Below are 72,089 nucleotides of genomic sequence, written 5' to 3'. Positions count from 1 at the left end.
TGGTGAAAGCTTGAGGAATTAGATGTGTCTGTGACTATAGGTTTATCTTGTTGGCAGAGCTTTCTTAGTCTAACCTATTTATTTTGCGTGATCTCCATCAGAAATGATATACTGGAAAAAAAAAAAAAATATATATATATATGAATAAAAAATAAGGTTGTTCAGATTAAAATATATGCGCTTCTTTTTTTTTTTTTTTTTCCTCCAGGACAGATAAAGGGCTGGTTTCTTTTCTTTTGTCTGTTTGTTTGTTTTAATGATGTAAGTTTATTTAGTGTCTTTATAAATTTTGTTGCACACTTTCATTATTCAAAATCAGACCTGTTTGCCAGTCTGCCTCTTCCTTTTATTTCACCTTGTATCACACTACTCTGCAGAATGTTATTCCTCACGTGGAGCTAGAAGAATGGAAAGAAGAGTGGAGAAAGAATATGATATTTTCATTTGTAGTCTTGTACCATAACAGGGAAAGGATCCTTAGCAGGCTAGCTGCCATGATGATTACCATATGTAGTGTGGAAGAAGCTGAGACTTTTAGGTTTTGACTATGTTTGGGAGTGGAGGGTAGGGAGAAAAATGGGAAGTGATCATGCCCTCTCTCTTTCCAATATATATATATATTGGAAATATATATATATATATATATATATATATAATTCTACATGACTGGGGCTTGCTTGGTCAAAACTTCTGTCCCAAAGACAGGAGGACTCAGTGAACCCTTTCTTTGGTTGAGGGGTATATTGTTTTATCTTTCTTATTACTCTACCTCAAACATCCTGATTTGTGTGTTCATTAGTTAGCTGTTGTTAACATGGTTTAATTTTAAAACAAACAAACCAACAAATAACAACTCTTTGGCTAATGAGGCAGACAAAATTTTCAGATAATGTTAATCTGTGCAGGTTAGATGTTAATGATTTTAATGAATTATCCAGGTAGCAATATGTAGAGGGATCTGGGGGTTGTGGTAGACAGCAAGTTGAATATGAGCCAGCAGTGTGCCCTGGCAGCCAGGCGGGCCAACCGTGTCCTGGGGTGCATCAGGCACGGCATCGCTAGTAGGTCAAGGGAGGTGATTGTCCCGCTCTACTCTGCGCTGGTGCGGCCTCACCTCGAGTACTGTGTGCAGTTCTGGGCACCACAGTATAAAAAGGACATGGAACTGTTGGAGAGTGTCCAGAGGAGGGCTACGAAGATGGTGAAAGGCCTGGAGGGGAAGACGTACAAAGAACGGCTGAGGTCACTGGGCCTGTTCAGCCTGGAGAAGAGGAGGCTGAGGGGAGACCTCATCACAGTCTACAACTTCCTCGTAAGGGGGTGTCGAGAGGCAGGAGACCTTTCCTCCATTAACACCAGTGACAGGACCCGCGGGAACGGGGTTAAGCTGAGGCAGAGGAAATTTAGGCTTGACGTCAGGAGGGGGTTCTTCACAGAAAGGGTGGTTGCACAGTGGAACAGGCTCCCCAGGGAAGTGGTCACTGCACCGAGCCTGTCTGAATTTAAGAAGAGATTGGACTATGCACTTAGTCACATGGTCTGAACTTTTGGGTAGACCTGTGCAGTGTCAAGAGTTGGACTTGATGATCCTTAAGGGTCCCTTCCAACTCAGGATATTCTATGATTCTATTCTATGATTCTATGTACAGGAACAGGTATGCTGACTCTGCAGTGAAGAATAAATAGAATTATATAAGAAGAGCTCAGGATAAAAGTCCATGAACAACATTAGAAGATGTTTCTATCAGTAGTTAGTGACTAGTAAGCTAAAATTTTTTAACCAATCCCTATTTGTAAATTTTTATTTGTTCTGAAGAAAAGTTATGCTATAATAAAGTATGATGTATTATAAACTAAAGAGTTATGGTGAATGAAGCTTAATCCAGTTGGAGGTTGATCACTAGTGGTGTCTCCCCGGGCTCAGCACTGGGGCCAGTACTCTTCAATATCTTTATCAATGATCTGGACAAGGAGATCAAGTGCACCCTCAGTAAGTTTGCAGAAGACACCAAGTTAGGTGTAGGTATTGATCTGCTCAAGGGCAGGAGGGCTCTGCAGAGGGATCTGGATAGGCTGGACCTATGGGTCAAGGAAACTCCATGAAGTTCAACAAGGCTATGTGCTGGGTCCTGCACGTGTGGCACAATAACCCCATGCTACTGGCAAGTAGGTCAGTAAGAGTGTCTGGAAAGCTGCCTCAGGGAAAGGGATTTGGGAATATTTCACAGAATCATCTAGGTTGGAAGAGACCTCCAAGATCATGTAGTCCAACCTCTGACCTAACACTAACAAGTCCTCCAATTTGTGGACAGATAACTGAACATGAGCCAGCAGTTTGCTCAGGTGGCCAAGAAGGCCAACAGTATCCTGGCTTGTATCAGAAATAGTGTGGCCAGCAGGAGAAGTGATTGTTTCTTGGTACTCAGCTCTGGTGAGGCTGCACCTTGAATGCTGTCTTGAGTTTGGGACCCTTCACTACAAGAAGGACATTGAGTAGCTGGAATGTGTCCAAACACGGGCAACAAAGCTGGTGAAGTGTCTAGAGACCAAGTCTTATGAGGAGTAGCCAAGGGATATTGGGTTGTTTAGCTTGGAGAAAAGAAGGCTCAGGGGAGACCTTATTGTACTTAACAATTACCTTAAAAGAGGTTGTAGTGAGGTGGGGGTTTGGATATTCTCCCAAGCACCAAGTGATAAGGCAAGAGGAAATGTCTTGAAGTTGCACCCGGGGAGTTTTAGGTTGGATACAGGAAAAATTTCTTTACTGAAAGGGTTGTGTGTCACTGAAATAGGCTGCCCAGGGAAACAGTTGAGTCACCATCCCTGCAAATCTTCAAGAAACATGTAGATTTGGAATTTAGTAGCATGGTTTACTGGTGAAATAATCAGTACTAGGTTAAAGATTGGACTAGATGATCTTGGAGGTCTTTTCCAGCCTGAATGATTCATTTATTCTATGATATTACAATAAATCATTATGTATTATCAGTATGTTTATTTAGGAAGTAAAGTTAAATAAAATGAACCAGTATATGCTAAATCAAAACCATACCATGGTATAGATGGCACAATACAGTTCTTGCATTACCTTTAGTCTGAGCTGGACAATTATTTTCTAATATAGAAGACACTATAAACTGCTTCTTGGTAGACGATATATAGATATGCAAATATTGTTAAAATAGGACTTCCTTCTCTTCCATGGCTGATACAGAAGAAGAATTAATAACACATAATAAGAATGTAAAATTAGGTCTTAAATATTTTTTTCCTCCTTTGTTTTTATAGCTAGATTAATCAATCTATGTCACACAATTTCCATGGCAGATTAGCACATTATGTTCATTATTTTATGCAACAAATTCTTCTACAGATCCTAAAAATTATGACAATATGGACTTTTACATCCTTGCTAAATTAATTGTATATGACTGGGACATTCTTGTTTTTTCTCCTCCTACTTGAATCACATTCCTTGACATGGATTTGCTATTGCCATATTATTTTGTTTACTACTGTGATGGGATTTTATCAATCTACTTCCAATGATATTTGGATAAAAATCTTTTTGTTCTCCTAGACCCTTCAGAAATTGCACTGAGATTCCAAAGACAGGCATCATCTCGCCAAATTTATTGTCTTCTAAATGTGAAAAGAAGAAATAAAATTTGCATATTCACAGTGCCTTTCTTAAATAAATTAAAATCTCAAAACTTATTACTAAATATATATTTCTACCAAAAATCTGAGCCCATGAACCCATGATCTTCCAGTCCAGACTGCCCCAAACTCATTATCCAATATTGTCTCCTTTAATAAAATAATAAAAGATAGTCCTGCAGTCCCTGGGGCACACCCACAAGGTTCCAGAGTTGTTACAGTTTCTGGGCTCCTCTTAGTTGTTTTGTTGTTGTTGTTGTTGTTTGTTTGCTTTTTTTTTGTTTGTTTGTTTTTGACCAGTATCTTCCCCTGTTTGCTGATGTTGGTTCACTGAGATTATGTCACAGAGACAGAGCTACAAGGAGTAAGGAGTTTCTGATAGGAAATACTGGAAATGAAATATAAGTCTCAAGGAGACTCAACAGTTCGTAAAGACGATTAAGATCGTAAAGATTCCTTCTGAGATGACCACTAATGGTATTGTACGACACAGGTTTGTCCTGTGTCCAGTGTGCTTCACAGATCAGAGGTAAGGTGTCAGTGGAGGACTAGAACATAAGCCCATAGATTCTAATTGGTCTCATTCCTATCATTCTCTCAATGTTTCTACCTCATTTTTGGTTTATCAGGAGGAAGAAAAGATTTCTTTTTACTCTAGAGTAAAATAAAGCATCAAATGATCTGTTTCAGAAACACAAGAGTCAATAGTTGATTACGTTGAGTAATGTTGAGTTGTGAGTTACGTTGACTTTTTGCAGTGTTAAATGAAATCACAGATCACTCAGAATTTCTAACTACCAGTATGATATTCAGAGGAAACTTTATAGTAATAACTTTTCAATTAATCAAAATAAATTCTGATTTACTCCATCTTCAACATATTTTGTATTTTTCTTTCCATTATTTTTTATTTTCTGACTTGGGTTGTAGACCTTGACTTTGAAATAATAAATTCAAGCTATTTACAGTTATCAAAATTTTGAGCTACATCGTAGCACAATAGGAAAATATCTCCTGTACCCCATGGGTTATGGGTTATTTTCTTGGCTAAAATCATGTACCCTCATAAAGAAGTTCTGCTTTTCATTCAACCTCAAAGGTTATTCATTCCAGAAATGCAGAACAGTGTTTGAGAAAAAGGACATAATTGTTTCTTATACAATAGAACTGGATCACACTGAAAACTGAGCTTGCAAATCACTGAGAAACTGAGAAAATCATTTGCAGATTTTCTCTTATTTTGACACAATTTTCCCACTTCTTAATATACATTTCTTACAGAATGATTTTAGTCATTGTATTCTATAAAAATATGAAGATGTTTAGAAACAAAGTACAGTACAAGTAGGAGGCTTACAAACCAACATACACAAATAAGAAAGTGTTGATAGTTTATGAAGTTTTCTGAACACAAAGAATGAGATGTCTTCTGAAAAAACTCAGAAATTATTACCTTTTTATAAACTAATAAAAAATGTGGAAACCATTTGACAACTGTATTTTTTTTTGGAGAAAACACTATAGATATTTTTCCCTTCTATGTACTCAAACAAATATAATAATGTTTAGATACTTACCTACTGAACAATTGATCTCTAAGGTCCCTTTCAGTCAAAACCATTCCATTATTCTATGACAAAGAGACATTCCATGACACCTCTTAGAAATTATCACCAAGTCGTTATAAATGGTAAGTATCTCCGTGGAACAAATTATAGTTAATCCAAAGACTACGAATAAAAATAATGACAAGTATCCTAAAACAGCTTTATTTCATATGTCTTCTCAAAATAAACAAATAAATAAATAAATAAATGTCAGATTAATTATTCATTGCAAATTATTTTCACAGCAATATTTCAGAAGCAATTCATTTGTTCTTTCACAGATCACAGAATCACAGAATACTTTGTTGGAAGGGATTTCTGAAGGTCATGTGGTCCACCCCTTGCTCAAGCAGGGACAACAAGAGCAGGTTTTACATGCGGTTAAAATTAAAAATGTCCACTCAGAAATAAGTCTCTACCTTACAGATTAGTTTCCACTTTTCTTTTGAGTATTTATATTCAGCAACTTAAAACGTAAAAATGTAAGTTGATACTAAGCAAAAACATAGGTTTCCGGTATTTTAATTTCACAGGCTGTTGTTGTGTTGTGAATATATACTTACAGATATGATGCATTGATCTCCAAAATTAGCTATGAAATTGTGAGAATCAAAGGAAATGATGTAAAGAGATTAAGTCTTTATGTCATTAGAGAGAAATATTTTATCTAATAATTTAATTATGCCATACAATTAGTAAATAAAGAATAATGCAACAAAGACGATGTCAGAATTTTTGTGCAACAATGATATGATATTCTTTAATGAGAATAAATACAGAAAGAAGAAGGACCAGAAAAAAAAATAAAAAGTAAAGGACATTTTAAAACAACACTAGTATGGGAAATAATATAACAAATAAATTTACTTAGGCAAACTAAGAAAAAACTTCAAAAAGATACTGAAGACATCTGTAGGTGGGAACACTTGCCTAAGCAGGGTCAGAGGAATGTAATCTTCATGACAAAGCTCTTCATTAAAAATTTCTTTAACATCTTAATAATAATATGAAATATGCTACTCTATGCAGTGTAATAATATTTTGTGATTTGGTCTTAATTCAAAAAGCTTTTTTTTTTTTTTTTTTTTTTAATGGTTTGCTTGTTGAAAGCTGTGCTATTCTCTATTTTGTACTGTCAGTATGACCTGATAATCTAACATCTTAACTTAATAATAATTAAATTATCATAGGCTGCCTGTAACAGTCAATCATGGCTTCTCAGGTTTTTATTTTATTCTCTAATACTTAACATATACTCTTTCATAACACACTAATTGGGATTAAGTGACAGGTTTATAGACAAGCAGAAACAATTTTATCTGTTTGTTCAAAGTTTCCAGGTCAATGAACATTCTGTTCAAAATCTGAGTCTGAGCAAAGATGTCTGACCTTCCTAGCAGCTCACACTGGGTCAATGTCTTTTTAGAAGGAAGAAAACTTTATTCTTTTTCTGTGAACATTTGAACATACATTGGGAGAAGGGTCAAGAAGAAAGCTGAGGTGGTGGAGGAAGTCTGAAAAAGATAACAAGGGCTTGGGTACACTAATGGGAAACAGATGCATAGACTGGTCTTGCAGATAATAATGGAGAAGATTTTTTCAAAGGAAACCAAAGTGATTGTGCAAAGTCTCTTACAAGCAGGAGCTATTGTTAACCCAAGAGAATATCTGAAAGGAAGGGTCCATCTTTCACACAGAGGTTCCGGCACTGCTTGTTTCCACATTCTTTTATTTATATTCTGTCTTGTTTTGAGCTTCTGTGTCTAAAAATAATTTGATTTTTATTCTAATAAGCCCAGCCAGAGATGCTCAAAAACCTCTTGGATGCTCTGGTATAGTTTTTCAGGCTCATCCCAGCAGGGTGTGAAGCATGTGGGTGCTAGCCTAGATGTGTGTAATGCTTCCAGGATAAACACTGACTGAAAGTCACAGCGAGGAGGAGGTAAGGAGTGTTTTTTTTGTTTGTTTGTTTGTTTTTTTTTTTTTTTAAGAAATGTTGAATATAAGTTATATTTAAGAGATATGGAAGATATTTTTCCAAACATATTTATTGGATATAAAATCTGAAATATATTTCAAATACTTTGCCTTTTTAAGTACTACAACATCTCTCTAATGTTCTATACAGCTCTAAATAGTCTTAAATCCCTCTACAGTTGTACACAACTCTGCAGTCTTACGTGTGACCATCTCAAGTAGAATATGTTTACTTAATTATGAATAATTTTACAAGCATAAAAGTATGCATTCAGTTCAGCCTATAATTATGTCTTTGAATCACTTTTTCTTTGGCTTGTATAGTAGTACAACTGAAAATTCCTTTAGTTGTTGTCACAAGACAATCATGGGTTTATATGTGTGATTTTTTCCTTTCCTATGAGAAAAATCATAGATTCTGAGAAGCAGTATTTTTCTATCTTGACATACTAGCTAAAGCATGCTGAGATATATTTATATTCATAACAGCACATTCATTTTACTGCTTAACTAGGCAATAAAAATGCACAACAGCATTTAAAGAATAGCTTATCATGCTGAATGCAATCATATTTTAGCAATATTTCTCACTATTGTGCCTGTTGACACATGTTCCACGTTTGGAATTTCTCCCACTATGAAAAAAAAATTAGAATATGGAAATAGACATCAGATCAAAATGAAATGGAACTATTTAAATAATTGACATTTTTGCACTTCTTTATAAATCATTGTATGCTGTAGGCCAGTATAAAAACACAAACTATGTTTCATACAGTTTAACAGGAACAGAAATGATTAAAAAAAAAGCACAATGTAGTACTGATCTACATAACTACTACTACAAAAAATAAATAAATAAATAAAAGATTAAGTATAACCTGCATTATATTTCTAATAATCTTAATTTCTACAAATGAAAAATTAGGCACAAGCATGTATTGCACAAGCTTGATGGAAATATTGACTTTACACAATGAACTAACTTTTCAAGTAGAACTTTAAAATGATGTACTGATATGGTTAAAGGGAATCCCAGAAAGGTGTCTTTTCATCTATTGGTATTACAGGGGTATACTACATTGGTATTACAGGGTTTTCCCAATCAGATGCCCATTGAAAACATAGACTGATGTTTATCTGCAGTCCAGATGTATTACAAAGTTATACAGTATATTTTATATGAGAATCTCAATGGTCATTAGAACTCATTCAATTGTATAAAAATAGTAGAAATGCTTCGATTTCTCATTCCCACCTAACATTTTAAAAAAGCTACACACATAAGCAACAATTAGATATTATATCACACTGAGAGCTGATGGCACCTAAAACTATAGCTGTGTTCTAACTTTTGACTTCATGTTCTGGAAGTCACCATTGAGAGTAGGAAGATATCACAGCACAATTTCCTTTTGTTTTCTCACAGCTTTTCTTTAAATATCTATCTCCAAAATTCCATAGCACACTATTAAAACTACTCCAACCACCAACATGTAAAAAACCCACAAGAAAAATAATTAAGAAGGAGATTCCAGTACACGCTATGTGTCCCTCTCACTACCATACCTACTTCCATCAAACAATGACAACTAAAAAACCAGGTAGGAGTGAGAGTCAGAATTTTGTGGCATTTTCACCCTTGTTTATTCTCAACATTAGGGATTTATATAAAATTAATAAATGTGAACTTAGAATGAAAGAAGCCCAGAGCTTGATTTTCAAATTGCAGACAATATTCCTTTTTCTCTAATTTACTACAATTATATTCCTGAGTTGCATGTTTCTAATATATAAATCAGTAAGTCACCATGTAACACATGCTTGGCTGCATTTGCAAATATGTTTAGTCCCACTTCCCTCATCCACACACACAACAGCCAGTCAAAAAAATTGTTACCTAAATATCTACAGTAAAGAATATTGATCAACTGTACTGAAAATACTTTATTTTCTGAGGATACTGTCTGTGTTTGATGCACATGTGTCCATGATCTCCAGAGCTTCAATTTAAAAGCATATTCTGACACATTTTGCTCCAAATAGGTTTTAGGCCATGCATTAGTAATGGCCTCTCTGATACTGCCCTGGAATACTGAACACATTTTGGCTTAGCTGGGTTTTATTCACTTATCTTCCAGTGTTTCTTAGTGATTTTTTTTTTTTTTTAATATATTTTTTTTTTATTGGGGGGGGGGGGGAGAGAGAGAAGGGGAAGAGGGCGGGGAAGTAGGGAACAGGAGTTTGTGTGTTCACAGTCCTTGGATGTGTGAGGAGGATATCTGGGCCAAAGTCAATGGGGAATTTAAGACTTTCACAAATCTCATGACTTTTCCATTTTTCATCAGTTTTAACTAGAGATTAACTGGTAACAGTTCCCTTATATTTCACTAAATTTGGGAGGGAACAAGTTAGCCTTTGGAAATAAACAGGAGTAGAAAACATGCAAAGCTCTCACAGAAACTCTACCATTTATCTGATTTTTTCCTTTTGTATTTTTAGAGATAAATATTTCAGCAGTTTGATTTTCAGATTACAACTGAAAGGCTTTTGGTGTTGGAAAAGTTTTAAGAACATTTTAGTAAATACAATTGATTGTAGTGTCTACTAATAGACTATTGGGTGGTAGCAGTGGCAGTAGTCTTGTGTTTATTCCAGCTATTTTTAACCACGTAAGAGGTAGGGATCAAGACTAAGCTAGCTACCTAGGTTATTTCTACAGTCAGTAAATAAAGAGAAAGGCACTTAAAAGAAACATTCGTTCCCCTGCTATAAGTGAAGTTTAAATGAGTCACCTTTGGGAACTGCTAGTCAGAATACACTGAGTGTAAAGGAAGTATAAATCAGATAGTTTAGTTAGATAAGACAATTTAAGTCAAGTGACATGAATTCCAAAAAGTTATTATTCTATATAGAAAGAAGACCCCATCTCCTATAAGAGAAAGTGGCAAATTTAAATTGGCATAATGTATCAAATGGCTAGTATTCAGTCTTAGTTCAAATGCATGATGTGATCTAAACTCTGCCTTCTGATAAAGAAGCAAGTTGCATTGGACAGTAGTAATAGAAGTGCTAAAAACATTCTTAATTCCACACTTTCACCTGCCTGAACACAGGTACACCTTTACAGGGAAAACAGAGATAAACTGGCTACGTTGACTTAATCTTTCCTTTCCTTAGTGGCAGATCTACGGAGGATGATACAGAATTAGAGTCATTTTACAATTAATGTCCAAAAGAATTAAATTTCATCATTTCATTGTAGAAAGTGTGGTGAGGTCCTTGGTATATTCTTTCTAAGACTTTTTCTCATTTAGGGTCTAAAGACACTCCTCAGAAAAATTTACCAGTGATTTGAAATACTAGCAGCTCTTGTGTCTTGCAGATGAGAATGATAAGTGTAGCATCTAGAACTACATTAGGGGAATCATTGGACAATTTCTTCTAAACTAACATTAATTATTTGCATTTATCTTTGGTCCTATAACAACACAGGAGAAAGAACATGATTTTCAACATCCAGCTGAGTTGGAATTCTTAGAACCATAAAGAAAGTGAATAGATAACATTAGTATAAATACAGGTCAGTGTACATTAGTGTAAAAAAAAAAGCTGACAAAGTAAACTTTTGCACAAACTTCTTGTTCAATAACTAAATTATTAAATAATAATAATAATAACTGTTTAGATATTCAGACAACCTGATCCTGAAAAGTATCTGGCTCCCTCTTCTTTTCCTCCGGTCACACACTTATGTCCCCATTAGCCTTCTCTTCTCCAGGCTGAACAGTCCCAGCTCTCTCAGCTTCTTGCATGAAAGATGCTCCAGTCCACTAGTCAGCCTCATGGCAAAGTGTTGGATTTACTTCAATAAGTCCATATTTTATTTATTTATTGTTTTGTTTTGTTTTGCTTTGCTTTGTTACTAGGTAGCCCAGAACTGCTCCAAAAGCGTCCTCATCTGTGTGGAGTAGAAGGATCTTTCTACCTGATGAAAATGGTCTTCCTAATGCTTGCATATGGACAATTTCTTGTCCACCAGGACCCCTAGGTCCTTCTTGGCAAAGCAGTTTTCCAGCTATCCAGACCTTCAACATCTACTGGTGCATGAGATTATTCATTTGCCCCTGTTGCATTTCCTGAAGTTCCTCTTGCTTTTTTCTCCAGCCTGTCCAGGACCCTCTGAATGCTAGCACCACCATCTGGTGTCACTCCTCACAGTTTTGTATCATTTGTGAACTTCCTAAAACTACATTCTGTTCCAGCACCAAGGTCATTAATGAAGATGTTGAAGAATCTCATGTTCAACGGTCTGAATGATTTCACTTGTTGACAGTTTACAGCCTTACATGTAAACAGATGTTTACAAGTCTTACAAGGTGTAGCTGAACTGAGGTAGGTTAGCCTAGAGAAAAAGGGGCTCAGTAGAGACCTTATCACACTCTACCATTGCCTTAAAGGAGGCTATAGTGAGGTGGGGATCCGGCCCTTCTCCCAAGCACCATGATGGGGGGAAATTGCCTCAAGTTGCATCAGGAGAGACTTAGGTTGGATATTAGAAAAAATTTCTTTACTGAAATGGTTGTGTGGCACTGGAATAGACTGCACGGGGAAGTGGTTGAGTCACCATCCCTGAAGGTCTTCAAGAAACATGAAGATGAAGAACTTAGTAGCATGCTTTAGTGTTGGACTTTAATGCTAGGTTAAAGGTTGGACTAGATGATCTTAGAGGTCTTTCACAAAGTGAATAATTATATGATTCTATGATTTTAAAACAGTAATGATCTCAGTATTGATTCCTGGAGTACACCAATAGTGATTTGACTCCAACTGGACTTAATGTCAAAGAATAATAATAAAGTTGAATTAATCTCACTTTTAAAATGAGATGAATCTATTGGATTGTTCCCTGAAGTGAAAAACACCTAATATATAATAATTTGGGTTCTAAAATGGTGGAAATAGTTTCTCAGTAACACGTGTAATTAATCCCTTATATTTTGAAATTGTTACAAGCATGGTTAATTTGAAATTCTGAAAGTGGTCAACCCTCTCTGAAATGCTGTTGCATCCTATAGCATGTCTGCAAAGTCAGTATATACCTACACAAATACTGTAATTATCTAAGCTTTATCTTTTCCATCACATTTAAGATCAAGCTTGAAGAGCTTGTTTTATTGTTCTTATTGTGTGTGTTTGGGGTGGATTGAGTTGTGGGTTTAAAGCATCATTTTCCTTTCTACTTTGCACAGAATAGAACTTTTGGGAAAGGGATCAAATACCTGATCTTATCTGACTTTCAAAAAATACTTTCTGTACAGCAATTGAATGGTAGCAGTAAGATACAATAGACTGTATTATCATGGATGTTCCTTTCTTGTTCGTTTCACCCTTGTGTTCTGAAGCCCACAAATATAAAATAAACAAACTACAAAGCAACTATAAGGAGAAAACACTATGAATGTGATATCTTCATGTGTATGATATATATATATAAAAAGAATTATGGTTGTTCTTACTCCTTAAAAACAATTTTCTCTGCATAAAGTATTTAAAAATATGGAAGAATATATACATTGTTTTTCTTCTAATATTAGTGGATGAGAGAAGTTCTTCAAGGACTCTAATAATTTTTGATTGCCATTCATTTCTTTTAAACAATTAAAATTTCCAGAAAGTAGAACAGGAACTACTTTTGATTAAGCATAATAGTAACTTGCAATGAATTTATCACATATGTGAAGAAGCTTTTTTACAAGTCTTATGAAGCTAAATTATGCAAAAGACTACTATTTTTTTTTATTATTATTATTTTCTTCTAACATTAGAAGCATGGAATTCATCCCATGTTATAATGTAAATCTTTTCTTATTGGTTTCTCCTTGACTATGATCTACTAATGATCTATGATCTCTAATTTGGAAAAATAAAAATAAAAAAGGTAAATACTTGATTTTAAAGACATTGAAATCTGTGTTCAAACCCAAAGAATGCAAAGAATGTTTGGTCCCTTTGATATTTTTAGTCACTGTTGTGTGTTGGGATAGGGAGGAGAGTATTATGTTTAATTCCCTTGAATGTTGTTTTGTGATATTTCTCAGAGAAACTTCATGATATTGCTAAGAGAACCCATTCTATGATGCTATGAAGGTAAATACTCAACTGAACCTCATGAGTACAGTCAAGTTAGAATGTTATCCCAGTATTTTTGGATATGGTAGACAATGCAGATTGTTTCTTCATTCCTGGATTTTCTGTGTCTCAGGACTACTACAGATGAAAGTTCCTCCTTTGACGTATATGGTTTGCAGTAAGGAGCTCAGATCTGCTTGAAAATGATTTTACAAGGCCCTCAATTTCCACTGTAGATATTCTTATTTTTTTTTAATAAATAAAATAAATAATAAAAAAAAAAAGCTAAAAAAAGATTTCTGTAAAGGCTCATATATATCAGTGGCCTCAGCTGGTGCTTCTGCAGAAAATGCTTAGTTCAATTGCTTTATTGTGAATCCGGAGATTCACTCAATAAATCAACAGCAACAAAAATATTTCAGATATATTCTACATTTGGGGTTTGATCTTTGCACATCAAATTCTTTGAAGTAGATACTACTTTGAAGAGATAGGAAGTGAAAAGGTGTTTCTAGAGAGCTAGTGAATTTATGTATATTCTTATATCTATATTGCAAATCAGGAGTACGAGTAAGGAAATTAATTATTTCTGATTTCACTTTATTCAGTAATATATTTTCTTCAATTTGTCTTAGAATTTCGTAGATCCAGAGTACCAAGAAACAGTATTAATTCCTTATTTTTCTACTTTGTCATTACTTGTTGTGGATGCCAAATACTGAAGTTAGGTAAGATTCATGTCACTTTGTTTTAGCTATGTAAAAGCTGAAAAGCACTCTTGCTCTTTTTCTCTCTCATTTGTGGAAGTTAGTGAATTATCTGTTATAATCTTGCATCCCCCTCTCCTCCCCCAGCAACTGAAAAGAAAATAAATAAATAACTTTTTTTGAGCCAAAACACATCACCATTCAGATGACAATACATGAACATACAACCTAGCACTATAACTTGAGTCTTCTGGAAAAAGAAGCTGAGTGGTATTCAAGAGTGTGGTCAAAATTGTCACCTCTCCAATATAAGTAGATCTTTGGTGAATACCAAGGGCTACATAAAAGGTATCACATTTTGAGAAGTTAAGAGACCAAGATGAATGATGTGCACAATAGTTACCTTTAGACTGAAGAGTCGATCTTTGACTTACCCACACTACCTGGTAAAAGCAGAATATCATTTCACTCACTGCATTGAAATGAAGCAGCTCCCTGCCTTATTGTCCTAGTGTATAGTGAATTTATTCCATATAAAATTATATACGTCATCTGAATGCATCAAATGAACTGACTTTCTGATCTTGCCAGGTACAGTGGGTGAGTCAAAGATACAGACAGCCCATAGATTACTTTCCCCATTAACACAACCTGAAGGCATGAGTCCACTGTGGCTGTTAAGCTCTTTAATGGGTATCTCCATCTGCTTTCAAAAATAATGGAGTAAAGACATTAAGATCTTACTCTGGGGCATGCAGGTAATAGTACATCCTCTGTGTGTTGTACTGTTATGAATCCATTGAGCAGAAACTCCAGCAGCAGCAAAACAATGTTCTAGCTAATGCCTGGGGGAAGCATGAGAGAGTGATACCTGGAGTTAGAGAACTGGCTTGCATGATGCTTAAAAGGAACTGTCATTAAAAAAAAAAAAAAAAAAAAAAAAAAAAAAAAAAAAAAAGTCATTTTTTTATAAGGAAGATAACTTACAGGACTCTACTGCAACCAAGAAGTGCCAGCCACAATGTCATAGATGGAGATGATTTATGATTTGATCTTAAGATATTATCAGAATTAAGGTAATTCTATGCTCAGGAAAGGTATGGGTCCATGCCGTAGGTACTTGCTTTGGAGTTTGAGCCAGTGAGTTATTGTATATGTACTATCCCCATAAATGAAACAAAATAAACAAAGGGAAAATGTGGGTGGAATTGCACCCTTTTCACATCTGTATCTGGATATCTCACACTGCTTTTGTAGCCAGTGAGGAGAAATGGACATTTTTAGGGCACAATTCATCTGATATATTTTAGACCCTGACTTTAGAATGAGATGAATCACAGCATACAAATACATCTTTCTGCACTGGGTATAAAGGGATACTAAATGTGACTAGCTCAGACATTGCCATCATAGTTGTCTGTGTTTGGTCAAAAGAATGTAATTCTAAGAAGACAACAAAAAACAGCTCCAATGAGCTCACAAGTAATGGGACATACATCCAACAGACGTATCCCAAAAGTCCAAATAGAAGAATGGACTGAATATGTGGCCTCAGGAGATAGACCTTCATATGTGCTTCTCTGTTGTAGTGTTTCCTGGAAGCCTAGAGTCTCCTGGATTGCCTTTCTCTTGTTATTAAGGGCCACTAAAACTATTTTCTTCATAACTGGTTAGGAAACCGTAGAGTACTGGAGATTTTAAGAGCATTTACAATGGTGTTTCACGTCACTGCTTCATTGGACTGTTAGTCTCCCTGAGCTGTCTATTGTAGTGGCAGAGAGAGGCTTCTACAAAAGGTGTTTCAGAGTAATAGTGTAAAGCATGTGCTCTAAAGGAACCAGTCTAAGCAAAGTGACATGTGTACAATCATATAAACCTCACCATAATACACATTTCTGGATTTCAGGAGCTATTTAAAAGTAAGAAAGCTATTGCACATATAAGAGGGCTAAGCTAGGAATGGATATGAATTGTAGAATATAAAATAAAATTTATTTTTTAATGTCATAGAGGTTTTACATCTATTATTTGCCTTTTTTATTTTATCTAATGTATTGTGGATATTTTGTTTCTTTTCTCAGTAAAAACACTTTACTCTTTGTATTATAGTATGTAGGACCAACTAAAGCTTTAAATTAGCAATAAGTATTTTTGAACTTTAGTTGTAAATAGACGTTATTTATTTATTTATTTATTACTCAGCAATTCTTTTACTGTACTTATTTTTTCCTACACTCTAAAATTTTATTTCCTCTCATAAGTACACTTCAGTTACTGGTATTACAAAAATGAGAAAAACAGATTATGAAAGTGGACATTGAACTTATTCTTGGCAACATTTAAGAAAAGTCCTTTTTGTCTGTGTATTGAATTCATCAGAGTGCTCTGAATTGCTCTCAATAGCACATTCACTCACACTGAAATAACTGTTTTAATTATTAAGCACGTCTCTGTGATATTCTTGTAATTTAAGACACACAAAAAATGAAAGCTTCCCATCACTAATCTGAAGCAATATAGACTCTTCAGAGAAAAAAAGTTTGGAAACTTAAATTTAGAACACTCAAGACAAAATCATCAAAGGCCACTTTAAAGGTTTATTAATTCCCTACTATCAAGCTCTGTTTATTTATTTAACTATTAATTGGGTGCAGGGGAAAAAATTAAAAAAAAAAAAATCACAATGCAGTTTTTAAAAATTTTTTGCCAATAGAAAGTTTGATAGCAGTCAGTCTTTTACTGCTATGGTATGAATTTATACATAGTAAGTGACATACAGAATAGCGGAAAAGGTCATTTAAGCCTTTATTGATCATCATCATGGTACCAAGGGGCATGGTTTGGTGATGGGACTCTGCAGGTCAGGTTAATGGTTGGACTTGATCTTTTCCAACCTAGATTATTTTATGACTATATGATTCTACCATGTTTGTCATCTGCTAGGGATAAGAAGTCTCCACACCTGACAGGCTATTTTATTGATTTTTTGGTTTTGGGTTTCTTTAAACAAACAAACAAACAGAAAACTCTATCAATGAAGCCTTGGAAAACGAAGTTTTTCTTATGTTACAAAATTTATCTCTGGCATAACTTAACAGATACAACTTAATATAATATTAGTAGATAGATTGAAGCTGGGAGAAAAAATGGAATAAGCATCTCCTAAAGAAATTAGAAAAGAATCTGCTACAAGGCAGAGGATGCAATCCCTTCTGCTTCACTACTATTTTTTTGAATTATGGCACATCAGTTTAATGAAACTGATTAAACTGATGTTTAGTCCAGCTGTTCTTTGGATATCAGAGGTTATCACAGAGAGATGCACACAGAATTATTTAGGCTTTGGAGAGATGTTCCCTAAACAAATAGAGCTAGCTTTATTTGACAGATCACAGAGATAGAGGGCAAGCAAATATGATGCATGTGCTCACAGAGAAACCATGCCTTCATGGATCTGAAATGCTTCTTAGCCCTATGTGTAGCTATTCATCCCAGGACTCATTTCTGCCTAGAGACACTCTTCTAAAGCCTGCTGGAAATCTGATGAGTAAGCTTAAAATTATCATCATGGTAGTGGAAAGCTGCCAGTGTACATGGTATATTTCCTGGGTAGCGAAAGGCTTCCTTTCTATGAAGCATCTATTTGCATGGACTCTGACAGAGTCAGGCAGAACTGACTTGGAATGAAGAAGCAGTAATGCAACCTCTCCCACATCTCCTGCTTAGCTTGCATGACCTAATTGCATTTCAGTGCAAGATAATATGTTGCAGATTTTACTGTACTTCTAATATTGTCTCTCTTAGTTATACAACTAAAATAATTAATGTAATAATCACAGATAGACTAGCCCATAAATAGCAAATAATTGTAATGTTTTATTGTCAAAAAATAAACAAATGCAAGAAAGGCTCATAGTCTGAAAATCTCCAAGTAGCTTCCAAGATATCAGTGGAGTTTCTGCTAGTAAATCTGGATACAGAATCAGAACTGAAGATGACAAATTTTGGATATATCTTGTCCCCACTGGATTGCTTCTACTGAAAAGAAAGCAGAAAATTATTACTGCATTGTGTTTTATTGTGACGGTATATGAAGTTTAACACATAAAACATCTTTAAAACAGGAACAAAATGTAGCTTTTAATAAAGCATTCTTTTCATTCTGTAGAAGCTTATTCACCAAGATTTAGTGGTTTTTTTTTTGTTGTTGTTGTTGTTTTGTTTTATTCTGTTTTGCTTTTTCCTGGTTGCTTTATATTTTAAAGAAGAAGCAAACCGTTGGCCCTTAAACACATACATAGTTTTCTAAGCCTTCTTTATAGAATGAATTAGTTAGTTTATTGATCAGGAAGCTGCTGTCTGAGTGCTCAGTGGAAAGTCTTAATGAAACACTTATCTGAGAAAAAGATTAGTAATACAGCCAGTGAAAACCAATTTTCTCACATTTAATCTCCTAATCTATTTTACATTATTTCCCAGGGGTGCCATGAACTTCACAGATACATGGTTTTGTGCAAATAATAAATTATTTGGCAGAATTTCATGAGATTGGAAGTTGCTTTATAACAGCTAGTCACACTTCAAAGTGGATTTCTTTCCTATTCTGAAACACTTAAACATGGTCTAACTAGAGATTAAAGTTCCCAGCATTGCCATTTGTAAAATAAAATAAAATAAATAAAATAAAATAAAATAAAATAAAATAAAATAAAATAAAATAAAATAAAATAAAATAAAATAAAATAAAATAAAATAAAATAAAATAAAATAAAATATTGGAACTCACCCAATAAAAAATCATTGCTTTTAGATCTTGGCAGGATATTCCAAATGCACATTATTATGCTCTGTATAATAAATTCTATGAAATAATATGTAAGGATGCCATGTTAAAATAGCTTTTAATATATGACATAGGTCCACAAGATGCTACACAAGAGGTATTTCCTCAGAAGTGTATACTTCTCACAAAAGATATTCCTTGTTCCTCATTGCATAATACCTCTCAGAGTTCTGCAACTCTGGTAATGCTACCATATTGTAACTAGCCACAGAAAACTGTGAAACAAGAAGAGCACGGGGGATTATCACTACTTAGTGACAAGCATCACTTTTTGTGTTTCATCAAATGATTGCTCTAACTTGATCATATACTGGCTGCAAGGAGGCTCTTTCTTCTCTCCACATCAAGACTACAAATAAATAAAGATGCCAGCTACCTTTCTGTGAAATGAAGCTACATGATGTGCTGTAGAGAAAAATATGATCAAGTTCAGCCAGGGTAAGAATGAAACTTTTCTGATGAATCCTAATTGGTTTTAGTCAAAACTTATGTTGCTTTTCTTTTCACCAGCAAAATTTATCTTATTTGAAAGTTCATCTAATTCTTTGTGCAATTCCATTACAATGGTGTTGTCCAGGATACTTGGTTATGGCTAAAGACAAACTCTTAATGTAAACATCAGGTAAGAGACTATGGGACCCTGAGTCAAAATTTAGCTTACAGAATAAGTGTCAGTAGCTAATATAGCGCTTTCAGTGAAGGTACTGAGACCTGCAGAAGTATATTCAGACTAGTATGTCTCACTAATATATTCAGTTTAGTGCCTAACAGATTCAAGAAATTTGGTTTGCCTCACTGTATGTGATATTCCCTGTACTCACACACTGTACAAATGTTATTTGTGGTAGTTGTCTATAAAAGTTTCAGTTTGCCATTGAGTCTATCAGAGCTTGTATCCATGTCTTCCTTTTCTTTGCTGATGTGTCAATGGACACAAACTATTAAATACTTATTTGACTCAATTTTTACTTTTATCTTTCTGTACATTTTTTCATCTGAATATAGTCCAATGCTATTTTCAATTCTCAGGCATTTCTACCTTCATTTCTGATGCATCCTAAACCTCCACTCCTGAATCTCCAACTGTTTCTAAGGTTACTCTCTCTAGATATTAGTGTGTTCTCTTCATGCCCATCTTCTTCTTTTTTTTCCCTTTGCTTCATCTCCCAGAGCAGAACTTGAGGGCTCTTTCAGATTTCTTTGATATTTTTATAGCCTTCTAGGCTCTTTCCAGAGAGTTCCATTAACTTGTCATATATATTATTTTTCTAAAACCCATTTTTTACACTACAATATGTTTGATAAAATATATCCAGTGATATACACTGCCACCCACCCAGTGATGGATTAGATATTGCTTTAGCATCTAAGTCAATACATCTTCTTATTTCTTAGTCTTCTCTTCACCTTGATTCAACTTGACTCCTCCGTGCCAGAGGATACACTTTACATTTTGCCCAGAGCACTGCAGCCAAAGTTCTGTAGTTCCATTTTATGTCATTTTAAAGCTGAAGACACTTCATCCTCCAATTTCCATATTGAATTCACACTTTACTTTTTTAATGTATTTTTGTACCTTGCCTTAGCTGAAGCATCTGTTCCCTCCCAAACTCTCAACCTTTATTTCCAAATTGTCAGGTTCTGTGTTTTTCTATAAACTATTCCACTGTTTGAAGTAATTTGTCACTTTTTGTGGCTCAAGGAGCAATATACCTTTCAAATCTGTTTTTGTTGGTGTTGTTGTTGTTTGTTTTTTTGTTTGTTTGTTTGTTTTTAAACCCACGTCATTTGCCTATCCTACCAGTGTCAAAATTTTGGGTAGTCTACCACTCATATACCACTTCTACCTCCTTTTTTTTTTTTTTTTCTTTTTGCTTTCTGTATCTAGAATACAAGTTTCAGAAGACATGATAAACTCTAAGCCATTTATTTTTGAGCATGTGGAGCTACACAAACAATGGCAAACTATCTGAAAAATATACTTATTGCCAACTTAAAATCCAATATTTAACCTCTGTATTTGTTAGCCTCATTCTGAATTCATTCTGAATTAAACATCCTTTACCTCATACCAGTTTTTACATCTCTGTTGCGAATGACAGCTAACATCCTTCCTGTCAGCCTGAAACATTTTCTACATACTTCCAGGCTTTCACTGTGAAAAGCCTGATGGGAGTCTATCTGAGCCCAATGGAATAGCCTATCCATTATAATTTTCTAGTTGACTACCAACAGTAGCTCAAATGTATATGGCAACTTATGTTTTTCTTTGTTAGTTTGTTTGTTTTTCATCTTATTTAAGAAGACTGACACATGCAGATTTTCGTAATAGCCATGTACAAAAAAATATTTTTTTGTTTGTTTGTTTTTCCTGTGCTTCCTTTGCTGTTTTTTAAATAGGATTGCATGCAATCCTTGAGGCATCATGTGCAGCTTTCCAAAAAGAAAAGTTGAAAAACAAATTGGACAAGCATTAAGAAGTGCAAGTAAAGCAATTTATTTATGCAACAGTGGAATTATATGTTCTAAGGTTGAGGAGTGAAAAAGCTTCTGAGCATTTTAGTCAAATCAGGGATTGCAATAAATTTCACAAAGGATTTAATAATCCAGTCATGCTTTTTTTGTGTGTTATCTCTGGATTTTGTTTATATACTAAATGTAATAATGGATCTTCTTTACCATATGCCCTAGAATACAGACTCTGCATTCAAAGGCAAAGTTTCATTTCTGATTTGGAAATATAACATAAAAATGATGTCACTTCTGACATCTATCAGTTCCTCAGTAAATAAGCAACTTTTCTTGAGCTGCTGGAGCATCACACTCAGGCAGACTAGAATATAATATAAATATGATCTTGTTGTGGCATCTCTTTACATCTGTAGATACAAGTAGATTCACTGTATTGGTCAGGTAAGTCTAGGTCATTAACCCAGATTATTTAAGGGTAAAAGAACGTCACAGTGACTTTTGATATATATCTGTTAGAAAAGCAAATAGATCAGGAAAACGAACAATAATCTCTGAAATTGGGACAAAGCACAAATCCTAAGTATTGTCAGAAAACGATGAAAAATTAAAGTGGACTGAATATGAAGTGGCTCATCACATTGAGCTTGCATGTATGTGGTACAGAGAAGTTACTGCAGGGTTGGCAAAATAAAAAATCCTCTGAAGAGGGGGAAAACAGGGAAGAAAATCTTGCTTTGGCACAAATTTTCTTTGAAGAAGCTACGTAGACATATCAAATTAAAACTAAAACTTTTAACAGCTTTATATTTAAATTTAATTTTTTACTTGTTTGTTTCAAGGATTTGTTTATTAAGAATGCTATTACTAGAAAGTCACTAGGGGTTTGCTTTTGGAAAAAACATTTCATAAAATTCTGTTGAGTGTTGCAAATTCTGCAAAGGAAACATCACATTACTATGAGAAAATCAGGGTTGGTCTTTACTGAGCTTTCACACCTTTGCAGGTCCTATAAAGAACACTTTCTTTATGCTGCAAAGGCATGTGATTGCATATTTTAGTTCACTGTGTTTTCATTGCTGTATTATTTTTGAAAGTCAAAAGAATAAAAGTTTCATATTATTATGAAAAACTGTGCAAATATGCACGAGTACAAGCAAATATTAGAGATTTGGGGTCTGAAGAAAATGAAGAAAACTAATCTCATTCAGAAAGGAAAAGAGTTAGAATTCATGCATGTATGTTAATAATTACATTTTAACTGCTTAATGCCAGCTTTATGAAACAAATTACCTTTATAACATTCTAATATCTACTTAATTGTGCATGAGCAATGAAAGCATAAAATCTGTGAGCAAAGCTGTGACTTCAGAACTGAATGATAACTTGAGGTATTTTTTTTTTTAATATTAGTCTTAGTTTTGGGTAATTACGAATATTCTGTTCAAACGGTCTTAAAGAACATCAGGGGTCTCACTGTGGAAAGTTCTGAGACTATTTGTCTAAAGATGACTGACATTACCTACACCAAAGGGAAAATTTACCTTTTTATTCTTGCAAAAGTCACTTGTGCAATATTCCACAATGCAATGTTACAAAGTGGAAATAGAATAGCAAGAAGATGAAGTTCTAGGAAAGTGTAAGGAAATCAGTACGTACAAGTCTGCGCACCTCTTTTAGCTAAAGGTTCACATTATAAATATGCCAAATAGTACGTTCAGACTGGTAGAAACAAAGAGGCTTTGGAGCAGGTTGAAGTCGGGAAAGAGTGCGCCCGCACTGCCATCTGGTGTTAGTGATTGCATCCGTGTCTCTTTCATGACCCGCTGACAGGGACTGGTGCATCATCACCGAGGTGTCCTTCTTTCTGGTTCCTTTGGCTGGTATAACCCATAAGTTTTAAGAACAATTAAGCAGCATTGGAACTGTGTTTTTCTTTCAACAGTTTCAAAGATTCTATCTGTAAAACCAGAAAGTTGAAATGACTTCATGTGAAACCAACACAAGAAATGCAATTGTTTTCTTTTAAATGGTAGCCATACTAAACTCTTCTCTTTCTGCATATCAATATTAGTAATAATAGTCCTGCATTCCTCCAGTTTCACCTGAATAATTCCCTCAACTTCTGTTCCTAATCCAACAAAGCAATGATCTAATGAAAACTGCTTGTGCAAAAAGAAAATATATAACCACCAAATATAGTTATAAATACCTTCCTCACACTTAGGGACTTCAGTCAGGTTTCTCAGAGTAAAGTCAAGGGAACTGTGTGTCATGGTTCCGCTTGAGTGGGCAGCCGAGCTCCACCACAGCCGCTCTCTCACTCCCCCTCCTCAAAGAGGAATGGGGAGAAAATATGTGAAAAGGGCTCAAGGGTTGAGATAAGGACAAGAAAATCACATGTATTGTAACGGGCAAAACAGACTCAGCATAAGAAGATAATAAGATTTATTGCTCATTACTAACAAACTAGAGAAGTGAGAAACAAAGGAAAGAAACCAAAAGCACCTTCCCCCCCCATCCACCCTCTTCCACCTCCTCCCCCCGAGTGGTGCAGGGGAACGGGAGAATGGGGGTTATGGTCAGTCTACAGCACTTCTTCTCTGCCACTCCTTCTCGGTCACTCTTGTCCCCTGTGCTGTGGGGTCCCACCCACGGGATGCAGTCCTTGATGAACTGATCCAGCATGGGCTTCCCTCAGGCAGCAGCTCTTCCAGAACTGCTCCAGATATGGGTCCGTACCATGGGGTCCATCCCTCAGGAGCAAACTGCTCCAACCTGGCTCCCCTACGGGCAGCAGCTCCTGCCAGGTCACCTGCTCCTGCGTGGGCTCCTCTCCACGGGCTACAGGTCCGGCCCGGAATCTGCTCCGGCAGGGGTCTTCCACAGGCGGCAGCCTCTGTCAGTGCAGGGTCACCTGCTCCACCGTGGTCTCCTCCACGGGCTGCAGCGTGGAACCCTGCTCCACTGTGGCACTCCATGGGCTGCAGGGGGACATCCTGCTTCACCATGGTCCTCACCACAGGCCGCAGGGGACTTTTGCTCCAGCGCCTGGAGCACCTCTCCCCCTCCTTCTACACTGACCTTGGCACCTGCAGGCTGTTCCTCACTCCCTTCACTCTCCCAGCTGCTGTGTGGCGCAGTGTTTTTTTCCCTGTCTTAAATAGGCTCTCACAGAGGCGCAAAACAACATCGCTTATTGGCTCAGCTCTGGAAAACAATGGGGCCCTTCCCAAACATGGGGCAGCTTCTAGATCTTTCTCACAGAAACCACCCCTATGGCCCCCTGCTACCAAAACCTTGCCATGTAAACCCACTACACTGTGTAATACCACTAGCCCAATAAGCAAATATGGCACAGTCATGTGAGTGAAAAGACACTTGCTTATTCCCAAGTATTCCAAAGGAAAATTTCAGTGTGAGCTATTGTAGTGCATCTCTGCTACCCCTGAAGCTGCAAGAGGTTGTAAACACTCCAAGCACTACTTGAATTTTCAGTAGTCAAGCTATCTTACACCATTCTTTGAGAGTTGTCAGTATTTCATCTTTCCAGTGATACTCTGATAAAAAAAAAAAAAAATAAAGAAATAAATAAAAATTTAAAAGAGCGCATTGTTTTGGAAAGTTGTCTTTTTACTGGGAGAAATATATACATATACATATACATATACATATACATATGGGTTTGTGTGTATATATATATGTTTCATGGTCTGGTCTAAAACAGGGGCAATCTTTCCACATTTCCACAACTGTTATCATGTCCTCTAACAGTCTGCTGAATCCACAGACTCCCACTAACCACTGTTCTGTCACTGGAGAGGAAAGAAGAGTCTGGAGGTTCATGACCCTGATAATAGCTCCTTCCTGATATTCATTTTCATTAGACATTAAGGAAGAGTAAAGTGTCACTGTAACCTAAAAAAGTAGAAACATTAGACTTAATCAGCTTAAGTATATTCAGACTGCTTCATACTTTTCCTTCATCAAAAAAAAAAAAAAAAAAAAAAAGGCACAGATCTGACCAATTAATTAAATATATATTGTTTTTGTTTTTGTTTTTGTTTTTCATTGTGCAACATATAGGTGTTCTTATTCTCAGCACGGTGATTTTAAAAGAAGGCTTTATACAACCAGTGTCCATTCACTGCAGTTTGTCTATATGCACAAAACCTAGTAGTCACATTTTTACATTACTCATTCTTGATGTATTTACCTTTCTGTTCTCTGGAGTCTAGTGGACTTATATTTTGTACTTTTAGATATATTTAATTAGTTTGGCAAAGCAAATAGAGATTGAATTTTGCATTTGGAAGGTTTTTTGTTATTGGTGCAAAATTTCTCAGCATGACATGACAAATCATAGTTGGGTATATTTTCTGTCAGGTTAGTTATTCAGTGCTTTAGAAAATGAAGGTATTTAAATATAGGCTTTAAACACCACATATGCAATGCTATTCACATAATTTGTAGACCTTTATGCTCTCTTTGTATATGACTTAAATATATTAAATATGATAAAAAATTAGACCTTGGTATGGACAATAGGCATTGTACTTTTACATTGAAAAACAGTGAAGACATAATTGATGAGTATGCAGACCAGTCTGGAGTCCAATTTTTTCCTCAGTTTGTGGTCAGACCTTTATCAAACACATGTAGTTCAAGGACATGTAGTCAAATGCATTAACACAGGTTGATGCTTGTGTTTTGTTAGCCAAAAATGGCATTTATCTTGTTTAAGTAATAAAATGACTGAAATAAATCTGTAACATTGATTATATATATATGACTGAAATAAATCATGTAACATATGATTAAACAGTGCTGTTTCTTGATCTTGAACTGAACTAATGAGCTTTCTGCTCCTCTGTGCCACTTTTCTTTGTCAAATTCATCTAAATGGCCACAAGGGTGTTCCAATGCTTAGATGTGTCCAGACTAAGCTAGACATCTTTCTCTTACATTCAGCAGAGAAAATGACAGCTTCAGAGAGCCTTTTCATACTGGTACAGATGTCCGAAATTGAGGGATTTTGCACAGTCCTGGTACTGTTTCCACACTGCAGAAAAGATATCTCATTTATACCTGGTAGTTCTCATATTCAGACCTTTCCCATTTGGCAAGGGAATTGCGTCATATTATAACTTCCTCCTGGCCTGTTGGCCCGAGCTGTCTTTGAAAGGAAGGACAGATACACAGGGAAAAAATGTACAAATCATTTCTCTTGCCAGCATAAAATGGGTAGAATGAAATGTGATATTTTTCTTTATTAACAAAAACAAACAAACAAAAAGTTATGTTATAGGTTGGGTTATATATTAAGCTTGAATCTTGAAGATGGCCATGACTACATGAAATTAATTCCACTTTAAAGAGAATATTCTGATATTTTGTGCATGTTTTAAGAGCTTCAATATATATTATTTTTTTATTATACCTAAAATGTAGATGAAATAGTTCTTGTAACACTGTGGTTTTCTTTCATAGGTGACACTACTATATACTTTTCTTCACATGAGGCACAACTTGAAATATTTTGATAAAATGAGATGCTTGCGGAAACGATCAGCAGTGTCATTCTTAGGAGTCCTTGTTATTTGCTTGCTGTTCATGAACTTGTACATTGAAGACGGTTATGTTTTGGTAAGTTTCTGAGATGGAAGAAAGCCTGGAACAAATGGAACAAAACACATCCCTGGTGGGTCAGTAAAGTTCATAATTCCTGCAGTTTCCCACAGTTAGCGTACCATTATCAGTAAAGTATTGTCAACATATTTCCTGATGAACTCAACTTCATACTGCACTTAAACAATGTCAGTAAGACCTGAACAGGCCTTTTTACAGAAGTAAAATATACTGCTGTTTTTGTAAGTATGGGAGATAATGACCGCAGAAGACATTCTCTATTACGTATCTTCAGCTGAGACAGAATATAGCTTGTATTTCCCATACTTATTAATTTCCATCAGTTTTACTGTAGAAATTCCACACTTTGAATACTTACCTAAGCTAGGAGCTCCTTTTTCAGTTCATACTGCAAATCTCACCTGTCAATACTACATTAAACATGTTTATAGGAATATAATTATAGAAGAGAATTCCACATTACTTTAAGGTCCTAGTAAAAACAATTTATTTGTAGTGCTTTTATTCTGTGTTTTTCTCACATTCTGTTTCTCAGCTTTGAGTCAGCCAGGTTCAGCGATACAATGTGAACAATTAGATATAAATGACAACTTGTGTAGGTTTACGATAGTAACAAAGATTTATCAAAAGATCTGAGTTAGGAATTTTAAAAAGTAGGCTACTGACAATGTAACATAACCCTGCAATTTATATGTATCCTATGGATGTCTCACTGATGAATGCCAAGTAAACTCTGATTATGGTTTGAATGTTCAGTTGGATTTGGCCCAGTTGGATTTGGCCCAGTAAAATGATATTGCAACTTATTAACTGGAGCTTGCAAATAATAAAATGACTAAATTAAATATTTAACATTGTGATATTGTTAGACAGTCATCTTTCTTGATCTTGAATTGAACTACTGAGTATCTTTCTGATCTTGTGGGCCATACTTCTTTGTCTGATTCATCTAATTGGGGCGGTATGAGCTTTCTAATATTCTGGAAGGTGAAATACATTCTCACTTGGGTTTGAAAAGCAATGTCATAATATCAAAAATGCGTAATATGTAAATAATAAAATACTTGAATTTATCAGAACTATATATATATCTTGCTAGTGATTTTAATTAAAAACATTTTACTCATAAGTTTACTTATTGCAATGTTGTTAATATGTTGCAAATATGATTAAGGCTATGCTAGTACTTTTTGAGCTGTTGAAAAGATAACCCATGCTTTCAGCATGTTTCTCTATTACAGATATATTGTTTTCTCTAAAAGTACTTGCACTAAGGTTTTTCATTGTTTTATTTATTCATAATTCTCTGGTTGTGATCAAATTTGACCTGGCTTATCACGTTTTTCCCCCAGCAGTATTTTCCCTGATGTTTCTTCTTCTCTCTTTAATCCTTTCCAAGTCCCCCAGATGTTTCTGAAAGTGTTTTTATTATCACCACCAATGGAGTTCCTCTTGGTTTGTTTTTGAATCCTTTTCCTAGCCTATTTGCCAGCTCCTCAGGTGGCTCCATGTCTTATTCTTAATTTGCTCTTTTCCCACCATTTTTAGAAATTTGTTCTTTCATTGCTTTTTTTTTTTTTTTTTTTTTTTTTTCCCCATTTCATCACTGTTCTGGCATGCTTGCATTCATGTAGCTCTCAGCCAAGTCTCTTGACAGTTCTCCCAGATCTCGTGATACATTTATGGTCCATCAAGCATTTTTTAAACGTGTTGGGTTCTTGATATTTTAGCTTATTTATTTAATTTTATTTTCAACTCTTATGACAATGTCTGATAGGTCTGTTAACTTGTCTGGTGTGCCTTCTCTGCTGAGGTAAAAAACATAAGTAGTTAATGTGTCAGTGGTAAGGAGAGACACACCTGGGAATAGCTTTCAAAGAGAGCAGGCTAACCAGTCCCCATCAAGAAATTAGAAAGTCCTCAGATCCCTGAAGACCTTCTGGCTTTCTAACTATAGCTGGTTTTCTGATGGGATATCTGCTGAAGATAACTGAGAGCACAGGTGTAATGGAAACTGGTGTAAAGGTCCAGTTGGTCTTCCCAGTCTTACACAGAAGGCCATGCAAGGATATGTGGGGCTGGTACCTCTTTCTCTAGATGCAAGATGTAATGGGTGGACTTTCAGGAAGTTACAGTGAGAAAGTGGGATGCATTGTTGCAAATCTTAGGACGGGAGAGTAGAACCTTCCCTTTTCAGTTTAATATTCTCACTTGTCTGAAGAATCTCTACAGGATTACCTGAGAGTCCCTGCAGATCATTTGCTGTGGAAGTGATTATTATTATTATTATTATTATTATTGTTGTTGTTGTTGTTGTTGTTGTTGTTGTTATTTGCACTATGAAAACAATAGTTGTACTGTAGATGACATAGTACTGTTAGTGGAACAGATTATGTGTATGAACAATAGAGCACTTTGGAGCACCCTGACATCCACAGGAATTGCCCAAGATCCTGCAAACACCACAAGATGTATTAAAGGTTAATTAAGAGAGGAAAACCAGAATCATCACAGAAACAAAGAAGACAGCTAAGGAGAGATGATCAGAGTTTTCATCTTCACTAACTTCTGCACAGTAGTCAGAGGGAGAAGAACCAGTTTTTATATTTATGGAAAAATCCATGTTTCTGTTTTGCTTTCCATTCAAATAATGAATGAAAACAACAACAACAGTATTACACATAACAGGCATTTTTTCAAAAAGAAAAAAAATGGTTTTGGTCAGTTTAAATATTTTGCTTGTTACAATCAAAACATAAGTACCTTAGTATTCCATTCTGGAACCAATGACACATGATATTTTGACCTTAAGGACTGTTTAAAAAATAATAAGCTTTTGAGCTAGCACAATTGTTTTGTGTGTGTGTCTGTGTGTCTGTGTGTGTGTGTTTTAATTTGATGAGCTCTCATGAAAATCTTATGAAGTCTTAGTTTCAGTCCAATGACTTACATTTTAATCTGGATTTGGTCAACATAAACCTTCCCCTCATAATTTATGAGCAAATGCAAAGTTGCATAGCAGCACTAGAATGAAATTACCAGAGAGACACTGCAGATCAAGAGTGTAACAGTGCAGGTAGATACCTCTGGATATCAGCCAAAGATCTTTACTGAGCTCAGAAGTGGATTATTTACTACTTCTATAAAAGAATAATAATGAACTTAAAGTGAAACTAGTATCGGTTTACAGAAATCTTTCTTTGTGCCATAAAATCCATCTTGACACATTTTGAATATCATCAAATATGAATGCTGATTATTGCTTCTGTGGTTGCTCTTGTTACCAACAGAAGTATTTCTGCACATTGTTCTCAGTTAATGACAGATCAGGAAGATTTTTAGTGTATTAACATACTGTAGGAGAAGACTCATTTCTTCACTGGTCTGTCATCAGACTAGAATCAAACAATGTAAGCAGCAGATAAGTATTCCTACCTTTAAATTCCATCTCATGACACTGCAGCCTGTTAGATATGTTATCTTTTCTTAAGGACTAAGGACTGAGGGAAAGATTTTCACTGAGACCTAACTCATCTTATTGATGAGGCAATGCTGATGAAGCCTTCATCAGGCTTCCCTTCTGCAACTTCAGTTAGGCTCAGAGAGACTCCTAAAAAAAAAAAAAAAAAAAAATAGAAGGTAGAGAGAGGGGGTGAGAAATTTGCATGTTTTTTTTTGTTTGTTTGTTTTGTTTTTTTTAAACCATGCTCACTGGATCCAACAAAAACTGTCTGTTGATCACATGCATTTCTGCTTATCACATCTGAGTTGGAGCTACTCAAAAAAGTGACAAAATGACCTGATTGTTCTGTTTTTGTTTTTGTTTTGTTGTTGTTGTTGTTGTTGTTGTTGTTTTCAATCATTGAAAACATTTAAAAAAAAAAATCTCCACTTCAGCATCAAAAAAATTATCTCATCTGAGGCTGACTGATATTCTCTTATCCCTGTCTCAAATACCCCATCATATTTTTTTTCAATAATCTGCTGTCCTCAGTGATTCCAGAGAAAGGAAGGAAGGAAGGAAGGAAGGAAGGAAGGAAGGAAGGAAGGAAGGAAGGAAGGAAGGAAGGAAGGAAGGAAGGAAGGAAGGAAGGAAGGAAGGAAGGAAGGAAGGAAGAAAAGATTTACATAGTTTTTGTCCAAATATTTTTTCTTCTTTTCCTTTTAGGAAAAGGGTTTGAACGGTTATTTCCTGTGACCAAAAATGCATGTTATTCAATAACAGGGTTTAAAAACCAACCAACCAACAAACAAACAAACAAAAAGAGGTGACACCTATATGCTTTTACAAAAGCTGACACTGAAAAATGTTATTCTTGGAAACCTGCCTATCCATGTTGCCTCTCCGGCTGGCATTCACAAATGTGTTTCTCTCTGTCTCTCTTCCTCTCTTATTCTTTTTGTTTTCTCACTAATAGGAAGGGGACAAGCAATTAATCAGAGAAACAGCCACTCATCAGCTCAATCCAGAGCGCTATGTTCACACTTTTAAAGATTTGTCTAATTTCTCAGGATCTATAAACATTTCCTATCGCTACCTAGCTGGCACGCCTTTGCCAAGAAAAAGTAAGTAACTGCAATCTGAATGTTATGAAATGAGGTAATTTAAAATGGGTGAAATCCATGTAGTTTCTGTGGTATTTCAAGGAAAGAGGGGTTGAGACAAATGTTGAAGATCCCAGAGAGTGTGGTAGGACATTTATCTGTCACTGACAGTTCCTGGACACCAGCTAATTCACTCCTAGCAGTGAGTGCCCCACAGTATCTTCACCTTGATTTGACTGATTGATTTTTAAATGATCATTTCACCAGTATAAACAATGCTTAGAATTCCAAGCAGAGAAAGTAAAAGAAAATCATCTGTGATTTGTTGATCTGCATAGAAGGCTGTAAGGTAAAGTTTGTTTGAATTAAATTTGAGAAATTTCAGGTTATGTAGGCAGCTTCTTGGGTTCTGAGGGTTCTGTGCAGTACTTCACTGCACAATGTACTGAATTTTGAGCAGACTTTAGCCTTAAGGGAAACTCTGCATTACTTTATCAGAGCAGTCTTTTACAAACCACATTATTTTAAGAAACTTGAGGCAGGTTCTACTAAATTATGCCATTTCAATTATTAATTCTTAACATATTTTACATCAAACTGGAGATATATTAACAGATATCTGAAAGAACTAATTTGGACTGCTGGGAAAAAAAAAATAAAAAAAAAAATAAAAAATGGTAGTGACTCCAAAGCAGCAGAGATGAAAATTATTCGCTTATAATTAAGATGCAGCTTTCTCCAGAAAAGTGTAACAACATTAAAAATTACTTATAGAAACATAGATATGCAGTAGTAAGTTCTCTTCTACTCTAAAATAATATCTAAATTACATCTTTCAAGAGGGAGTTCCCTATAAATTGCTCAATGAGTTCCGAAAGAGGCTTAGAAGAAGAAATATTAGCAAGAAAAAAATGGTTAAATTCAGTTAAAACCGAAAATGCAGAGAGGAATTATCTATTCAACATTCATAAAACTGTAAAGTTATGCATAAGTGGAACTTGTCTTGTAGAGTGCTTAAAATGCTAAATGTTTGGCAATTAATCTTTAGCTCATGTTTTTGTGCTGTATTTCATAGTGCCTTGTTTTAAAAATATTGTGTGAATAGTAAGTCATAATCTCCTTTCTTTTAACTTATTTTATATCCTTAATATTGCCTAAGTGTTTTTTTCCTCTCCCAGGCATATACATGCACTTTGCTTTGGCTTTTGTCCATTTCACACCATTTCTTGCAGTTAACAAGTGAATGAATGTTTGATGCAATCGTCTACATATGTCTATTTGCTTGCAATAAGATTCTTCTTTCACAAAAAAATGAATAAATATCCTTTGTTTCATGCAGTAAGTTTACACAACAAACTCCCAGACTTTACCATTCAAAAGATATACTTGATATAAGCACAACTCTGGAGGGTAATTTTGTGGCTAGATAGTTTCCATGTCAGATACTCAATTTTTGTCTGAATTTTCTTTTGTACAGGGTATCTTACAATTGGGCTATCCTCTGTGAAAAGGAAAAAAGGAAACTACTTGCTTGAGACCATCAAGTCCATATTTGAGCAGTCAAGTTATGAGGAACTTAAAGAAATTGCAGTGGTAGTGCAGCTTGCAGATTTTGATTCTGCCTGGTGTGAAGGAATGGTCCAGGATATTTCACAGAAATTTGCACATCACATAATTGCAGGTAGACTAATAGTTATTCATGTCCCTGAGGAGTATTATCCAGTTTTGGATGGACTCAAGAGAAATTACAATGACCCAGAAGACCGTGTGAAGTTTCGATCCAAACAAAATGTTGATTACGCTTTCCTGCTAAACTTTTGTGCTAACTTGTCTGATTATTATGTGATGCTAGAAGATGATGTTCGCTGCTCAAAGAACTTTTTGACCACTGTTAAGAAAGTAATTACTTCACGAGAAGGATCCTACTGGGTGACTTTGGAATTCTCCAAACTGGGGTATATTGGAAAACTTTACCATTCCCATGACCTTCCACGCCTGGCCCATTTTTTGTTAATGTTTTACCAAGAAATGCCTTGTGATTGGCTGCTGATCCACTTTCGTGGTCTGTTAGCTCAAAAGGAAGTGATACGTTTTAAACCATCACTGTTCCAGCACATGGGATACTACTCATCTTACAAAGGAGCTGAAAACAAGCTGAAAGATGATGATTTTGAAGAGGAATCATTTGATATCCCTGACAACCCACCTGCAAACTTGCACACCAACATGAATGTATTTGAAAACTATGAGGCAAGTAAGGCTTACAGCAGCATTGATGAGTACTTCTGGGGCAAAGCTCCTTCTACTGGGGACTTCTACGGGATTGTATTTGAAAAGCCCATTAAAATCACTAAGATTAAAGTTGTCACTGGAACTGAAGATCGGCAAAATGACATTTTGCATCATGGGGCCCTGGAAGTAGGAGAAAAGATTATAGGGAGTAAAAAAGGGAGGCAATGCACTACTTACTTGAGACTAGGGGAATTCAAAAATGGGAATTTTGAAATGACAGATGTAGAGCACAAAGTTCTGTTCAGTATTAACTGCATGAGAATACTTGTTACCAAAAGTCAAAAAGAGTGGCTAATCATTAGAAGCATTAGCATTTGGACTTCTCAAACATCAAATCAATAAAAAGAAGCTACCTGAGAAGGTACAGAGTGAATGCAATCAGCTGGGTCCCAAATGGTATCATTTCCCAGAAACACTGACTTATTTCCATCTCTTTACTAGAGAAACAGTAAATCTGGGGAAATAATAAAGCAAGCAAGGAAATTTATTTTTTACTAGTTTGGCCAGGCAATATGCAAACACTTCTTTGTTGAAAGTTTTGAATTTTGTAGGAAACACAAAGATCTGAAAACTCTCTTGAGATCTTGAACATCTTTTTATTATAATTTCTTTTTTAGAGAGACATGCTGGACTAAACAGAACAAAACAAAACATTCTATAATTACCATAATTTTTAATGCTATGACCGATATGTTGTGAAAATAAATTGGATTCCACCTTATGCACATATAAATTTAAAAAGTTATGGTAGTATGCATTTGTACAATAGTTGGTGACATGTTTCTTTTAAAGGCACTTGTTACAAGGAAATCTGTCCTGATATTGGCAGTTTCATTCTGAGCACTGGAAGAAAATAGTGTGTCTAATCATTGCAATTTCTTTTCAAAAAGGAATGTATGTAGAATTATAAATTTGACATGACAACTATGTGAAAAAAATAGATAATTGCATTTATTATCTCCATAAATAAACATTATTATTTTTTTTTCTGGGTCTTTTCACTAAGAGAAGTATTTCTTGGCTTCTATATTATTTAGGGAACCAATTTAATTTAATTTAAATAAATTGTTGCATAGTAAGCAAGCATTCTGCTCGTATACAGATGTCACTATCAAATCCAGGCACCTCAGGGGCAACTGTGTTATCACTATCAAATCCAGGCACCTCACAAGCAACCCTGTTGTCTTAGGCAACTTAACATATCTCAGTTTCAACATTTATGTTCTTTCAATGGATGAAGAATGGATGAGAAATATGCACATAGCTACATACTGGAGCATGCTTCCTGAGAATTGTTATACCTTATATAATTACATTTGTTCACTTTTGGGCCCCTCACTACAAGAAAGACAGTGAGGCCCTGAGCTGCACCCAGAGGAGGGCTACAAAGCTGGTGAAGAGTCTGGAGCACAAGTCTTATGAGGAATTGGGGTTGTTTAGTTCGGAGAAGCCTCAGAGGAGATTTTATTGCTCACTACAACTACCTGAAAGGAAGTTGTGGGGAGCTGGGAGTTGCCTCTTCTCACAGAATACAATTCTTAGAAAGAGTAGTTAGGCATTGAAACAGGTTGCCCAAGAAGGTGGTGGAGTTGCCATCCCTGGGAGTGTTTAAGGAAAGGCTGGACGTGGTGCTTAGGGACATGGTTTAGTGGGTGATATTGGTGGGAGGGTGATGGTTGGACCAGATGATCTTGGAGGTCTTTTCCAACCTTAATGATTCTATGATTCTATTCTATGATTCCATGATTCTATGCCTAGTCTATACATGATAGAAATGTAAAGTGTACCAAGTTAAGTAACTGGAGGCAAACGTAACACTAGTTTTTTCTAGCTGATGTCTAAAGAATAGAGCAGATATAAAATGAGGAATCTTAAGGAACAATTAATGTGTTTCTAATTTGATTTTTTTTATTATTTAAAAAAAATTTTTTTTTTTGGTCCCTAAAGATTTCTAATCCTGATCATGCAGCCTTCCTTCCACAGCCTCTGTTTTTTCCCTGTGTTTTGCCTGGCTTGGGCCAATAAGCAGAAAAATTCCCTCAATTGTAATGACTTCAGTGTCAGCTTTGGGCTTTTAATGTATCACACAGGGAGGTTCTATATCTATATAATTTATATTACACACATTAACATAATTTATATATGTTTTTTTCTTTCCCTCTAAGAAATTTTCCAGACTTTCTCAGTAGACACTAAGTCCATAGCTGTATCAAATGTGACAGAGATGAAAAACCTAATTTTATTTTTTTATTATAATAATAAAAATATAATTATATTACATATTATCAACCTAATGAATACCATGGTTATCATCTAATTACATGTATGGATTTTAGATAAACCTGGAAGGCAAGGAATAACTTTCAAGAATGCCTGCATTGACCTTGAGTAACCTACTACTGTACTCAGTACATCCAGAACTGACAAAGCTATTTCAGAAGGGTAAATTATTCAAAAATCTACAGAAAATGTCATTAAGATTGCTTTTTTTCATTAATAAATACTACTAATTTCAGATCCAGGTTTGTAAAAACCCCATACGAAGATGCAAGGTACATTTTAAAATAAATTTTCCAGTAAATGCTTTCACATAATTCAAAAAAGCATCCTCTTCTCAAAGAAGAGTTTTTGTTCATTGATATATGCTTAATTCTCTATTGTTCTCATATATCTTTGGTAATATACTGTAAGAGCAGCATACATGTTCAGTCTGAAAAAGAAAATATTGCTTTTTTTTTTTTTTAATGAAAAATATGTTCTAATCTTAAACGGTTATAGAGACCTAAGAAGGACTTATTTTTTAACAGTGATCTCCCATGATTATCAGCTACTTAGTCGATAATACCTAGTGACTACTAGTCAACATTATCTTTTAAAATGAACTGTCACTCTATTTTTCCTTTGCTTGATCATCAACTATTACTGCCAAAGCAAACATGACTATGTTAACAAAGAGAATTACCTTCATTTTTATTCAGAATTCAGTATTTCCAACTTAACCTTCCAAATTAGAATGGAAAATGTACTCAGTCCAAGGCTTTAAAATGTTCTTGCTAGCAAAACCACACAGAATGTGAATGGCTTGTCCAAATTAAATGTTCTTAACATTAAATACTTTAAATGGTATTTTTGAACTGTAAATCAAAATAATCAGTTCAGTTATCAAAATAAAAAGTTCAGTTGTGTAAAAAACATTTTTCACTAATGAAATACGTGATTTTTTGTTGTTTTTATTTTGTTTGTTTTGTTGTTGTTGTTTTATTGTGCTTATATTGATCTAGCTAATTTTCATTTAAGTTCTACATTACAGTTCCTCAAAAATGCAGTTTCAGATTGGGGTCTAGACACCAATGTTTGGTGCCTGGCCTTGCTGTCACAGCTGTGAGCTATTGGATGCACAAGCTGAACCCCTGTTCAGAAATGCTGATCCCACTAGCTTGTGCTAAATTTGCCAATTCATGGGATTTAGGAGACTGCACTCTTCTGATCTATAGCTTCTACAGAGTCTAGGAAGTCACAGTAACTACCACCATTCCTTTTAGAGCTGAACACAATTTTATTCCTTTTTAAAACACTAGTAGTGAGTTTTATTTCCTGTATCATAGAAATGGTAATGAGAGCTCATCTGTCTTTTGGCTCTTACCAGTATAAGATGGTCAAACCCACAAATGCCAAGAATATACTATCAAACGAAACTTCCCTTAGGTGTTGATAGTGGTATGTGCTGGGAAGGAGAGGCATGCACTATCTTTCCTGTTGAATTTGAGTTGATCTAGGGAAAAAAAAAAATAAATAAAATAAAAATTAAAGACTCATTTTATCTAGGAAAGGCAAGAACATGGTTCTGTAAACTCTATTTGATCATTTGATCATTGATTCAGTCTAGGAGGTTTCTGGAGAGCGTGGAAGATAGCTTCCTGACGCAACTGGTTAGTGAGCCTACCAGGGGAGGTGCCCCGCTAGACCTTCTCTTCACAAACAGAGAAGGACTGGTGGAGGACGTGATCGTCGGGAGCTGTCTAGGGCAGAGTGACCACGCAATGGTGGAGTTCACTATTCTTGGCGAGGCCAGGAAGGGGACCAGTAAAACCGCTGTATTGGACTTTCGGAGGGCTGACTTTGAGCTGCTCAGGACACTGGTTGGTGGAGTCCCTTGGGAGGCGGTTCTGAAGGGCAGAGGGGTCCAGGAAGGCTGGGCGCTCTTCAAGAGGGAAGTCTTAATGGCGCAGGAACGGTCTGTTCCCACGTGCCCAAAGACGAGCTGGCGGGGAAGAAGACCGGCCTGGCTCAACAGAGAATTGTGGCTTGATCTTAGGAGGAAAAAGAGGGTTTATAAGCTTTGGAAAAGTGGGCAGGCCACTAAGGAGGACTTTAAAGAAGTAGCGAGGCTGTGCAGGGACAAAATTAGGAAGGCCAAAGCTCATCTGGAGCTCAATCTGGCTACTGCCGTTAAAGATAACAAAAAACGTTTCTATAAATACATCAACACAAAAAGGAGGACTAAGGAGAATCTCCATCCTTTACTGGATGCGGGGGGAAACTTAGTTACAAGAGATGAGGAAAAGGCGGAGGTGCTCAATGCCTTCTTTGCCTCAGTCTTTAGCGGCAATACCGGTTGTTCTCTGGATACCCAGTACCCTGAGCTGGTGGAAGGGGATGGGGAGCAGGATGTGGCCCTCATTATCCATGAAGAACTGGTTGGTGACCTACTACGGCACTTAGATGTGCACAAGTCGATGGGGCCGGATGGGATCCACCCAAGGGTACTGAGGGAACTGGCAGAGGAGCTGGCCAAGCCACTGTCCATCATTTATCAACAGTCCTGGCTATCGGGGGAGGTCCCAATCGACTGGCGGCTAGCAAACGTGACGCCCATCTACAAGAAGGGCCGGAGGGCTGACCCGGGAAACTACAGGCCTGTCAGTTTGACCTCAGTGCCAGGAAAGCTCATGGAGCAGATCCTCCTGAGAGTCATCATGCAGCACTTGAAGGGGAAGCAGGCGATCAGGCCCAGTCAGCATGGCTTTATGAAAGGCAGGTCATGCCTGACGAACCTGATCTCCTTCTATGACAGAGTGACGCGCTGGGTGGATGAGGGAAAGGCTGTGGATGTGGTCTACCTTGACTTCAGCAAGGCTTTTGACACCGTCTCCCACAGCATTCTCCTCAAGAAACTGGCTGCTCTTGGCTTGGACTGGCGCACGCTTCGTTGGGTTAGAAACTGGCTGGATAGCCGGGCCCAAAGAGTCGTGGTGAATGGAGCCAAGTCCAGTTGGAGGCCAGTCACTAGTGGCGTCCCCCAGGGCTCGGTGCTGGGGCCGGTCCTCTTTAATATCTTCATCGATGATCTGGACGAGGGCATCGAGTGCACCCTCAGTAAGTTTGCAGATGACACCAAGTTAGGTGCGTGTGTCGATCTGCTTGAGGGTAGGAAAGCTCTGCAGGAGGATCTGGATAGGCTGGACCGATGGGCTGAGGTCAACTGCATGAAGTTTAACAAGGCCAAGTGCCGGGTCCTGCACCTGGGGCGCAATAACCCCAAGCAGAGCTACAGGCTGGGAGAGGAATGGTTGGAAAGCTGCCAGGCAGAGAAGGACCTGGGAGTGATGGTGGATAGTCGGCTGAATATGAGCCAGCAGTGTGCTCAGGTGGCCAAGAAGGCCAACGGCATCCTGGCTTGTATTAGGAACAGCGTGACCAGCAGGGCTAGGGAGGTGATCGTCCCCCTGTACTCAGCTCTAGTGAGGCCGCACCTCGAGTACTGTGTTCAGTTTTGGGCCCCTCGCTACAAGAAGGACATGGAGGTGCTTGAGCGGGTGCAGAGAAGGGCGACGAAGCTGGTGAGGGGCCTGGAGAACAAGTCCTACGAGGAGCGGCTGAGGGAGCTGGGCTTGTTCAGCCTGGAGAAGAGGAGGCTCAGGGGCGACCTTATCGCTCTTTTTAGGTACCTCAAGGGAGGCTGTAGCGAGGTGGGGGTTGGCCTGTTCTCCCACGTGCCTGGTGACAGGACGAGGGGGAATGGGTTTAAGTTGAGCCAGGGGAGTTTTAGGTTAGATGTTAGGAAGAACTTCTTTACCGAAAGGGTTGTGAGGCATTGGAACAGGCTGCCCAGGGAAGTGGTGGAGTCACCATCCTTGGAAGTCTTCAAAAGACGTTTAGATGTAGAGCTTAGGGATATGGTTTAGTGGAGGGCTGTTAGCGTTAGGTTGGAGGTTGGACTCGATGACCTTGAGGTCTCTTCCAACCTAGAAAATTCTGTGATTCTGTGATTTACATGAATATGTCGGTTCCACCTGCTCCTCCAAGGAACGCATATATTATCCATCTCATTCACATGAAAATGGTTGCAATTGTTTTCAAAAAATAAATAGAAAAAGCCATAAAATTTAATTAAATTAAATTTGTTTTCAGAAAGATTTTTAAAAGTTATAATTATCTTTTTCTTCACGTTAAAAAATGTGTATATGTTCACTGATACTTCCCAAAGTTTGGATTTTCTTTATAATAACACTGATGAAGCAGAAGATTATCACTGACAAATGTCTGTTTGTTGGTGTATACAGTGGGTTCTGTTAGTGTTCTTGTGTTCATTTTTTGACAAAGTGTCAGTATTTTCATACTGAACTGCCAACACAGATACTGTGGTCTGCACACGGATTGGTTTATTCTTCACTACTATTCTTCACTACTTTATGCATGTATTGTTCCTATTACCACTGTTTGGGACTCCTCATTGTATAATTCCCCTGGGACTTAACGTCTTTTCTTAACTAAATTACAGTTTGTCTTCTATCTTTCTTCATATAATGTGATCCCTATGATGCAGGGAATCCGTAGGAAGTAAACTACTACTCCCTATGAAGTAAAGGAAGAACTGAGCCCCTAGTTTATTGCAGAATAAACAAACCCCAAACACAGAAGTTGTCAGGTAACGCAGTTTTAGTGTACTTGCTATATTTATTACATTAAGGACAATTTACTAAGGTGCTATATGAATGTATTACTTGTAGATCATTGTTTCAACATGATGCTCTGTTTTACTCTCTGCTTACTATTCTCTATTGTTAGAAAATAGTGCTTTTGATTTTTTAAAGGAAAATCAGGATCCTGTTCAATATTGAATTATTAAAAGTGGAATAAAGAGAAAAATAAAACAATTTAGAAAATATTTAATCTTGGAAAAGGGTAAAAAAAAAATAGACAAGCATCATCTAAACTGCAAATGCAACCAGTTTTCATTGTGAAGCACTTCAGAGATCCTGATGAAAACAATATTTTTTTGCTACTCTCATGTTAAATTTACTTTTGGGCTACATTTCAATAAGTGTTAAATTATCAGTAGTAATACAGAAAATGCATTATGAGCTCAAGGAGTGTCATATCCTCAAATGGTATAGCAAAATGTTTTGCAAAAAAAAAAAAAAAAAAAAAAATCATGTGGAAAATAGAGTTGGATTATAATGAAAACACATTAAGAGCTTTTGTTCTCATATCCTATATATTAAGACAAATGAATTGAAGTGTCTCCACCATTCCACCAGCTTTTCAGATCAAGTAAAACCAGGAACTTAGTCTTGTCCTTCAAATCCTCAGCCTTTGGGGAAGAAAACTGTAATATTTCTGCTCTTTTTAGCTCAAACAGGATTGACCTATAAAAGTCCGAAAGTATAGATTTTGTAATTTATTATTTTTTTCATAGAAGCTAATATATGTATTTTTTCCCCATATTTTTTAGGCATCCTGGAGGGATGAAACCAAAATAGTCTACAAACAGATATATTTGGTTATCTCTGCATTGTATTTACCAAGTTCTTGCCTGTTTTACTAATTTTGACAAAGGAAATTCATCCTGTGTTACTGAGGGTTTAATTAGTTCTTACTGCAAGTAGCATGGTCAGGCTGCTAGAATAAGGTTAGATTGCTGCTCCTGTTATAAATGAAGAGAAAGAAGAACATATCCAGAGTCATGTAAGCATAAAATAGATATGTTTATTTCTATATTGGGAGGCTATGCAAGTTGTTTAGCCTGAATGTTCAATTCCTAGATAATTAAAGATATAGGAGATCTGCTCTTTTTGCGTTATTAAATATAATACATGTAAACATAGGTAAAAACATGTGATACATATAAACTATGAAACAAAGTTAATTTCCAATCAGCATCACCACTCTTATAGTTACTCTTCACAGTATTTCAGCATGTTCCCCACAAGTGCAATTTCAATGAAAATAATTTGTTCAGCTTTGAAATAAGAAAGATGAATCTCCCACTTCAATCTTAAGCAATATTTATTACATTTTAGTTTAAAGATGAATTAACTACAGAGTAAGATTAATTACAGTAACATTTCCATAAATGCCAGCTTGGTATTAAGTTGGCATAAAATGGAATTGACATCTAGGCAGCTACAAGGCTATTTTTTTAGCTATGTTTCTAAATGTTTTTCAACTGCCATACCACCTACTGCATATTCTCAAATAAAATTTCACTTTGCCCTGGCAGCCAGTAAAAAGGCTCTTAAAAAGGCCTGTTGAACTCAAAAGTACTTTAAGTAGGGTTACATTATTAATTAAACCTTTTGCCAGCTTTATGCTGGGCTTATGTGAGAGGTTCACATTTAATGAGTAAAGCTGAACATCAAAAGCTGATGCTTATTTCCTCTGTTCAGATAGTTAAATAGCTGCCTTCCCTCCTTCTTGCTATTTACTCATTAACACTGGGTTTGCTGTTGCCAGTTCAGGGAAACCTGACTGGCAGCCATGGAGATCTCAGGCTGTGAATTCTCAATCTCAAAGATACTGTGTTTGTACTGCATGAAATATTCCAGTTTATGAACAGACTCACAATATTTTTTTTATGTTTAATTTTTTTAAAAAACAGCACAAGCACAGTGTTCAGTTTCATGATCTCTTTCCCTTGGCATAATCAGAGTGGATTTTCTTCCTAGGTAACTGCATTGAGTTATGGCTATGGCTTTAAAAAAGGTATTACAAAAAAAAAAAAAAAAAAAAAAAAAAAAAAAAGGTGTGCAAAAGACCTATTTTTAATTTTTAAAACTGTTTTCAAAGCTCTCTTTGTGATCAGGCTTCATCTATCTTTAGCAATTTGAGTAGAAAGGGATGATAGTACTGTGATGGCAAGAAAAGGTTAAATAAATACTATGTGTATTTAACAATGGGAAGAAGGCATGTGTTGCTCAGCAACAGGGTCAGTCAGGTATATTTCTGCTGTATGAGTGCACTTAAACTAACTTATTATTTAAAGTCAGTTGTTTGTCAGAGTATCATCATTGTATTAACCCTTTTACAACAAAAAAGAAGACTGTTATAGCCCCTAGAACTCTGTTCTTTTTTTTTTTTTTCTTTTTTTTTCTTTCTTTTTTCTGTCTCAATAAAAAAAAAAAAATGAAAGACTCAGCTTTAAAAGCATTGCCTTGGGCATGCAGAACACAAAAAGGATAATATTGGACGTCTGTTCAGCCTGCTGTACAGTAGCACTGGAACATTTATGTCTACCAGAGTAGGGATTCAAGCGTGACCAGGAACAGTTGTTGTGCTTTCTATGGTAACTGGAAAATTTTTGATAAAATAAAAATTCAAGATATAAAAAGACCCTTTGGCTTAACACCCTTCTCTTTAAGCAGCCTATGATTCACTTTTCTTTTAACTACGGATACCCCATTTTCTTTGGGTTGACTTGGGACAAAAATACATATAGCCCCAGAGGAAAAAGCATATTTTAAAGGAAATTTGACAGTAGGTTATTGTATATTTTGCTTTCTCAAATGTGTGTGCATTTTGTTCTGATAGCCTGGATTTAAAGTTCCAGCTCAAATTGAAGTCTAGAGCTGCAATTTAAAATATTCTAGCTTTCTTTCTTGTACGTGTACAGAGAGCTTTAGGTTCTTACAACAATATGTGGTGCTGCTAAGTCACTTGCTTTATGCTACTGCCAGTTGTGAGATTCTAGGTCATCTGCACCTTTAGAGGCTATTCTAATTTCATGTTACACTTTCACTAAAACATACAGGAAATCCCTTCCCCTCTCTTTAATTTCAGTACTGAATAAATTAACATCATGGTGGGTAAATATTGTCAAACCTCTTTCACTTTCATTGAGGAAACTAGGCCAGTAGCTGTAATTTATTTCCCAGAATTATTTCATTTGCTTGGTCGCTACTCACTAGATTTAAATGCCACCTCTGCTGAGAATGCAATACACATAATATAATACAACACCCTTTTAAAGGAAGAGTGTTAGTTCTTTTTTGACTAAAAGCTTTAATGATGCACTCTTTGATTCTGTCAAAATTATATGCATAAATTTTTACCTTCATGAAAATCCAGTAAAGCAAACTGGTTTTGTTAATCACTCCTGAAAATGTTTCCTGGCAGTGGTCTGGTTATACAGTTGCAAACTGAGCCAGGATTCTCTCCTTCACATAGATGAATAATGTCTTTCAAGGAAGGAAGGAAAAACAAACAAACAAACAAACAAACAAACAAAAAACACATCTCTCTAGTGGTTGTCTCCTACATTTCAAAGATACAATTTCTTCCGTATGTTCTCTCCCTTCTCCCCCTAAAAACTGCATATTAAAATGTGGTCTCTTTCTTCCTGATACCTCAACTCATTCCCATCTGCACACTTTTATTTTCTTTTGTAAATATGTAGTTTTACTTTAACCAGAAATTCTTAATTTTGGGGAATAGTCAACATGGCCAGATATTTTTTTAAATATATATATTTTTTTTTAGCATTCAAAATGAGACAAGCAATATATTCCTCCAAATGAGATAAAATGATAATGCTTGAGACTGTTTAACTGTTAAACACACACACACACTCACACACACAAAAATAAATAAAATAAAGGACAGGTAAAGCTTTTTAGGTTAATGTGTGTGTGTGTCTGTGTCTGAGTCTGTGTGTGTGTGTGTATATGTGTTAATTAAAAAACTGCAAGAAACCTACATCTACAGCTACTTTATGCATCAAAGACTTTAAGCTCTCTAGCTAAGGTGAGAAACTATTTTTTTGATTAAAGCAGTGTGTCAAAAGCAATTTGGAAATTGACTTTTCTACAGTGAATCACTCTTTCTTCTAAGCCAATTCCATAGAATTTAATCTCTTAGGCAATATCTCTTGCCAAGCTGTTGCACATATTTTGTAAACAGATGTTACTTTTCTTGAGTATTGATTATAATTAATATATATACCTTGACCATAACCTATTATTAAACTATTTTTTGTCTTCTTATATTTGAAAGCTTAATATTTGTTTCTCTTTTAAACTGATGAAAAACAGTTGTTCTTTACAATAGCTTTACAATAAACTCTTTAGTACAATAAATGAGGAAGCACATGTTATTTAACATCAAACTTGATTATATGTAGTCACTGCACCAATATTTAAGAAAAGGTGTTTATGCCTTAACCGTACATTAAAAAAAAAAAGTATATATATATATGTATAAGCATCTCTGTTTTAGGATTTTATGAGGGAAAAAAAAAATTAAAAACAAATTACTGAAAAAGTTCCCTTTCCCAAGCTTTCATCTCTTCTGCCAGCAGCAAAGCATCACAATTCTCCAGTTCTGTTTCATAAAACTGAGTTTATTTGTATAATGTATTTAAGTCATCCTCCCTGGTGGCCTTCTAGAAACATGTAGATGTAGAACTTAGTAGCATGGTTTAGTGGTGGACTTTAATACTGGGTTAAAGGTTGGACTAGATGATCTCAGACATCTTTTCCAACCTGAATGATCCTATGATTCTATGTGTTTCCCTTACCTCTACAAAATCAGGTCTGGATGCATTTCCTTCAATAAATTTTTATATTTTTATACTTCCTAAATATAGAACAGTTATCTTTTGCAGTCCTTAAGATGAAAATATTTAATGTTTATTGAACCTATATTGTTAATCTGTCTCATTATTTTAATAATTAGTGGCTGGAAGTTGTTTTTATTTATTTATTTTCATAGAGAGATCTCCTGACAGCAAAGGTGGGACGTTACTTGTATTTCTCCATCATCTATTTTTGTCACTACCTTCTTCAGATCCAGATTTTACCACTCCTCTCACTCACTGCTGGCACATATTCAGAAGGTGAAAACAAATAAAACAAATAAACAAAAAAAGGCACTGGACAGGTTTCTGGAAGAGAAGAGAGTATGAGAAATAGCATTAGAACCTGTCCTAGGTATTTCAAGTTCAGTACAAAGAAAGCTAAAAACCATTTTCTCCCACTGCCCTGCCTTTTCACGGTGACATTTCTTCCATTTCATGTCCCTCTGTGGTTACATAATATAGAGATCACTGCACTTGGTGAATTTTTTTCCATTAATTTTGCAGTATTTTGCTATGCCACTTCTGCTATAAATCATCTGGCATGTCAGCCAGCTTGCTTTCTAGTAGAGCTACTATACACTGCCTAACTGGGATAAGTCTCTAACCCAGCATTGTGCAAATGATGAAGTTAGAGCAGTGTCTTCTCCTGCGGAGACAGGGTACTAGAGCCAAGTGTGCCGTTCTACTCCACCAAGAAGACTCCCTGGGCATGCATTAGAGTGGGTCCAGCAAGCTAACAGCTATTGAGGCTTAAATCCTGACCACTCACCCGCTTTTGTTATAGTCACCTCTCCTCACTTTGCTTGAAGTCACAGCACCAGCCTTGGAGCCAATGGAAGAGGAGAACTCAGCAAAACCACTGCTTGGTGCAGGGCCCTTGTGCAGGTTAATTTTTGTTGGTGTTTCAAGTAAACTGTATCTGGGCCCCAAGGCACCAGAGGTGCTGCCTTCTGCTCCTGCTGCACCAGGCAACAGTGGCTGGCAGACAGCTCACTGCACTATGTCTCCAGCTGGCCTGTAGAGCAGGCTTTTTTTTTTTTCTTTTTCTTTTTTTTTTTTTTTCACGTCCTTCCCTACAGAAAACAATCATTATTATCTGGGGACCTTTTATTTTAGTGCAGCAAGTGTTGGAATAACAAGGTAATAAAGTTATTAGGGTAAGGGAAAAAAAAAAATAATTCTAACTGTAAAATTTCCCAAACTAATTTAACAATAGATCAGATTCAATAAAAAATAGTGAGGCATTTCTTTTCTTCAATTTAAACTAGCTTGATTTTATTTTTTCCTCCTCACATTTATTGGTTACAGAGGCACCCAGAAACCGAAAACAACAAGAGCAAACCTTTCCCACCCTTACTTCCCAGTTTGCATAGATTTCATTATTTACCCAGAAGGAAACATCTACCATCTGGTGAGCATACTTCGGTCAGACTCTGTGCTCCCAGTAGTCAGACTGTCTTGGAAAAATTCCTAGCTCTTACTGAAAAAAAAAAAAATCTTGGTGCCAGCATAGTTTTTTGGCCTGACACTTATGTGAAGTTACACTGGTACAAATAACTACTTATAGTACTGGTTGGAAAACAAAAGCTATAGCTATTTTTTTTTTTCTTTCTCTATCTTATTTTCTTCAACTTTATATTATACCTAAATAGAATGTGATGATTAAAATATCCCCAAAACCTGTTAAGGGGAAGAAGATCTATAGCTTAACTCAGTAAGAAACCAGAGACTTTAATATCCTTCTCTCTCATGAAACCAAATGCTAAAACAGATTCCCCAAGGATTTGAAAATCATTCTTCAGTAACTTGGAACAGAACCTTCTTCCTCCTTCCTCATCATATAAGTTATGGAAAACTATCTTTCTTCTGAAACAGTCTTTATTCCAAAGGGTAAAATTCAAAGATTCATAAATGAGGTGTACATCAACTTGGTCTGTACTCAGTAGCTTAACTGACTTCGCTGCACTTCTGCTACAAGATCAGGATTACAAGTTTGGGTCATTAAGGACATACACAATCAGTAGCTATTTCTGTTCTCCTTGTATATATTGTCTGCTTCGGTTCACTGAAGTTTTCAGACAAAAATGTGAGAGACACAAAGAAACAATTAGGAAAAATGTTTATAGCCTTCAGGAGAATTGTTCATTTTTTACCCTTTTTGTTGGAAAACAGATCCTTTCTCCCATATGGCACCCCACAACAGAGTTTTGGCACTCAGGCTATTTGGAACACATTCCTGAGTGCTAATACACCTTTTTTATTTATTTTTTTTTTCCTCAACTGCCTTTTTTAGTTTTCTGATGTGTCTAAGCAATCACTGTGCATTATGAACCTGTGGTGATGTTTGTTTGTTTTGGGGGGGTTGTTTGTGTGTGTGTTTTGTTGGTGGTGGTTTGGTTTGGGATTTTTGGCTATGTTGAAAGCCAAATGAGGACATTCTAACTGCTTCTCTTTAGAGGTTACTTAGTTTTGTATTGTTTTGTTTTGTTTTGTTTTTCTTATCAGAATGGGAATTATTTGTAAGAAATATTTCCCTACCAAAATGAGCTTGTACTTTCTTTTTCACTGATGCAAAAGTGAAAAAATAGTGGGGTTGAATTGCCATAGCTCTGAAGGGCATTCCAAAGGAAAAATGTTTTGGTAGTGAGCATGCAGAATGATACACTGGATTACATCTGAATAGGCAAAGTAGAGAAATTACTGTATCTTAAATTATTCCTTGAGCCTGGAGGCAGCAATTCCACAGCCACTGAAGAGGAATAAGCTGTGAGAAGACGACAGTCACTAACAAAGTGAAAGATGACAAATATATCTCCAGTGCTCCTAAAACATTCTATAATTTAAAATATTTCAAGGTTTCTTCAAAGATCAGTGAAGTTGAAAGGGGTGTATGACTTCATTTCAACATACCTTTGATCACACCTTAATATGGCAATTATCTTTAATCATTTAACTGATGCTAGTGACGACACTTTGACAGAGTAACCATAAAAACTGGACATTGTTGGTATTGATGTTTTTTAAGAAATGAAATTCAGTTATCCAAAAATTCATTAAAATCCATTACCATGATTTTCCTGAAACTGAAAATTGGGTTTTACAGTCTTCTACTTTTGTTCTGGTCTTTTCACTGCCTCCTTGCACTTTGTCATACAAGTATCCAGTGCAGTCAGACAATGAATCAGAGGAATAAAATATGGATCAGATCAGTTACCATTTGGTTGTGCATTTGCTTATGCTGGCATAACCGAGGGAATGGAGCTCAAGGGCTTCAGTTACACAGAAAAAAAGACATTGTATATATATTGACTAAGCAGTTATCTATACTGATATTTATAAACCCTTTCCTTTATATTGTCTGTACTGATATATACAATAATATTCTTATTGTATTAGATCTAAAAAGATAAAAGTGATAAATCAGGAGAGAGAAAGAGAAAAAGTTTAGTCTGAACACGTGAAGTAAAGCACGGGAATTCTAAGATTTAACAAGACCTAGTAATAAAACTACAGCACAGATATGAACAGGGCCCAGGTCTTAGTGCCTTCACATTGTTCAGCTGCAAATATTTTTGTTTGGTTTTGCTTCATCACTGGCCTATTATCATTTATATAAACTGTAATGTTGTGTCCATAAGAAAAAGAAAAAAATCGCTTACTAATTCATGCATCTTAAAAAGCAGGTCCTGTGAAAAAATTCTCTTTAGTTTCATTCATGTCTCCTGCTATGTTTTTGCTAACTATAGACAAGCATTTTCCACTCTTTAAAATGATACTGATTTGGGAATGTCAGTTTGACATGCATAAATTAGGACTTACTTGAATACTAGTTCTGAATTTTCCATCTCCATAGCCAAAGAGTCTATGCTTTTGCTAGCAGACTGATAAAGATAGCTGAGAATAAACCAGGAGCTTTATGAATGAATTAAGAAAATTAAAAACAGAAAACTGAAGAAACATCTTTTGGTTTTATTAAGTGAATTAAAAAGAAAAATACGATTACAGTTTCTTGAAATATTAAATATTTTTTTCCCAAAGTAATAAATATGCATATTTTAAATGCACATTAAAAGCATAAAGGTAAATAACCATGTATAGCATGTTGGTGGATTATTGTTCAGCGAGTGCATGAGGCTTCAGAGTGAAGACATAGGGACTGCTGTAGGACCTTGGCAGTTCTCCCAGTTTCTGTGTCTGCATGTCTACCTTCAGTGTATCCCATACTTCCCACCAGTGGCTGAAGGTTCCTACTCTAACATAACTAAGAGTGTGAGCAGAAGATAATAAAAGACTTCACTGACAGTAAACAAGTTTCTTAGTGAGAGGATGCAAAGTCATGGCAGTATGGAAAGAATGCTGTGGGGGCAACAAAGAGGAGTGTGTTTTTCTGCATACTTGTAAACCCAGGGATAGAAAATAGAAAACAAATTGAACTTAGTCTTGTAGAAACTTCTAATGTAATTTTCACAATCCTTTAAATTTTTTTTAAGATTGAAAATGACATTTGCAATTACACAATTTTGTAAAACTCCAGTTTACTGTTTGAAGGATGAGCAGGAGGCTTCAGGTTAAAAAGAAAGGAGGAAGGAAGGAAGGAAGGAAGGAAGGAAGGAAGGAAGGAAGGAAGGAAGGAAGGAAGGAAGGAAGGAAGGAAGGAAGGAAGGAAGGAAGGAAGGAAGGAAGGAAGGAAGGAAGGAAGGAAGAGAGAGAAAGAGAGAAAGAAAGAGAGAAAGAGAGAAAGAGAGAAAGAGAGAGAGAGACAAAGAGGGAGAGAGAGAAAGAGAGAGAGAGAGAGACAGAAAGAAAGAAAGAAAGAAAGAAAGAAAGAAAGAAAGAAAGAAAGAAAGAAAGAAAGAAAGAAAGAAAGAAAGAAAGAAAAGAAAGAAAGAAAGAGAAAGAAAGAAAGAAAGAAAGAAAGAAAGAAAGAAAGAAAGAAAGAAAGAAAGAAAGAAAGAAAGAAAGAAAGAAAGAAAGAAAGAAAGAAAGGAAGAAAGGAAGGAAGGAAGGAAGGAAGGAAGGAAGGAAGGAAGGAAGGAAGGAAGGAAGGAAGGAAGGAAGGAAGGAAGGAAGGAAGGAAGGAAGGAAGGAAGGAAGGAAGGAAGGGAGCTACATAATAGGATGGAAGAGAGAAAGAGAGATAGTGAGACTAAAAAGGATAAAATTACATCAATCCTTTCCATTTCATAGCAGACAGGTCACAGAAGTTATGACCTTTAGTAAAGTAATTTTAAAAAATGACAAGGATGGGAAAAAAAAATCTACGACAGCCAATCCCACTGGGAGGCAAATAGAGACTGAGAGATGTCAGAGAGCTATAGCACAGATCAATATTAGGTGGATTCATAAGGCAGGAGAAAATAGAGAAAATAAAGACAAAGAGACAGTAGAATTTGCACCCACATGAATTCTTTTCTATCACTTAAAGAAGACAACACTTCAGTCAAAAAGTTATTTTCAATTTCTGAAATTTACATTCTTTTTTAATAATACATTTTTTGGTAGTGCTAAAGAAGAAATAGTCTAAAGGGACCTATGAAGTTAGGTTTGGCAACACTACATTTGTACTAATGAAACCATGCCGACTGTCATTGTGAAGGCCAGGTTCTGAGTTATGCGCATCTTGAAATGTCTGAAACTGAGTTCAGTTCAGAAGATATTTCCAAATGAACCCAGTCTATATAAGTATTATCAGGCTACTCAGTGTATTTGATTACAGAGGTTTATTTATTTATTTATTTTTAACTAAGAATGTTTTGTGTGCTTCTGTTCTAGTTAAGTGTAAAAATACCAGAAGTGCTGTACTCACAGTTTTTTACACTTGAGATTGTTTGTTTTTTTGTTTGTTTGGTTTTTGTTTGTTTTTGTTTTTAATTAAACAAAAGAAAATATAATGTAACATCTCGACATTTTCAAATTAATTTCATTTGCTTGGGGTCAGTAAATGGGAAAAGATATTAATTGGTTTTGGACAGGATTCAGCTTCATTAATACTGATGTTCAGTGCCATTTTAGATATTATTGGATATCACAGACATCTGGGATCTGGGGTTTATTAATAGGACATGGGATCCATGGGAAATAATCAGCCACCAGAAGCATCAGCTGTAGGCCAAGCATTATTGTTATCCATTAGGATAAAAGATGGCACTAAACCTCAATATTAAAGCAACCTAAAACTGCGGCATCTGATTTACAATAGGCAGTGTAAAACCTCCTACAGAGATAACCATTCTCTAGACAACTATACATCATGTGCTAGGTTGAGTTAAAAGCTGAAGAGAGACGGCAACCTCACAGGGTATTTCTCTTGTAAGAGGCTGAAATGAGACTTGGATTAGACAAGACTTCTAGTAGAGTACTTTCCAGTAGACTGACTGAATAACATGTATCTAATTGTTTTGCCTCTTAGCTCAGTTTCCCCCACACACTCACACCCTGAAGAATACTCAGCCTGATGCTTTAAACTGAAGTTCCTAGTCTATACTGTCTCAAAAATGAAATCAATATTTACTGCCACAGTTTGTTGTTTTGCTAATCTCAATTCATTAAACAAAATCTTGAGGATCCATTTGAAAAGTATTGTAACATATTCATTATAGCCTTTATTTCACAGGTACTGACATTTTGCAATAATTTCAATGTGTATATCTGCAAGGAACAGTACATTAATTAATGCTGTACATTACTAAACTCACCTTTCTTCATAAATTCCTTCAGTGTTCTAGGAATTGTCTAAAATAATAAACAGAATTGTCTCAAAAATATGTTCTTACAAGTTAAGTATGAATTTCTTAAATATCTTTGAGCTTTACTGAGATAATCATATTCACCAGTCATACAATCTGTCAGTCCATGATGTATGTGTTTAGGGTGCCGAATAGATAAAAAACTGATTCCAAAAAGGTCAAAGCTTCCTAACACTGAAAACAACGAAGTGTCTAATTCTAGCTATAAGGGTTTGTAAGTAACTGGATCTGACCCTTTGCCATTTCACAGTTCACATGCTATTGCTATGTCCAAGCCCTCATTAGCCGTCCCCAGAGTTCCAGAGTGCATGCTGGAGTCTGCAGTGGCTAACAGGGAGGGAAAGTGTTCACGGTTTTTATCTACTGTGGCTTTCCGACTCCTTTGTAGTTTGGAATAAGGGTACCACCTACTGGCCGTAAGTTTTTACATTCAGTGTCACTAATAGCTTCCTTATTGATTAAAACAACCTAATTTCATATTTCATAACATTATAGGCATGCAAATTTGGACGGTGCTCTTTTTGTTTTAAAAACATTTATTATTAAGGGGCAAAGGATTGATAAAAATATTATGCAGAACTTCTACTTTAGCAAAGTTTTATTAATGCAGGTATGAATTCAGATATGAACAGGCAGCTTGATTTCTCCATAGAGAGGATAGACAAGAATGGTCTCCATAATAATGTGTTTTCCTACAAGGAAATGTGGAAGATTGCTCTTTCCTCTCCTTCCTTTGAAGACATCCATAGGGAACAACAAAGTCTTCCTGATCATGACTTTTATCTCACACCTCATAACTCTATTCTGCATGTTTTTTGCCTCTGCAGCAGCAGCAAGGCATGCCTAAACTCTTTGTCTTTAGCCTTCATAAAGCACAAAAGAGGAGAGGAAGAGACAGAGCTTCTTTTAAAAGTATTGAGTATTTTCCACAGCAAGAAGAAAAAGAACTGTAAGAGCTAGGAGGTGAGTGATCTAGGTTGGGGCCAGAAGAACCTCAGCAGTTGTTCTCATTCCTCACCCAGCCTGCTCAAGAATATTCACCCTTGAACTGTCAGCTCTGTGAAAGGCTGATCTTTTGTAACCTTACTTCTAAGGCCAAATTTCTGCAAGTTCCCATTTACCTACGTTGGTCTCAACCACCCACTAAAAGCAAGCCTCATAGACTCAACAGCCTTTGCCTTCATACCTAAATGCCCAGCCTTGCTACCTTGCTACCAGCCTACTAACATCTTTCTCCTGAACACATCCCAGTGTTCACCTCAACATCACAGATCATTTTTCCTGCCTCATGCCCTTTATTGTCCTCAGACCTCATCAGCCAGTTCTTACCAAACTGAATTTGCCTAGGTGGAAAATCTGGAATTGGCCCTGGTTTGAAACAGAAACATTCCATACAGTGAATAATGAAAACATTTAATTGAACAAAAAGAAAATCAAGAGATATTTTAAATTTTAAATACATTTGCATGGTATTTCAAAGATAAAAATTACCCAATATGAAGGTTGATATTTAATCTGGAAGAAAAAAAGCATAGCAACAAAACGGCTACAAAATAACATTTGACAAATTCTAACTTATTTTCAGCAATTAGTATGATTAATTTTTGGAAAAGATTATCAAAGGTGGGAGTGGATTATTTGTCTTTTGAAGTCTGCAAATGGGAACTGGAAAATTAGCTTTAGCCTTGATTAAATTCTCTCATCTCCCTTATAGAAGAAGGCAAACTCAATGATGCAATCTTTCATTCTTCACTTATTAATTATGATTCTCTAAACTCTATCCAATAATGAAAATTACTTGAGCAACAATTTAGACAGCTGAACTGCAAACCCCAGACCTTTGCCTTCTACAAGTCTAAAAAGAAAAGGAAATGTATAATGGGGGAAGGAATGTATAGAGGATAGAAGAGGATGTATAATGAAAGAAGGAAAATAGTATCAATACTTGTACAATGCCGTTATTTAATATTTAAACATTTAAATATTTAATGTAGTCCCTGTTTTTCTAAACATCTGGTTCAATTTAGGCTGCCACACTTGCAGATAGGACAAAACCCAAAGGACCCAAGGGTACTGAGAGAACTGGCAGAGGAGCTGGCCAAGCTGCTTTCTATCATTTATTAGTCCTGGCTATCAGGGGAGGTCCCAGTTGACTGGTGGCTAGCAAATGTGACGCCCATCTACAAGAAGGGCCAGAGGGTAGACCCGGGGAACTATAGGCCTGTCAGTTTGACCTCAGTGCCAGGGAAGCTAATGGAGCAGATTATCTTGAGTGTCATCACGCAGCACTTGCAAGGCAACCAGGCGATCAGACCCAGTCAGCATGGGTTTATGAAAGGCAGATCCTGCTTGACGAACCTGATCTCCTTCTGTGACAAAGCGACGCGCTTAGTGGGTGAGGGAAGGTCTGTGGATGTGGTCTACCTTGACTTCTGTAAGGCCTTTGGCACCGTTCCCCACAACATTCTCCTCAAGAAACTAGCTGCTCACAGCTTGGACTGGTTCGTTGGGTTAAAAACTGGCTGGAGATACTGCTTGAGAGAGTCCAGAGAAGGACAACGAAGCTGGTGAGGGGTCTGGAGAACAAGTCTTATGAAGAGCGGCTGGGGGAGCTGGGATTGTTCAGCATGGAGAAAAGGAGGCTCAACTATTGTAAGAAAACATTTCCCCATCACAAAATGACAATTGACTGGCTTTAGCACACTCCTGTGAACTGGCTGATCTTGCCAGAGCTCCAGCAGAAACCGGCAGATGAGATGACTGCTTGGCTGTGATCATGTGACCTAGCTCAGCAGGAGCCCTAGATACCTTGGAAAGCTTTTACTGTCTTGCTGATTTCCAAGATTAAGTTTCCTGGCTCTGAGACTGCTTAGATCACTTAGCAGACAGTTCTCCAATGTCTTTATGTTTTTTGGCATCATACCTCAATATCCAAAAGAAATGGTTAGTGGATATATGGGACAAAAAAAAAAAAAAAAGAAAAAAAAAAAAAAAGTACTGAAAACTATTTTAGTTCTACAATAATGATTAAGGAAAACAAACAAACAAGACAAAACTAACTCTGAATGGCTTTAAACTAAAGGAGGGTAGATTTAGATTAGGTATAAAGAAATTATTTACTCTGAGGATGGTGAGGCACTGGAACAGGTTTCCCAGAGAAGCTGTGGATGCCCATTTCTTGGAAGTGTTTAAGGCCAGTTTGGATGGGTCTTTGAGCAACCTGGTATAGGAGGGTGGAATTAAGGACCGTTCCAAGCCAAATCATTTTATGATTCTATGATTTTAACTCCTCAATTATTTGAAATTTTAACTATTTTTTTTTCTAGAAGGTGTATTTTTATGGATACATATATATTATTTCTAGTACTGTTTCTCTCACATTTAACTTAATTTGCTGATGGATACACAGAGAGTACATGCCAACCAAAGAGAGAGCACAATGTATATCATAAACTGTAATAAATCATGCATATTCAGTGCAATGCAAAAGAAAGCGGTGCTCCTAAAGGGCTCCAATGGGCAGTGTGACCAGACTTTTTCCTCTAAGATTTTAACCAAAATGTGAGGATAAAAAAAAAATAGCAAAAATAAACTCATCTTGACAGTGAGTTTTTGAAAAAGAAAGTAATCAAATTCCAACAGTACTGAGAATATATAGTAATATCCTGTAGTCTGTATGATAAATATTGCTTGATTTATTAGCAAAATATTTTTAAGTATCATCATGTGCAAAATTCTGTCTTGTCTTACCGACCAGTTATTCTTAATACTGACATATTTGTTTACCTTTAAGAGCATCCTTACACCCTTTAAAATTTAAAATACTTAAAATTATATATCTGTTTGAAAAAAAAATAAACTGAATAAGGTTTCTCTAAGAACAGTGTAGAAAATTCACATTTTTAAGTTATTTGGTACACCAAAGCCTTAAGGACCCACTGAAGTCTATTAACACTAAGTAATTTTTAGCTGTAAAATTTCTCAGTTATCAAGACAGATAACTGCTGAAAATCTTTGTCTTTTTGTTTCCTTCCACCAGATGGTGGTATATTGCAAAAAAAAAAACCACATACTTGTGAGGTCTGTTGACTCCCCCAAAAGCCAGAGAAATACTTCATTAGTAAAATCACTTTCCTTCAAATCTGTTTATTATAGTTTTAGACGTCACTTAGCTTTGTTTTGAATGGATTGAAAAGGGAAGTAGTAGAAGGATTTTTTTTTAATAAAATATTTTAATATATATTTTTCCCTTTTCTGCAATGATTCCTGACTGCACTGCCTTCACCTATCTCATTTTAGCAGTCTACTAGCTGTATTTTGCTCTGTGTCTCCCTGTAACACTGGTGCATATTTCTGATGGATAATCCAAATAAGTATTTAAACTATATTTAGATATTGATATACAACTTCAAAATGTTACGAATGCTTTGACATGAGCCCAAGAAAAGGCTTAGCTTTGGCTTAAAGATGGACCTTGGCTTTAACACAGGAAGATTCCTGCTAATTCTGATATAATTACTTTGGATAAAATGTAGAATTGTGTGCACAGCATCCACAGCACCTTCTGGAAATGAGTAACTCAGCAGAAACAGTAAATTTTGAAGCTTGTACAGGGCTTATATTGTTAGAGCCAGCAGGGGGTGGTGTGACTTGGAATGTTTTGAACTTTAGCTTTTTAATACTCTTAATGTTCAGCTATGGTAATATTGAATTAGAATCTATATATTCAGTCATTTCAGTGCTTACAAGAAAAAAAAATGCAAACTTTGTATTCTCATCTAAGAAGCCAGTGAATGCCTTCTATTGGGAAACAATCTCATAATCCAAACAAAATTAAAGCTGTATATTACTGTTTTTTAACAAGGGAAAAGCTTAAAAGTTGAAATAATACTGTTGTCTATGTTTTGTTCAACTTGTCTCTCCTGGTAATGCCTCGATATGCATTCACAAATAAAAGGGTACAGTTTGCTAATCCTCAAATTCCAGAGGCTGAGCTCAGGGCCCCTGGGAATATAATGCTCAGCACAAGCCCTGACACTCCACCCTAACCTGTATGGCTGTGAAAAGTAGGCTTCAAGCCTGGAGCAGCATTGTGTTCTAATTATCCTGTGCTTATGTGAAAATCAAGCCTCAGATGCTAAACATAGTTAAGGCAGATATTCTACTTTTTGGTCCCAAACATGAAGCAGACCAGGCTCCCAGCTATGTCATCCATACTCTGCTCTTATTTTCTGCCAGGTTGACTGCTGATTCTTCAGCCACCTGCATGCTAATTACATGGATCATAAGACCACTGATTATGAACAGCAGCTCCAATCTTACCCTGGGCTGCAAATTGGCTGATATGATACATAAGGTTGGAAATGATCTAACTTTATAAGCTAGTCAGTGTACATGCTCAAGGAGTGGCTTGCTCTATAATAGTACCTTGTATTGGTGATAGCCTCCTCAAATCTGTAGTAGGAAGTAATCCACCTTGCCCAGAAAGAAGCATAAAAGTAAAATGTGTAACTTTGTTAAAGTCAAAAGTGCTCACCAGCAGTTTGGAAATTGGTGGAGTATAAAAGCCATGGAAACTTCTATATTTCAATCGTGGTTTTGTTTACATTTAAAGTGGGCTAAAAACAGTGTTAGATTGGGGAAATTAAGCAATCATTTTCAAATATACCAATTATTTTCAAATGACAATTTATGGTTTACATGCTAGCTCAGTTTTCTGGTGGCCATCTTGAAATAGTTTGAAAAAAGGCTGTATGCAGAAAATACCTTTTTCTAAAAGGCAGTCTTGATTATAAAAAAATGATTCCTTACTTTACAATAGGTCAAGTAGTGTTTGGTTGCAATGACAAGGTCTAAGAAACCGTGTTGCTTCCTCATTTGCTGTAAAACATGGAAAAGAGCATTATCCTTAGAGTCTCTCTCATTTTTTATTTGTATTTTTTATTTTCTTTCCTTATCTTCTCCTTCTGAATAGAATATTCACCAGCCCACTATGATCTCCCTTTTTTGTTACAGAATTAAAGAAACAGTACACATCTGATATCTAGAAGATCTAAAAGAAGATCCCTGCTCAGCCAAGCTGATCTTCCACCCTGCCTGCTTGAATTCTGACATTTTGGAATTGCCTGTTCCTGTGCTCTTAAGAGGTGGTGATACACTGATGGATACCAATGTCATCAAAAGTGGTTTCCCAGGGGACCTTAACAACCAGTTTCCTGAGCAGTCTGAAGTCTGCTTTTCCCAAATCCAGGGTTGAAGTGTTGGTGGCAATTTTCCTCCTATCACCAAAGATTCTAGACTCAGCTACTTCATGGTTACCATGGCCAAGACAGCCACCAATCGCCACTTCACCCACAAGACCCTCTCTGTTTACAAGCAACAAATCTAGGAGGGCACCTTTCCTAATCGGCTCCCTTAATATCTTAGTACACAGAAGTTATCAAGGTGTTTTAGGAATCTCCTGGACCTGTCTGTATCAGCTGTGTGGTATTCCCAGTTCACGTCTGACTAGTTGAAGTCACCTATAAGGACAAGAGCTAATCTATATGTATCTCTTAGTTCATTAAAGATAAATCATTGATGTCATCTTCCTGGCTGGGTGGTCTGTAGTAGATTCCCACAAAAGTATCCACTTTATTAGCTTGTCCCTTAATCCTTACCCAGAGGCTCTCAACTGTGTTACCACCAATTGCAAGGTCCATACAGTCCAACCCATCTATTATATACAACACCAACTCCTCGCCTTGCCTGTTCTGCCTATCCTTTCTGAAGAGCCTATGATCTTCCATTGTAACACATAAGTCACAGAATCATAGAATCATAGAATATCCCAAGTTGGAAGGGACCGATAAGGATCCAACTCCTGGCACCGCCCAGGTCTGCCCAAAAGCTTAGACCATGTGACTAAGTGCACAGGCCAATTGCTTTTTAAATTCAGACAGGCTTGGTGCAGTGACTACGTCCCTGGGCAGCCTGTTCCAGTGTGCAACCACCCTCCTCTCGGTGAAGAACCTCTTCTTGATGTGCAGCCTAAACTTCCCCTGCCCCAGCTTAACACCATTCCCGTGGGTCCTATCACTGGTATTTACAGAGAATAGGTCGCCTGCCTCTCCACTCCCCCTCATGAGGAAGTTGTACGCTGCGATGAGGTCCCCCCTCAGCCTCCCCTTCTCCAGGCTGAACAGGCCCAGTGCCCTCAGCTGCTCCTCATACATCTTCCCCTCTAGGCCCTTCACCATCTTCGTCGCCCTCCTCTGGACACTCTCCAACAGTTTAATGTTCTTTTTGTACTGTGGTGCCCAGAACTGCACGCAGTAATTGAGGTGAGGCCAGACCAGCGCAGAGTAGAGCGAGACAATCACCTCCCTCAATCGACTAGCGATGCCGAGCTTGATGCACCCCAGGATATGGTTGGCCCTCCTGGCTGCCAGGGCACACTGCTGGCTCATGTTCAACTTGCTGTCAACCACCACCCCCAGATCCCTCTCTCCGGGGCTGCTCTCCAGAGTCTCATTGCCTAGTCTGTACGTATAGCCAAGGTTGCCCCATCCCAAGTGCAGGACCCCGCACTTGCCTTTGTTAAACTTCATATTGTTGGTATAATATTGTCTGTTTATTTGACCTTTTTCTGTTTTCCCAAATCTTTTCAGCTGGTTGTACAAAACTCTGCTGTTTCAGTAAGTTTCAGCTTTCTACACTATCAGTCTCAGTGAATGACTGTACTGGTGAATTTGAGATATCAGTTATTCACACCTGTTGCCAAACACATTTTCTTGGTAAAAGTTTAGCTGAGGAAGATGAGTCAGAGAGCTTTTCTTTATCCTCAAAGGGGCACATGCATTTCTAACAGAAAAGCACTGAAGTGCTTGAGTGAAGAGAAATCAGGTTTACAAGCACCATGCTTCAGACATTTTAACACTCACTCTATCTAAATAAAGACTTTACTTTTCACAGTAAATGTCAGATCCTTCTTTCACATTAAGGTATGCCTTGGGAAGTGGTGCAAATAGTACATTTTGTCTCTTCACACGCTACTGAAAGCTGCTAATAAGGCATCAAAAATGTTTTAGCACAGCATATCTTCTTTTGCCTTCTGCCTTGTTGAATGCTCAGAAGAGATCTTGTTTATAATCTATATTATCCAGGTCAAAGAAAGATGAATTTGGGAACCAGGTCACAGAACCATCTTCGAAGTAGGCTATCTGATGTACCATGATTGGGCTGGATACTTGAAGAAGATCTACAAGATCTCCTTTGTTTAAAGACCAGTTTCAGATGACTTTTTTTTTTTTTTTTTTTTTTTAAAGAGAATATAAATTTCTGGGCTATATCTCTAAACTCTATCACTGAAGCCTGGCTTATAGAAGCTACAGTTCTCAATGCCACTCCATGTTCATACACTGAAGGAAAACTTTCATAGAAATAGCTGTTTCTCACAGATATTTTTGTGTCACAAATGATTTGAGAAAACAGTTAAGCAGTGAAGCATCACAATTTTTATTAATTAATTCAAGAATCAGTAATCCTGTATTGTTTTAGTTTATGGACGGTGAGTGGGTTCTCAATAAATATTTTACTAGTCATTTGCTATATCAGTAACAGTCAAAGAAAACATCTTTTAGGGTGCTGGCCATGCAGAAGTCACCCTGGTTGGAACCCCAAAGACTTGAACATTTTACTGATGTGAAGATGAAGGGCTTTTCACAACTACACAGCCTCATTTGGCCATCTCTAGTTCTTCAAATTATAACAGCATCCTATTTGAAACAGAGCAACAAACAGGAGCCCTGTTAGAATGAACAAAATAGTAAGGTCTGAGAATGGAAATGCAGAGAAAATGATAAAAAATACCAAAGAAATAAAATCATGAAAAATGAAATTTATAAAATTTAAGTTAACTTAGTCTGGATACATGAACAATTCAGTCTAACTTTTATTATCGACCTTCTTTGTATTAGAACAGCCTCTTCGTTTCTTAATTGCCCTGAGTACTATATAAGTATTTAACAAAGACATTTTTTAGCCTGTTCAGAGAGTAATTTCCTTATTTTTCTTCAACAATATTTATTAAATGCAAAGAAGAAAATGGAACACAGATCATGTTTTGACCCTCTAAACAAAGGTGAATTCTCCTTGAAGCATAATCTTCTCTATGCTATCATTAGATATTGTTAGATTGGTTTGAGTCTGGGTTTGAGCATATCCCAGAAGAAAAATGCTTACTGTTTTGGTTGGAGCCTGTATTGGATTTACATGGTAATGTTTTGGTAGTTCAGGGGCTGCAGGGGTTGGATCTGGAGGAAGAGCCAAGAAGCTGCCTCATGTCAGGTAAGAGTGAGTTCCAGATGGTTTTCAAAATAGACCTGTCACTAGTCAAAGCTGAATCAGTGGACAATGCTGGTCGGGCCTCTGGAAAACATATTTAGAAAAGGGGAGAAAACTGCTGCATAACAACACCTGGGAGAAAGAAGAAAAACAAAACAAAACAAAACAAAACAAACAAACAAACAAAAAAAAAAAAAAATAGAGACTCTGCAGACACCGTCAGTGCAGGAGGAGGGCAAAAGGTACTCCAAGCACAGAGCAGAAAGCTCCCCTGCAGCCTGTGGAGAGGCCCCTGGTGGAGCAGGCTGTCCCTCTGCAGCCCATGAATCCCATGGATTATTAGCAGAAAGTTCCCGTGCAGCCCATGGAGGAGCCCCTGGTGGAGCAGGTGGTTGTGGCCTGGAGGAGGCTGTGGCCTGTGGAGAGCCCCCGCAGGAACGGGCCCCAGGCTGGAGCTGCAGCCCCTGGAGAGGAGCCCACACAGGAGCAAGGGATCTGGGGGAAGCTGCCACCTGTGAGGGACCTGTGCTGGAGCAGTTTGCTCCTGATGTATGGACCACACGGTACGGAGCCATGTTGGAACAGTTTTTGGAAAACATTTGTCTGTGGGAAACCCACAGAGGATCAGTTCAGGAAGGACGGTATCACATGGGAGGGACGCTGGAGCAGTGGAAGAGAGGGAGGAGGAGGAGCAGTATAGATTAAGTGTTATGAAGTGACCACAACCCCCATTCTCCATACCCCTGTGTCACTCAGGAGGAGGAGGTAAAATGATGGAGGGGAAAGTGTTTTTAGTTTACTTTTGGTTCTCACTACTCTCTAATCTTACTAGTTGGCAATAAATTAATGTTCCCCAAGTTAAGTCTGTTTTGCCTGTGAAGGTGAGTATTCTCCCTGTCCTTATCTCACCCCATGTGGATTTCCATTGTATTTTCCCCCCTGTTCTGTTGATGAGGGGGAGTTAGAGAGCGATGATGAGTTAGAGAGTGACTGGGTGGTGTTTGGCTGCCTACTGGTCTTCAACCACAACAGACAGAAGGATTACCCAGGTAACATCTTCCCACATTTTCCCATTAAGACCCTTCTTTGTCTGCATTTTATTTCCCACTTGCTTGTTTTCTTACAGATCGTTTCAGTAGAAGTGTCTAACAGAGAAATCTAAAAAATCACACAGGTATCTATCTATCTACCTATCTATCTACCTATCTACCTATCTATCTATCTATCTATCTATAATGTTCATAATTCCCACAGTCTCCACAGGCAGGATCTTGGAATATTAACTCTCAACTTCACTACACTGAAAAGTTGCCTTCGGTAAGTGGGAAAGTTTGAGGAAAACAGCAGTTAAGTATTCACCAAGGATTTCAGCTTCAAAGCCAGTTGCAATCTTAGTACTTTGGTGTCTTCTGCATATTAAAGATAATCATTCAGAAATGTGTGTCATCATTACCTATTTTTGTGGTAAACTGGAAGCCTATCAATGTACCTTATTATTATACAGTTACATATCCCCATACTCTTTGCTGCAAATTTCAGAATAATTTTAATCATCCTTTCTTCATGACTACATACACATATACCTTTGCTCCTCTTGTTAATATTCTTTTGATTCCTACTTTTTTTTTTTTTCACAGAATAAAAGGCATGTTGCCTGTTCCAAACAGCTCTTTATTTAAAAGATCAGTAAATAAGATACTAAAACACAACAACAACTGCAGTATACGGGTTATACAACTTCCCCAAGGGTTTGGTAGCACTCAAAAAATAACCAACTTATTTAATTCATGCAAGAATCATTAAGTAAATTGTTTCTAATATCTTCTCTGTAACTGAAGTAAAATCGGATATATTTAATCTCCATTTTTTGGAGAAAGATAATTGTTTTTTAGCCATAAGGATTACTCATTTAGTTAACTAAATTATTTTTACTTTCCAATAAAAGGCTTTACAATATTATGTTCTACAACACTTGTCTTTACATTTTTAAAAACATTACTGTTTTGGAAAAAAAATAATGGAGGAACCACACCATTCAGTTCAGACAAAATGATTCCCAAGTCATATTGCTCTATGGACAGCTTCCATTAAGAAAATAATTCACAATACAGTGCTTTGTTTGTGTGTGTGTGTGTGCACATTTATTTTAGGCCTTGAGTTAAATACTTCATGGAAAGAAATAATAAATATAATACATTATAAAATCTAAGATTATATTATCTGTTATGTGCTTGGATTTTTTTTTAATGATGAATCAGTAAAACCTCCAATAGTTTTGTTGTTGTTATTTGTTTTTTTAATCTCCAATCTATCCTCAAGATCAAATTTGCTAGCATAAACGTGACAGCAGTTTTTCATTCACATACTATTAACACTTTGCTAAGCAGCTTAGATACTACATCAGGCTGTTGCCAGGCATTCATAGAAGAAACGTGTAGACTATCCAAGGAGCACCTTATGTAGATGTAAGAGAATCGTATCCTGCACAGCACTCCTACAGCTGAATTTCAAGAGTAAAACAGTTAAGAGGATTCTTATTAACTTTTATTTCTCTCAGTTGATCTTAGTGGCTTGAAAACAATGCTAGTTTAATACTGCATTGTATCTTTTGACTCAAAACAGCCTGGTATGCCTGGTATGCTAGGAGGTCAAATGAACAACTGCTATTCCTTCATAATTCAAGTGCAATTATCTGTAGTCCTACCTCTTCCCTCTGTAAGATGGGATCTGAGGAGTCTCCTGAGACAACAGCTGTACATGTGCACTCTCATCTACTTGGAAACAGCAAGTCTTAGTTGGGCAATTAGCAGCTTCTGAAGGCTTTATGTTTCTTAATATCTGACCTCTCTCCAAAACCTCCTGAATGCTTCCCATGCTGTTTCCCCATATTGCTACTTCAAAGGAGTCATTAATTTTAGCCAGCTGGAGGTTGCCTGCCAATGAGGTACTACAAAGCTTTTTCCAGCCCATTTGTTACCCATCCAGGTATCCTGAACCTGGCACATCAAAACTGATGATAGACATTTTATTTTGTGTGCATGTCTTAAAGTGCCACCTGCTAGATTCAAGAGATTGGATGAAAAAAATCAAATTTCAGTAGCAATGAGAAAAGGCAATCAAATATGTTTTAGCTCTTATTGTTCTCAAAGCTTAAACATACGATTCAGATGCAACCTGGTAGTGCAGTAAAGGGAGGGCAATAAAAATATTTGGAAATCTATTATTACTTTATTTATATATGTTGGGATCCTTTATTCAACTTTGCAGATTTTGCAGCCTCATTCATGGCTTTTTATTTTATTTATTGATTTGTTGAGTTTTGCAGTTATTAAAATCTTATTTCCCAGGTTCTTACTGGACATCAGTGTCTCCCTCCACTTCCTTTGCTATCTGGATAGCAAGGTATGAGTTCTGCAGGTTTTCTGCAACTGTTGTTTTATGACTGCCTATAGTCAGCCTAATATTTGGGATGTGGAGAACATCAATGATCGGTCTGGAACCCTAGAGAATTTCAGGAGAACCTGCTCCTGGTTGTGCACTTCTACTTTCAAGTACAGTAGTAGCTTGCATCTTCAGTTTGATACTGTACAGCACAAACTGATAACTAATCTTGGGGAAAAAAATAAAGAACAAGGCCAAATTATCATGACTGTGATGTTTGTTACTTAAGAGTAGAGTATGATACACAGCTACAATCACACATCATAAAATTAAATCAATTGTCTATTTTCATAAGGAAACTCCAAACTTCATTCACTCTGTTTACAACACAGCCATTGAACTTTTACCTGAAACCTAAAACTAAGCTTAGACTGACGACAGACAGAAAACAACAGATTTTATAATATACCACAAATATGACTCAGGAAAGCTATTTTATCACCACAAATTTAACCTTGAGAAGAGTAACAATTACTTTTAAATGTTGTTTCTTCTAAAGAAGAGCTAAGAAATATATGATTTAGAGATGATAAATTATGTGCTTCTCTATGCTTAACTTTTCTTATTTAGGACATTTTTGAGACTACAGATTATAGCTATTCAAACGTATGTCATATCAAGTTAAATTTTAGTTAATTTAAATTCTACATTAGAAATAGCTAAGAGGTTTATGCAGTTGGTACACATGACAATATCCAATATCTGAGGAATACAAGAAATAGTAAAGTTTCTAAATAACTGGTGTAATTATTCATCTATAAACTTCATATAAACATGATTGATGGACAATGTAGGAAAAAATGTTCTCTGTGGAGACAGAGAGCACATCTCTCTGTAATACACACCTGTCCACATCAAGAGGAATTTATTTAAGCCAAGGTAACAATCTGAGTTAATGTCTTCACACCAACATTTTTAAACTTAAATCAATTTTGAGGTACAGTGGGAAAAAAGCTGTCTGAATTTACAAATCTTTGCATATTGTGAGGGTCTCTTCTGCCTTGAAGTTCTTTCAGTGCTCATTGTTGCTGCAAATACAGCATGTTCTTCACAGGCAGTGCACAACTAGGGCCAAGGATCCCACTTAAAGAGTGGGCTAAATAGAGACAAACGTGCCTGCCTATTTATTATTATTATATATATATATTTTTAATGCATGCATCATCTGAAAAGGAGGGTTAAAGGAAGACTGAAATTCCATAGGAGTGAGATTAGCAGGAAACAGGAACAGTTAGAAGTCAAATGAGATTTCAAGAAAATAAGGGGCCCCCAGACATTAAAACATCCTTTTACAGCTCTGTTTATCTGGCTTAATAATGTGTTTTCAGTGTGTTTTCTAACATTTTAATGCTGCTATATTTGCTTTTCACCAGTGAACAACAACCTGAAATACCAGCATTGACTTTACTGACCAGTTATGAATATTGTTTCCTCATTTAGTTAGGACTTCCTTTCACTCTGGATGACATTACTCTGACAGATCCCCGAACACCTCCATCAAATGCTAGGGAACATTTTAACGAGCTACCTTCTGTCGCACTATAAGATCTACCTCCTCCAGTGACACACAATAGCTGACCATGTGTGGATTGACACTGTGCTGGAAGTAAATGGGTTATTTTAAGCCATTTTCTGACAGTCAATCTAGATAATCTGTGCCTTGCAAAGAGCGAGCACAGAGTCAGAGTGTAATTTCCACTTGAAGGTAGGGTACTAGTTAAGGGTAGAATCCTTTAACGAACATTGAGATCCTCAAATGAATTCAGGTGTGTGCTTTTTTCTCTCAGATGACAACCACATAATTATATATTTTTTAAACTCTTACACTCTTAAAATGAATACACAGAGAAAAGTACCATGGCAAGATCTTTCCCTTCCCTTCCCTTCCCTTCCCTTCCCTTCCGTTCCTTTCCTTTCCTTTCCTTTCCTTTCCTTTCCTTTCCTTTCCTTTCCTTTCCTTTCCTTTCCTTTCCTTTCCTTTCCTTTCCTTTCCTTTCCTTTCCTTTCCTTTCCTTTCCTTTTTTTTCTTTTCCCCCATATATTACTTGCAGTGAATTTTTGAACAAACTCCATCAAACTCCATTCTGCTCTGTTATTTCAGATCAACAGCTAATTTAGAATGTAAGTTATCTATAATAGAACAGAGCCTGTAGGTTTTTGGAAAGAGCAGTGTTTCTCACTTAAGAGCACACTGTGTCTCCAGTTGAATTCTACAATTGTTTAACAAAAACAAACAAAAAAAAAGAAATTAATCTACTATAACCATATTTAAGTGAAGCTCTTAAACACATTAAGCATTTAAACCATTGAGGCCAAATGTGCTTAATTACTTTGCTCTGTTCGAATTATAATGATTATAGTAATTAGTGCATGCTCAGTTGTATCTTGTGAATGCATGCATTTAATGGCTATTTTATAAACTGGTAACATTTGCAGTGGGAAAAGGAAATAGAAGTAGCTTTAGTGTAGTGAAAATACATTTTACAGTAAAAAGATTAAAAATAAATAAAATTCTTGCCCATGTAACAAAGTTGGTATAACCGTTGGTAGCAGTGTATTTTTTCATGCTACTCATCCCTCTATATGTTTAATAGTAATTGTCAGAAAATATGACCTGTGACATGATTTGGTAATTCTCTGTGGGATTTTTGACATTTTTTGGAACATTTTGAAGAAATACCTCAAACAGAAAACAGGTAGGCTTCAAAAGCAATGTCTGTTCCCACTTTTTGTCTCCTTGTCCGAGCATCAAGCCTTCATAGGTCACAAACTCTTTCTCTATTTTAACTGTTGTTGTTTCCCCCAGTTCAAATGGTTTTCTTCCAGACTGGAATCCAGGAGCACTAATCCCTACATCTGATGTAGGGATTAGACACATGGAGCTCGGTAGTGTGTGAGTTTCAGGTGGTACTTGAGAATTTACCACTTGAAAATACTTTTTTTTTTTTTTTTTTTTTTTCCATGATGGGAGCTTCCCATTGGCATTCCAAGACTATCTTCAGCTCCCCAAACTACCTGTTGTTATTGCAGAGTTGTAGAGGGAGGGAGCTTTGTAGAGGGAAATAGCTTTCAATAGTAAATGTAAGATGTTCTAATTTTAATTCCTCTTTTAAATATTTTTCCCAAATTTCTCATATAACTGGATTAGTATAGTGACTTTTCCAGTAATACCACAGGAGCATGAATCATCTTTTACTTTTTTGTTTTTATTTTTTTCCTAAGCACTCATAAATTAGGTAAACACCATAAATTATTTTACTGATTTAATAAACTTTTTTCCTTATTTAATCAACATTACATGAGATTCTGAAGCATACCTGGCTTTGTTCTCAGTAGCATACTTTTGTTAAAGTCTCATTATTGCATTTTCTTAAATTATGGCAAGTGGCAAATCAGGAATCAAGAACTTAAATTCACTTACAAGCAGGCTGTTTTAAATATGAATTTTGAAATTGCCATTTAATATTTGACCATATTACCTTACTTAGACCTAATCTCTAATAATTTAAATTGGCCAATCTGTAAAATATTGCAGCAGTTCTGAATATTGTATTATATAAAAACTTGAAAGCATATATATGTTTGAGATGTTCCAAGAACAAGTTTCCATAACACAAAATTGTTGAGATTCTCAGTCAGGTGTATGGACAATATCAATTTCCTTGGTGTATGTCAGTGTGCAAAATTAGGAAAAATACTGTATTGTTGGAAATATGTTGAAATCTCAGTAGTGTGCAATACATCATGCTTAGAAACTAGATTTATTTGCAAATGTACTGATCCAATTAATTTCAAGTAGGAAAAAATCACAATCAAGAAATAGCCATTGGAACCAACAACAACAAAAAAAAAAGACACAGTTATGTTGTCATCTTGATGATTTTCCATAGTATATTTTCACACAAGTATAATTTTAGATCTAAATCAGATAACCATAACACACAGTTACCTATAAACTAAATACACATTGTTTTCCTCTGCTGTATCAGTAATATGAACTTCTCTTGAGTATGTATGGTCTTCTAGCTTTGTTCACATGTAGTTGCCTCTTCAGAATATAGGGATTTTTTCTTTTCATTATTTCCTTTTCTTGGCTTGAGTTCTCTAGATCATAAGCATCTTGTTGAAGTAACTGTAGGATGTCAGAAAACACAGAATGGTATCAGTGGTTTTTGGTAATGAAAATTATCAATTCCTTGAGAGCATTATAAGCCCCAAACTCAGATCTAACCTAGTATCAGGCTACTGATTTGGTGAATCCTATGGAAGTGATATTTAAATTCTGCTGAAACTAATGAGATCATTGGTTTTGACTAGAGAAAAGCTGATCCTTCTTCGACTAAATTTGACTTACAGCTTCCTAATGATTGCCACTTTATAATTTAACTGGAAGACCTCCTAAAAACCTCCTGAAACACTCCTTTCTGGTTTCACCTTTTGAGGAATATTTTTATCTCCAAATTCCTACAGTTAAAAAATCAAAATTTATGATGAGTAAGTAAGTATGAAATGAAATAAAGCTAAAATTTTATCAATCAAATATGTTATATAACTGTGTTTGAGTTTTACTTGGAGTTTTTTAGGTGTTTTCTTCAGATTAATTCTTGCTTTATCTATTAGGATTTCATTCATTTTCTTCTAACATTCTTCCATGGTCAAGTACAATCCTACTGATTATAGCTGATTGTGGCTGAAAGGAATTAAACTAAAAACATGTTTAGACCCACCTCAATATTTTCCTAAGCAATCAAACTCTGTTACTTAACTACTTAATAAGTAAGAGATCATCTAAATTCTGTTGATATCAGTGGAAAAGCTGGTTTCAACAGACTTTGGAATCAATCCTGGATGAGTAAGATCATAAGAACTTGTTTCATTGCATAAACTGTTTATTTCAAGCCTGCTCCCTCTGTCTCTATCCCTTCTTTTTCTATTATACTTTAAAAAAACTTATGCCGCTTAACAGTGTTCCAAAGCTGAAAGAGAAATACCCTTTTTTAATTTCACATTAGTGATTAGGAGTGGTGCTTCCCAACCACCACAAAAAGTGATGCAATTGTTATTGCAGGAGCTGTGATTAAGTTACAGGCTATTGCATGTGGTCAATGCTACGGTAGCTCTTTTTCAGCAAACAATGGAGTCCTCAGAAAACTGGTTCTCAGAGACTGCAGACTTTTGTATGGGCCATCCTAGCTGGTATGAAACATTGAGAATAAGCAAATATCGAGCTGTGATTCAGCAAGCAAAAGGGTATTAGGACTCAATCACACTGCCCATGTATCTGTAACAGCTGAAGAAACTTGGTTTTGCCGGAAAGTGGGTAGTGATACTACAAAAAATAACTTTTAATGCAATATGTATCAGTGTTGTTAAGTGTTCTTCACGTGATCATTGCACTAAGGTACATATGACAGGTGGACTAAAAACAATCACTACTTAGGATTAGCAATCTTTAGGTGTGGGAGAACAGGAAAGCAGGATTCCCTTGATTCTGGTTTCCTAGCAATGGTAAGTCCAGAGTACCTAGTAAAATTACACGTATACATGGGAATGTGTCCATGTAGTTTGAATCCAGTTTGTCTCAGGGCCTTGAAAGGTTTTACAGAAACTCTGCCTACATTTAGTTATGCCTGAATAAATATACAGTTATTTCATGTGTGTTAAGCAGATTTTAATTTTTTGCTCTGGTTCACTGCCACTTGTTTGGTTGGTTCCCTGGAATGGCTATGAAGACTGGAGAAATTATGTAGTTAAGAATACTTCACATATGTGCATGCATCTTTATCCAAAACAGGCATCCAGCTCTTGAAAAACTGTATTAATTCACAACCCTTTCAGTAACAGGCATATTAGAGGTATTAGGTATTACAGAATATCATAAAGGTAGGGAAAGTTTAGACAATGTAACAAGAGTGATTTAAGCCAAGAACACACAAGGCTTGAAACGCATAGGGTATGGATTTTAAAAGATCACTGTGAAGACAAAGGGACCACAAAAGTGTAATAGGCATTGAAACTTGCATTTGTGACATTTTACCTCCCAATGCTGAAAGGCTCTGCTGTGGCAAACTTTCTGGAGTTGATATACTGTCAGCATTGCTTCCAAGCTGAAGCCATCCAGACCAGCAGGGAACTGTCTTCCTGAAATGAGATCTTCTTCATCTGCCTCTACTGTTTCCCCCACTTGGTTGTTCATGTTGTTGACAAGATTGCAGACATTTAACAGGGTCATTTTCCAGAAAGGAAGTTTTGCTCTGTTAATCTGAAAATACAAATGCCCTCTACTTAATGTAACCAAATATACAATTTTTGGTTTGTTTTGAGTAATGTGTGACATTCAAGCATTTTGGTAGGAACAAGTTTGTTTGTTTGAAGTCCTTTTCATCTGCCCAACTTTAATACAATAATTAGAGAGTGCAGAAGTTAGGACAACTCCTTTATTAAAAACACAAAGTCTATTTCCCCACTGCCTTACCCTCAAGGTAGATATATGCGATGTTAAAGTAAACTGCTACCAAACCAGAATGGTAGCATTTCATAGTCATTATACACAGGTGCAAACAAAAACAGGAATAGAAATTAATATAATATAAATTCATAGGTGTAAGTCAGGACAATGAGTCAGGACTGCTGGATAAATTCCCAGTGCCAGATTCCAAGCCGAATGCTTGTGGTTAACTAGAAACTCCTCCCCAGTTCAGAACAAATACTAGTCATTTCAAAATTCCCCAAGAAAAGGACAGAGCCCCTGCTTCAAGGCAAGCTGTCTAATGAGGCTGGATCTGATGTTATGGAATTTGTAAGCCCCAGGATTTTTGGATACTCAAGAGTTATGATGAACAT

At 36.3% G+C, this 72,089-nt stretch overlaps 2 protein-coding genes across 2 annotated transcripts in view; one reads left to right on the top strand and one right to left on the bottom strand.

Annotated features, from left to right (window-relative positions):
- Nucleotides 1-26,891: 26,891 nt before the first annotated feature.
- Nucleotides 26,892-34,223, top strand: MGAT4C (MGAT4 family member C; the record flags this gene model as incomplete). The annotated part of the gene is made up of 3 exons (XM_082752061.1): nucleotides 26,892-27,041; nucleotides 31,463-31,610; nucleotides 33,067-34,223. Exons 1-3 carry the CDS (start codon nucleotides 26,913-26,915, stop codon nucleotides 34,221-34,223), a joined length of 1,434 nt encoding a protein of 477 aa, XP_082608187.1. The 5' UTR covers nucleotides 26,892-26,912.
- A 28,712-nt stretch (nucleotides 34,224-62,935) lies between these two features.
- Nucleotides 62,936-72,089, bottom strand: part of NTS (neurotensin) — a 20,081-nt gene continuing 10,927 nt past the window's right edge. The window contains exons 4-5 of the mRNA XM_082783748.1: nucleotides 71,284-71,508; nucleotides 62,936-69,378 (exon numbers count right to left, since the gene is read on the bottom strand). Of these exons, the coding sequence (XP_082639874.1) occupies nucleotides 69,232-69,378; nucleotides 71,284-71,508 (372 nt within the window). The 3' untranslated portion in view covers nucleotides 62,936-69,231. The remainder of the gene's footprint in view (nucleotides 69,379-71,283; nucleotides 71,509-72,089) is intronic.

This window comes from Aythya marila (genome assembly GCF_965140915.1).
Source record: "Aythya marila genome assembly, chromosome: 1".
Classification (NCBI taxonomy): Eukaryota; Metazoa; Chordata; class Aves; order Anseriformes; family Anatidae; genus Aythya; species Aythya marila.
Note: the sequence above shows the minus strand (reverse complement) of the source record. Positions and strands in the feature narration are given on the sequence as shown.